At 41.5% G+C, this 72,089-nt stretch overlaps 3 protein-coding genes across 3 annotated transcripts in view; all 3 read left to right on the forward strand.

Annotated features, from left to right (window-relative positions):
* Positions 1-18,656: 18,656 nt before the first annotated feature.
* On the forward strand, positions 18,657-22,870 carry LOC306850898 (uncharacterized protein). Its single transcript, XM_079386846.1, has 4 exons — positions 18,657-18,936; positions 19,076-19,174; positions 19,687-19,894; positions 22,369-22,870. The coding sequence occupies exons 1-3, from the start codon at positions 18,671-18,673 to the stop codon at positions 19,757-19,759; spliced, it is 438 nt and encodes a 145-aa protein (XP_079242972.1). The 5' UTR covers positions 18,657-18,670; the 3' UTR covers positions 19,760-19,894; positions 22,369-22,870.
* A 1,159-nt stretch (positions 22,871-24,029) lies between these two features.
* Positions 24,030-46,433, forward strand: LOC306846267 (protein NLRC3-like). The gene is made up of 9 exons (XM_079379514.1): positions 24,030-24,352; positions 25,130-25,606; positions 28,754-30,204; positions 30,549-31,023; positions 31,345-31,518; positions 36,895-37,068; positions 42,495-42,656; positions 44,287-44,333; positions 44,469-46,433. Exons 2-9 carry the CDS (start codon positions 25,185-25,187, stop codon positions 45,005-45,007), a joined length of 3,444 nt encoding a protein of 1,147 aa, XP_079235640.1. The 5' UTR covers positions 24,030-24,352; positions 25,130-25,184; the 3' UTR covers positions 45,008-46,433.
* Positions 46,434-66,329: 19,896 nt separating this feature from the next.
* LOC306858252 (transmembrane protein 235-like) overlaps positions 66,330-72,089 on the forward strand; it is a gene marked incomplete at its 3' end in the record, with an annotated part of 12,287 nt that continues 6,527 nt past the window's right edge. The window contains exons 1-3 of the mRNA XM_079398688.1: positions 66,330-66,554; positions 67,347-67,424; positions 67,902-68,039. Of these exons, the coding sequence (XP_079254814.1) occupies positions 66,377-66,554; positions 67,347-67,424; positions 67,902-68,039 (394 nt within the window). The 5' untranslated portion in view covers positions 66,330-66,376. The remainder of the gene's footprint in view (positions 66,555-67,346; positions 67,425-67,901; positions 68,040-72,089) is intronic.

Raw genomic sequence — 72,089 nt, forward strand, 5'->3', positions numbered from 1 at the left:
TTTCATTTTGGAGGGAAGGAGTTGTGGAATACATCTCATGCATCTGGTCATAATTATTCCCATCCTAATGTTATTTTATTTTAAGACATTAACACAAGCATGCACAACAAGATATTGTTGAATGAATGCAAGCTCTGCTCAGTTTAAGCCAAGAAAGAAGTTTGATCAAAAGTATAAAATAAAGCAAATTGCATTCTGCAAAATATTTTATTATTTAATATATGCAGGGGGAGGGTAGATATGGATTTTCTTGAATGGACAGTCTTCACAGAAGCGCATTCGACCTCCTACAAGGGAGAGAGAGAGAGATGTCCATTATTATCCATACAGTCAAAACATTAAAGTGTTTTGCTGCTAAATGCAAATACATTCTTAGCCACAATGTAAAAGAAGCGAAGTGAAATTCAGAAACGCGTTCTGTGTGAACGGATCTGGCCATATCATCACATCCAGTCCACTTTGGTCCAATTGTTATCAGACTAAATTGTTAGTCTCATAAAGTGAAACTGAAAGCAGATGCATTAAAAGACACGTCATATTCAGATAATTAAAAATCAGAAAATATCTTAATATTTAAAGTTTGTTAAAACATTTCATAGCTGTAATATTACTAAGGAGTTATTGCATCCAAACAGACTTTTAAGGCAGAGTAGGTAATTTGGTTCAAAAATTTTTTTTTGTTATGCTGGTTGAAAGTCTCTTCACATCCCCAAAGCAATCACTAAGTAAAGTGGTCTAAATTTATTTATACATGTATGTATTTACATCATCTGTGGAAGGCGTAGCACCATAAAATGTTCATCCAAAAAATGGCTTTTGCCAAAAAAGCATAATGCGGTGCAGAGAAGGAAACCAGAGGCCTTTTTTTCTGAATGGATGTCAATGGAGGAGAGGCTTTACTACGCTGAATAAACAGCTTTTTAGAGGAAACGGCTTATTTAATGAACTGGCAGCCTATCTGCTAATCTTCAACATGTTTTACACAAAACAATACTTTTGGATTGAACTATTTTTCACAAAAAAATGCTGTTTTATAAGAGAAGTCACAGATTTTTTGTAACAGGTGGGATTCGGCTTATGCCACTTCTCATTCATTCCCATGCTATCCGTTAACGGCGAGTCCCATATAACTCTGACTGAAATTCATGACGTCAAGGCAGTAATGTGACATGCATATAATAATGAGATTGGTTTTTAAGGCACACGTGATCCAAGTAAGCCATTTCTCCAATAGAGTGGTGGAACTATGATGTCACTTTGTAGGCAAAAACCCGGAAGCAAGTTAGCATTTTAGCACTTCTGGTTCCATCGTCAATGAGTCAATGGGGTTTTTAAATGGGATTTTGGTCCATGGTTCACACAAGCTCAAGATACCTTCACGTTTTATTCTGCGACATAAAACACACCAGTTAAACCACACTCGTGATTTTTTTAAGCTTCCGTTTCTTAAAAAAGACGGTTGCTAATAAGTTGCTACATGGGACTACAGGCACTTCGGAAACATTAAACTCCATCTCGCCGCACAGTTGATCAATTTATAGTATTTCCCAATTGTACAGTATAATTTGTGTACAATTACATTTACATTTAGTCATTTGGCAGACGCTTTTATCCAAAGCGACTTACAATTGGGGAATACAAAAAGCGATTCATTTAAGCGATACAATTAACTGTAGAATAACCAATTAATAGTTTCCTGCATTTTATATTGTTGTTCCGCCATGTTGTTTTGTTTTCCCCCGAAATACAACCAAGTCTTTGGATGGAAGATGTTCATTTTAGCATTTTCCCACCACCGTATCCCAGATCCCAGCGGAGACTCTGGTTTCGTACCATAAGGTAAACTCATATTACGATTATTTCCATGTAAACACCACATTTCGCTTAGTAACTCTGAAAGTCAAACTGCATAGATGCATGACGCATAGCGCCTAAAGCCACGTTAAAATTAAATGTTTACGGCCACATGAAACTGTTAGAAAGCAGAAAGATTGAGGATTTTCTAGAAGCAAGGGTAATATAACATTTTGTGTGACCACCCTAACAAACAAATCGAAATAACCTGTAACCAGTGTGTAACTTTTAATGGACCTTATTTCGAAATGTACAGAAATACGTGCTTTCATATGTGCGCTAGTTATGATTATTTCATTTATTCACTGCTTGCTATTTATTATTAATAGGGCTGGGTTTGAACAAATTTCACGATTCGATTCAATCCTCATTCACAAGCTTGTGATTCGATTTGATTCAATATTAATTATTTTGGATATATATCAAGTACAGTACATCAAAAAAAAAAAATCTCAGCTAATACTGTAAAATATACATGAGAGTCAGCTGGAACTACATAACATTACTACAATATTGAAGGTTAAAATTAACTGACTTGTACAAGCACTTAAATTATACTCAATGAAGTTTTTATAATAATAAACTTTTAATAATAATAAACAATTACATCATTATATTTCTACTCCAATTCGGGGTTTTTTAATATAAACATTTAAATGGTGACAGTCATTCAATAAACAATATGGCGAACAATAAAAATCTGTTAAATGTTGCATATATTTAGCAAAATGCTCCTCTCTAGAGTTAATTTTTCTATCTGATATTCTGAGGTAAATGTGACGTTACGTGACATTGTTTACAAGCTGTTATATTGACGTCTTTGCACAGTTTTTAGTGGTCAAACGATTAATCGCGATTAATCGCATAATATATGTGTATATTTACTATGTTTATATAAATACACACACATACAGCTTTTATTTTGAAAATATTTACATGCATATATTTATATTCATATAATTTATATTATAAATTAGGGGTGTGCGATATGACGATTTTTGATCGTGGACGATAAAAATGTCTCCACGATCTGCTTTTGAAGAAATATTTATAACAGCGCACATTGTCAAATACAGTTCTGGCGCCGCCGTCTCTATATACTGTACAACACGACATACAGCAGTAGAGTTACTCAGACAGGACACTGCACTTATTCGCGTTCGCAAAAGTACATTATTTGCATACAAGCCTTGCTGGTTAAATGTTTAATTCGCGCGCTGGTCTGACGTGCGCTTGTTCTGAGCGCATACACCTGAAGCACGCGCACTAAAACGCCTGTCTAACAGCGCCTGATTACTCAACTAAGTTATATTTTGCGCTAATACTTTCAAAACACACAAGGTTTACATACAGACTGAGTTGGTTATCTCTAAAATGAAAGTAAATAGTTAAGAGAGAAAGGGATGCGTGCCTGTTTATTAGATGCGTGCAGCTCTTAAAGGGACAGGACACTAAACGTGCTGTCGACTGTCATTAAAGGGATAGTTCACCCTAAAATTAAATTTCTGTCATTATTTACTCAGTGGAAAACCAAACAGTTGCTGGTCCACATTGACTTTGATAGCAGGAAAGAAAAATCCTATGGAAGTCACTGAGGACCAGCAACTGTTTGGTTTTCCACCTTCTTCAAAATAGCATTTATGTTCAGCAGAAGAAAGAAACTCATTCCGGTTTAAAACAACTTTTGAGTAAATGATGATATAAAAATACAACATTATGACAGAATTGACAGACAGATGACAGAATATTAATTTGTGGGGGAACTATTCATTTAACGTTAACAAAACAACAAAACGCAAAAGAGAAAAATCACTCACTATTCTTGACTGAAAAACTTGAATACAGTTGCTTTAGGAATCAGTCTATCTAGTGTTTTATTTTTATATTTGTTCATTCAATTTCATTGAATGCTCTGCTAAATACACCTATTGTACCTGGAAATAAAGCACTGTTTGTTTTATTTGTATATTATGTGTATTTGTAATGTGTATCTTTGTTCTTATTTTTTAATAAGAAAAATAAAATAATGACAGATTTTTTATCTTCACCCACTTTGGCCTAAATATCTGCCATGCATCTTTGTCTTTCTAGTTTGGCTGTAATGCTCAGACAACTTGTAAAACCAAAATAGTAAAACTAACAAAGAATCGTGATAAAAATCGTGAATCGTGATATTTCTATAAAAAATCGTGATATGATATTTTTCCCATATCGCCCACCCCTATTATAAATATATATATATATATATATAAATTTTCTGAAATATATACACATGCATGTGTGTGTATTTATATATATATATATAACTTATTTGGGATGCGATTAATCGTTTGACAGCACTAGTAAAAACAAAAATGCACTTCATGATCAAACATTTAGGTGAGATAAATATATATTTTTGAAAAATGTCTAAAACAAATGCTCCCCTCCACCCCTCAAATTAAAAAAAGAGACACTTATAAGAGGGAAATTCCCCCATTTTCAAAAATGAAATTCAGGCCCTGAATAAATGTCTAAAAATCATGAATGAAGTATTGCTAGAAATAATTCTACATGATAAAAAGGTTTTAAAAATCTTTTTTTTATGATCGTATTGTCAGATACTGCTTTCTGTGATCGGCGATCGGCCTCAAAAATCCTGATTGGAGCACCCCTACAGCTAAATATTATTAGAATTCAAAATAATAGTTTTATATATTAAAATGTAATTTATTCCCTTGACAGCAGAGCTGAATTTTCAGCATTTACTTCAAAAACTAAATCTGTAACATCTGTAACAATGTAAAAGTCTTTACTGTCATTTTTGATAAATTTTGTGTGTTCTTGCTGGATTATTAGTGTTAAAAAATCTTACATACACCAAACTTTTGAACGGTTGTGTAGGTGTTTACATATTCATGAACATAAACGGATAAAAGAAGGGAGCTCACTTTTTGATTTTAGTCTTCTCAGTGGTCCATGCCACCTTGTGCCTCCTGGTGCTTTTTTACTGGCAAAATAATACCTTTAACAAAAACAACCAAATTATTTTAATGAATGATCACATCCATATCATTATGCGACGTGAAAGCCAAACACGAACAAAATGACAATGAATCAGTGTGACATGTAAAGAGTGAAGGATACTGTTCTTCCAGCAGTGGCCTGTCTGTTCTCATTGCTGATGGAGCACACACAATAACAACAAATCACATCCATTTTCACTGGGATATATTTGTAGCATTAGCCAAACATACATGGTTCAAAATTATTAATTTTTCTTTTATGCCAAAAATCATTAGGATATTAACTAAAGATCATGTTCCATGAAGATATTTTGTAAATTTCGTACCGCAAATATATCAAAATTTAATTTTTTAGTAATATACATTGCTAAGAACTTCATTTGGACAACTTAACGATTTTCTCAATATTTTGATTTTTTTGCACCCTCAGATTCCAGATTTTCAAATAGTTGTATCTCAGCCACATATTGTCCTATCATAACAAACCCATCAATGGAAAGCTTACTTATTCAGCTTTCAAATGATGTATAAATCTCAATTTCGAAAGATTGACACTTAAGACTGGTTTTGTGGTCCAGGGTCACATTTAGTGTTAAAACGTTATCATTTTAGGGTGAGCTAACCCTTAAAATCCATATTATATATATAGTATACCAGTATACTGCTGTTTGTCTTCCAAGCAGACTGTAAGTACTGATCCTGGAGAATTTCAGCACTGCTCAGGTCCCTGTTAAAAGAGCAGACAAATAATAAAGACGTTAATTTCATAAGAATGTGTTCAGAAATTAATTTACAAAAGACAGTTATGGAGTACATGATTACAGAAGATTTAAAAGCACATATTTTTATAATTAAAATGACATGGTAGCTTAGATATGCAGCCTTATAAGGAAGCATCCTTTCATTTGGAAAGCACCCATTGTCTGGTCACCCTTATGGAACCCCTCCTTGTACCTGTAAATGCTCCTCAAGTGATTTTACCTTCATTGAAGTCTTACCTGTTCCATTCCAAATCTCAAACAATCCCCTACACTCACCTTCTAGTCTCCAGTGATCTCCTATACTGTCCTTCAAATCTCCAGTGATCTCCGATACTCACCTTCAAATCTCCAGTGATCTCCTATACTCTCCTTCAAATCTCCAGTGATCTCCTATACTCTCCTTCAAATCTCCAGTGATCTCCTATACTCTCCTTCAAATCTCCAGTGATCTCCTATACTCTCCTTCAAATCTCCAGTGATCTCACTCCTTCAAATCTCCAGTGATCTCCTATACTCTCCTTCAAATCTCCAGTGATCTCCTATACTCTCCTTCAAATCTCCAGTGAGCTCCGATACTCACCTTCAAATCTCCAGTGATCTCCTATACTCTCCTCCAAGTCTCCAGTGATCTCACTCCTTCAAATCTCCAGTGATCTCCGACACTCACCCTCAAATCTCCAGTGATCTTCTATACTCTCCTTCAAATCTCCAGAGATCTATACTCACCTTCAAATCTCCAATGATCTCCGATACTCACCCTAAAATCTCCAATGATCTCCGATACTCACCCTAAAATCTCCAGTGATCTCCGATACTCACCTTCAAATCTCCAGTGATCTCACACCTTCAAATCTCCAGTGATCTCACACCTTCAAATCTCCAGTGATCTCCTATACTCACCCTCAAATCTCCAGTGATCTTCTATACTCTCCTTCAAATCTCCAGTGATATTCTATACTCTCCTTCAAATCTCCAGAGATCTATACTCTCCTTCAAATTTCCAGTGCTCTCCGATACTCACCTTCAAATCTCCAGTGATCTCCGATACTCACCTTCAAATCTCCAGTGCTCTCTGATACTCACCTTCAAATCTCCAGTGATCTCCGATACTCACCCTAAAATCTCTAGTGATCTCCTATACTCACCTTCGAGTCTCCAGTGATCTTCTATACTCTCCTTCAAATCTCCAGTGATCTCCTATTCTCACCTTTGAGTCTCCAGTGATCTCCTGTACTCTCCTTCAAGTCTCACGCGATCTCCTATAGACCAATTTCATGTAGATGTCACAGTTACATCACTAGCAGCTGCGCGCGCATTGTGGTGGCAGAAACACACGGTAACAAGCGGAGTTAAACAGGAAAAATCCAAGGAATAAGAGATAAAATGTATTGTGTGCCTTTGGATGTCAGAGTCAGGATGCAAATCATTTTTATAGAATACTGTCGTCAAAAACGCCATTTGAAGCTAAACGCAGGCATTTAAACGGACAGACTAATGAATGAAACCTGCTATGATTACTTTTAAAGCATAAATTTGATTTAAACAATTGGTCTACATAATATTCACATATGCAGTTCATTGGGAACATATTATATTTGCCCTACAGTTACAGAATGAAATACTATAAACCTATAAGCCCGGGGAGTAGTTGGGGGTTCAGTGCCTTGCTCAAGGGCACCTCAGTCGTGGTATTGAGGGTGGAGAAAGCGCTGTACATTCACTCCCCCCTACCTACAATTCCTGCTGGACCTGAGACTCGAACTCGCAACCTTTGGATTACGAGTCCGACCCTCTAACCATTGGGCCATGACTCCCCCATTTTGTCTTTGACTTTATAACTCCATTTAACTCAACAATAGCGAGTTTGATTCTGAGGCGGAAAAACGCCAGAAGTGTGGGATATAAACTCAAAAGAGAGAATGACAAGATTTTTCTCGGAAAATCTTAATCTTGGAATTGCGAGAAGTCAAAATTTTGAAATACTGAAATTAACGCTGCTGCCACTGCCAGACAAAAAACCGACAGCTATGGTTAAACGAGATAAACCGAGCGGACTGGACAGAAACGATCGTCAAAAATTTTCGCGTTTGCAGCGCACACTTCTTCTCAGGTTCAATAAAGTATTGTCTTTTGTTGTTATGGGCATGTCTAAAGATTTCTTATGCATCTCTCCTCTATGTCGTGTATGAACTTGAATGTAAAACAACAAACTGATGATTTATATGCTTAATCATGTAATTGTATATACATTGTTATGAGTAATTGTGGCTGGAATAATAATGCAGCTGTCAAAATAGTTGCATGCTGAAATTGAAATATACATCTTCATGACTAGATAGACACGGTGAGTTTGTCTTTACTATACACGTTAACGTTAGATGTGAGTCACTCAACCGGAGGGAATCCTGTCAGATCGTCCATCCTTTGAGTAAAAGTGTGTGCGGGTCGGCCAGTCTGGTTTTGTCCGTTAAAGTTAACCTTTTCAAATAACAATCGTGGTCCCGGACAGTGAGTGACCTTACATATGCAGATAACTTCTCCAGTTATTGTAAAAAAATAAATAAAAAAACAAGCTAAAAAACTTCATAGCTAGCGTTAGTGAAGTGGTCAGGGGGATCTTTCTGCCACCACCTAAGCTCCGCCCACAGAAAAACGTCACAATGTTTATTAACAGAAAAAGGGTCTATACTCTCCTTCAAGACTCCAGTGATCTCTCTCCTTCAAATCTCCAGTGATCTCCGATTCTCTCCTTCGAGTCTCCAGTGATCTCATTCAAGTCTCCAGAGATCTCCTATACTCTCCTTCAAATCTCCAATGATCTCCGATTCTCTCCTTCGAGTCTCCAGTGATCTCCTTCAAGTCTCCAGAGATCTCCTATACTCATCTTCAAATCTCCAGTGGTCTCCTATACTCCACTTCAAATCTCCAGTGATCTCAGATTCTCTCCTTCAAATCTCCAGTGATCTCCGATTATCTCCTTCAAATCTCCAGTGATCTCCTATACTCTCCTCCATGTCTCCTTCAAATCTCCTATACTCTCCTCCATGTCACCGTCAAATCTCCAGTGATCTCCTATACTCTACTTCAAATCTCCAGTGATCTCCTATACTCTCCTTCAAATCTCCACTGATCTCCTATACTCTACTTCAAATCTCCAGTGATCTCCGATTCTCTCCTTCAAGTCTCCAGCGATCTCCTATACTCTACTTCAAATCTCCAGTGATCTCCTATACTCTCCTCCATGTCTCCTTCAAATCTCCTATACTCTCCTCCATGTCACCGTCAAATCTCCAGTGATCTCCTATACTCTACTTCAAATCTCCAGTGATCTCCTATACTCTCCTTCAAATCTCCAGTGATCTCCTATACTCTACTTCAAATCTCCAGTGATCTCCTATACTCTCCTCCATGTCTCCTTCAAATCTCCTATACTCTCCTCCATGTCACCGTCAAATCTCCAGTGATCTCCTATACTCTACTTCAAATCTCCAGTGATCTCCTATACTCTCCTTCAAATCTCCAGTGATCTCCTATACTCTACTTCAAATCTCCAGTGATCTCCGATTCTCTCCTTCGAGTCTCCAGCGATCTCCTATACTCACCGCTGAGTCTCCAGTGATCTCTGTCTCTCCTGCTCAGTACCGCACTGGAGTGTTTATTTGAACTTCTTGTAATGCTTTTAGCAAAAGATTGTTATCGCTGCTGAACATTTCGCATATGAGGAGCTAAACAGCCACACACATAAAACAAACACAAAGGTTTGTGCATATTAATATTAATTATTTTTAATAATAGGCTATTTTTATTTTGAAAAAGTCTATTATTTTTTTTTTTTTTTATTATACATAATTATATAACATTTTATTATGCAATTTATTATTATTATTTACATGATGTCAGGGTCAGCAGGAAGGTACCCTTAATTAAAGTGACAGTGCATTGCTCACGGTAAAAATTAACATGAATTAACACGGAAATGTAGTAATTTCACAATGAATAGATATAAAGTAAAGTAAAGTCTATTGTGTTTCGCAGTCAACAAGGAAAAGTGCACTTTTAGATAAACAAGGTAACATTATAGATGCACTTATGGAGGTAGAATAACAAAGTTCTTTAAGACCAGCAGGATTGCTTGAAATAAAGATTTAAATGCAAAGGAAAGGCATGAGAGCCAACTGTTTCTGTCAGTTTTAATTTAAAAATGCCTACTTTCAACTCTATTTTAAATGTGTTGCCACTTGCTTGAGCAACTTAATACACAAATCTAGAAATCAAATGCATTGAATAATACATTGTTTATATTTACTGAGATTAAATGTGAAGATGTCTATGAAAGATTGTATTACTATACGGTGATAAAAAATGATCACAATGCTGAAAGATCATTTTCAGTAACACCGTTTGGATTTGAAATCAAAATATATACATTTTGTTTGTGATAAACAGCTGCGGATCAGAAACAGACTGCAAATGGTCCTGTGAAAGCTAAATGAGTCCGTGCTGCTTCTCTTCCGCATAAGTAACACATACGCATACGTGCATGCATACGCACTGCGAGCGGCATAAATGTGAAACAAGTGTCAGGCTGGTAGAGCAGCAATGGAGGGAAAACACAGCACAAAAACACACAACAAGACACCTCAAGACCACAAAACAACACAACTCAGCACAACACAAGGAGAAACAACATGATGTAATAAAAGGAAAAAAATAAGAAGAAAAAGAAATGAAAAACTAAACCATTAAAACAAATAAGTAAAGGAAATACGTAAGATTGGACTAACAATATCAAATCAAAGCAATACGAGAACACAAGACTAGAAACGAGACTGATGAACAACTAAAAAAAACATTAGTAACACAAGTAAATATAAGCAAGATCACTGAAGATCAAGAGCAAAAAAACAAAAGTGAGAAATCAAGAGCAAAAACTACAGCAAGGTCACACAAATCACAGCAAATATCAGGGCAAGACTGGAAAACAGAGCAGCAAGTCAGTAACTGTCTCTAAGGCCAACACAAGAGAAAGAAACAGCACAATAAAGGACACACGACAGCCAGGTGAGCATAATTAATGAAATGAGAACCAGACAAGGGTTAAACAAGAGAGTGTTACCAAGAGAAGAAAGGAAGTGGAACACATGGCAGACACAAAGAAAGACAAAGCAACGTGTTAAGACACAAGTCAAAGAAAGAAACATTAAACAAAGACAACACAGACAAAGTCTGCCTCCCGCGAGAAGCTGAACTGGACCCCAACCGTCACCCACCGAGCGAAGCGTCACTATTGATCTTCACTGTCAGTGAGAGATATAAAGCAGGTATTCGCTATGGTAAGAGTGACTCAGCTGAGCAAGGGTGAGTGAGAGCGTCCCTCCACCGGACGCCCCGATCCTTCCCATAGATATGGTGTGAAGGAACACCACTCAACATCACCATCCAAGACAGCGATCCTGTGGAAAACTGAACACAGAGGCCCATCGGTCACCCACTAAGGTGCTTCATCAAGCTCTGTGATGAGTGAAGCTGTAATGCAAAGACGACCAATTCTCTGAGATGTTGGCTTCTGATAGGACGTCCTGTCTGGCCCATGCAGTGAGTAGACGGTGTATATTTTTTCCGCACCCATGTAAAAGGATTAGTGAAGGTGTGCCCAATTAGGTAGATCGTGATCTACAAGTCGATCGCAAGATCGTACATATTTTAAATATGTATTAGTGTATACGTGATGTAAATAATATACTGATTGTGCAGTATCTAGAGATTCACTGATTGCAACAAAACGTTAAGAGATCGTGATGAACAATTAGAAGGAGTGACAGTTGTCACCTCCGATAACGTTTTGGGCAGCGTGGCACATAGCACAGTTGCGCTTTGTTTCTCCCGAGTTTGAGTCCCGGCTCGTGGACCTTTCCCGATCACACCCTGGTGTTTTCGATGTAAATGTAAAAATTTAAGAATACTATAATTTAAATTTTTTTATTTAATGATTGGATTAACTGACTATAAAGATACATGTTTTGGTCCCCACAAGCTTCTTTTGTCTTATTTTTTTTGGTAGAGCTAATTGAGTTTCTCATTTGAAAAGTAGAACCCCACAAAAAAAAAAAAGTGTAGGTACCCATGAATTAGAGCATTCACAATTTATCTTTAAAGAACTTAGTTTTTTACCTCCACAAGTGCATCGATTATGTTTGATCGACTGCATACATACTGCAAACGGAGTATGTGTGATACAGGCGTCAGGCTGGTAGAGCAGGACTGGAGGGAAAACAGCACAAACACACAACAAGACACCACTCAAGACCACAAAACAACACAACTCAGCACAACACAAGGAGAAACAACATGTAATAAAAGGGGAAAAAATAACACAAGAAAAAGAAGAAATGAAAAACTAAAAACAAATGAGTAAAGGAAATATGTAAGATTGGACTAACAATATCAAATCAAAGCAATAATGAGAATACAAGACTAGAAACGAGACTGATGAACAACTAAAAAAAACAGTACAATAAATATAAGCAAGATAACTGAAGATCAAGAGCAAAAAACAAAAGTGAGAAATTAAGAGCAAAAACTACAGCAAGGTCACGCAAATCACAGCAAATATCAGGGCAAGACTGGAAAACAGAACAGCAAGTCAGTAACTGTCTCTAAGGCACAAGACAAACCAGCCAACACAAGAGAAAGAAACAGCACAATATAAAGAGAGGAAAGCACACGAGGGCCAGGTGAGCATAATTAATGAAATGAGAACCAGACAAGGGTTAAACAAGAGAGTGTTACCAAGAGAAGAAAGGAAGTGGAACACGTGGCAGACACAAAGAAAGACAAAGCAACGTGTTAAGACACAAGTCAAAGAAAGAAACATTAAACAAAGACAACACAGACAAAGTCTGCCTCCCGCGAGAAGCTGAACTGGACCCCAACCGTCACCCACCGAGCGAAGCGTCACTATTGATCTTCACTGTCAGTGAGAGATATAAAGCAGGTATTCGCTATGGTAAGAGTGACTCAGCTGAGCAAGGGTGAGTGAGAGCGTCCCTCCACCGGACGCCCCGATCCTTCCCATAGATATGGTGTGAAGGAACACCACTCAACATCACCATCCAAGACAGCGATCCTGTGGAAAACTGAACACAGAGGAGTTAAACTGTAATTCAAAGACTACAGATGCTGGCTTCTGATAGGACAACCTGCTTTAGTATTATTATACATCTTATTATTAAAGCCATTAATGTGTAAATTTAAAAAAGCATGAAATCGATATTACAAAAATTAGAATGATTTTTTTTTTCTTTTTTCATTTTTGGATGACCTATCCCTTTAATTTTATACTAATATAGGTTTTTTTCACATTTATTTATTGAAATGATACTCTAAAAAAAATGAACTAAAACTGCCAGTAAGAGGGAAGTAAATTGTTTTAATGAATAAATTATTGAAGCATTTATTTATTCATTTGATTCATTCAAACGCTGATTCATTCAGGACTGAAATAAATGTTTATGAATGGGTAATTGAATCATTGGTTCAAAACGCGGATTCATTCAGAAACTGTGTTTTTGTGTGCTTGGAGAGGCACAACACTTGTGATGTGGTTTTAATAGGTAATATCTGCATCGGCTAACTGAGCAAAAACAGACAGTATTGGGTTTAAAATATAACATGATATTACCTTATTTACTTTAACTGCTGTATGAAATCACTTTTGCCCTTGTGCTATTGTGGACAAAACAGCACTGGTGAAATGGCATATATAAATATGAGACAAATTCATACAACAGCATTTTTTTGGCCTAATATCTTAAATGTTGGGGGCACATATCTGCATTTATGGACTACATAGTTGTCCTGCATCACGTTTTTAAACTATAAGAGAGGTCTAGGGGAGGAGAGTTATTTTAATCCCTTATTTTTCTGTAACTAATTAAGGTTGTTGCAGTTCTTGCTGTGATTGGATTTAATATTCAAAAAAGGCCTCTCTCGCGCGCGCGATGCTGATTGGTTGATGAGAATCGCATCTTTTAAATTGTCATGGCCGGCCCTATTTATTTTTTTTTAATTATTGCTAAATTCCTTGAGGTTCACTTTGATGTTGTGATGATGTCACAAAACAAACCCTCATTATTATTTTCAACCCCATTCTGACCCTCTGTCCGAGATTGTCCATATTTAATGGATAACGTTAACTAAAGGCCACTGTTATGATTGTCTCCGTCATTCGATAGATATCATGCACTATAAAAGTACCACCACCCCTTTGTGTGTTTTGTAAACATTATTCATACAAAACATAGTCATTTACAGCCAAAGCATCATGAAATAGTTTACTTACGGTCTGCGATGCAGCTGCTGTCAGATTCAATACAGTTTCATCTTTCAGGGAAAGTTTCTTCTAGCTCTCCATTACACTGTACCTCGTGTTCAAAACAATCTACAGTCAAACACCTCAAACAATTAAAAATAATCCACTCCTTCCAGACACTGCTATCCGAAGTCTGTACCCAAATGAAGCAGAGGAAAGCGAATAAACAAAAGTGGGCGTGGCCTATGGTGGGACAATGCGATGAAATCATTGGTCGATGCCCTCTCATGTCCAAATATGGTCAAGTAGTGGCTAATAATCTCGGGTTAGTACATTAGTATCCCCATGTCGTCCCAAACCCATAAAGTTCGTCTGTGGAACACAATTTCATTTAGTTTTGGTTTTAAGTTAATAGTTCTAATTGGCCTGTTTACCAAACCCTGGGTTCATAAGGTAAACTATGATCCATGTAAACATTTACTGCTTTGTCAAGGTGAAAGAGAAACTTTATTAAACAATGAAATTAAATGTTTGCGGCCACACGAAACTGTTAGAAAGCAGATGAAGGATTTTCTAGAAGCAAGGGTAAAATAACATTTTGTGTGCCCACCCTAAAAAATAAGTGGTATTTTATTCACTAAAATAAATGTAATCTTATCACTCGCTTACTCTTCTGTTATTTAATAGATTAAATGCACTAGAATTTGATTGAATACTAGTGGAGCCGTTTTTAATCAAAATATTCATATTAATGAAGGATATATTGACTTTTAATAGACTTTATTTCGAAATGTACAGAAATGCATGCTTCATATGTGCATTACTTATGATTATTTCATTTAATCACTACTTCCTATTAATTATTAATGTCTCATTTCAGTTTTAGCATGGCTCTAGTTTTGTATTTATTCCAGTTTATATGAAAATGTTCATGTAGCGTGGATTAAAAATCATATACAGAAATCCTTTTCACTGAGTCTCTAAAAATAAGTCAGAAAAGTTGTCAGAAGCCTGTAGTTCGTTTATAGCCTAAGTTTAGCAAGTTCTGGCGCTTGTTTTTAGACTCCAAAATAAAATAAAAAAAAATATATATATTTTGTGAAGACGATATCGCCTGCAGGTGTGGAAGCTAATATTGTTATCTTAAGCATATAATGATATTCTAGGGAATTGCGTAAGCTGAACACCTCTGGTGTGACTTTAAATGCAGACCTTGAGCCAAAAACTGATCACCAAACACCAGTGACTTGTACATAAGGGCACTGTCATTTTAGACACATCCAAAACTGGCAACAGAGATGGAAATACAATTTTTAAATACATGAATTATGTTTCCATCTTTGTTGCCACAGTTTTGTTAGTGCCTTTTTCTGTTCTAAAGAAGGGGGTGTCCCAACATGTTTGTCCTTATAGTGTCTATACAAGTCATTGGTGTAAACATTAAGATTTGTACTCATAGAAATTACTAAAGTAGTCAAACATGTTCATTAGAAGGGGGTGACCCAATACTTTTGGCAATATATATATATATATATATATACAGTGGGTACGGAAAGTATTCAGACCCCCTTAAATTTTTCACTCTTTGTTATATTGCAGCCATTTGCTAAAATCATTTAAGTTCATTTTTTTTCCTCATTAATGTACACACAGCACCCCATATTGACAGAAAAACAGAATTGTTGACATTTTTGCAGATTTATTAAAAAAGAAAAACTGAAATATCACATGGTCCTAAGTATTCAGACCCTTTGCTGTGACACTCATATATTTAACTCCGGTGCTGTCCATTTCTTCGGATCATCCTTGAGATGTTTCTACACCTTCATTTGAGTCCAGCTGTGTTTGATTATACTGACTGGACTTGATTAGGAAAGCCACACACCTGTCTATATAAGACCTTACAGCTCATAGTGCATGTCAGAGCAAATGAGAATCATGAGGTCAAACGAACTGCCTGAAGAGCTCAGAGACAGAATTGTGGCAAGGCACAGATCTGGCCAAGGTTACAAAAAAATGTCTGCTGCACTTAAGGTTCCTAAGAGCACAGTGGCCGCCATAATCCTTAAATGGAAGACGTTTGGGACGACCAGAACCCTTCCTAGAGCTGGCCGTCCGGCCAAACTGAGCTATCGGGGGAGAAGAGCCTTGGTGAGAAAGGTAAAGAAGAACCCAAAGATCACTGTGGCTGAGCTCCAGAGATGCAGTCGGGAGATGGGAGAAAGTTGTAGAAAGTCAACCATCACTGCAGCCCTCCACCAGTCGGGGCTTTATGGCAGAGTGGCCCGACAGAAGCCTCTCCTCAGTGCAAGACACATGAAAGCCCGCATGGAGTTTGCTAAAAAAAACACCTGACGATTCTCTGGTTTGATGAGACCAAGAAAGAACTTTTTGGCCTTAATTCTAAGCGGTATGTGTGGAGAAAACCAGGCACTGCTCATCACCTGTCCAATACAGTCCCAACAGTGAAGCATGGTGGTGGCAGCATCATGCTGTGGGGGTGTTTTTCAGCTGCAGGGACAGGACGACTGGTATATGGATATATATATATACACAGGTCCTTTTCAAAAAATTTGCATATTGTGATAAAGTTCATTATTTTCTGTAATGTACTGATAAACATTAGACTTTCATATATTTTAGATTCATTACAACACAACTGAAGTAGTTCAAGCCTTTTATTGTTTTAATATTGATGATTTTGGCATACAGCTCATGAAAACCCAAAATTCCCATCTCAAAAAATTAGCATATTTCATCCGACCAATAAAAGAAAAGTGTTTTTAATACAAAAAAAGTCAACCTTCAAATAATTATGTTCAGTTATGCACTCAATACTTGGTCGGGAATCCTTTTGCAGAAATGACTGCTTCAATGCGGCGTGGCATGGAGGCAATCAGCCTGTGGCACTGCTGAGGTGTTATGGAGGACAGGATGCTTCGATAGCGGCCTTAAGCTCATCCAGAGTGTTGGGTCTTGCGTCTCTCAACTTTCTCTTCACAATATCCCACAGATTCTCTATGGGGTTCAGGTCAGGAGAGTTGGCAGGCCAATTGAGCACAGTAATACCATGGTCAGTAAACCATAAAGTGGTTTTGGCACTGTGAGCAGGTGCCAGGTCGTGCTGAAAAATGAAATCTTCATCTCCATAAAGCTTTTCAGCAGATGGAAGCATGAAGTGCTCCAAAATCTCCTGATAGCTAGCTGCATTGACCCTGCCCTTGATAAAACACAGTGGACCAACACCAGCATCACTGACTGTGGGTACTTGACACTGGACTTCAGGCATTTTGGCATTTCCCTCTCCCCAGTCTTCCTCCAGACTCTGGCACCTTGATTTCCGAATGACATGCAAAATTTGCTTTCATCCGAAAAAAGTACTTTGGACCACCGAGCAACAGTCCAGTGCTGCTTCTCTGTAGCCCAGGTCAGGCGCTTCTGCCGCTGTTTCTGGTTCAAAAGTGGCTTGACCTGGGGAATGCGGCACCTGTAGCCCATTTCCTGCACACGCCTGTACACGGTGGCTCTGGATGTTTCTACTCCAGACTCAGTCCACTGCTTCCGCAGGTCCCCCAAGGTCTGGAATCGGTCCTTCTCCACAATCTTCCTCAGGGTCCGGTCACCTCTTCTCGTTGTGCTGCGTTTTCTGCCACACTTTTTCCTTCCCACAGACTTCCCACTGAGGTGCCTTGATACAGCACTCTGGGAACAGCCTATTCGTTCAGAAATTTCTTTCTGTGTCTTACCCTCTTGCTTGAGGGTGTCAATGATGGCCTTCTGGACAGCAGTCAGGTCGGCAGTCTTACCCATGATTGCGGTTTTGAGTAATGAACCAGGCTGGGAGTTTTTAAAAGCCTCAGGAATCTTTTGCAGGTGTTTAGAGTTAATTAGTTGATTCAGATGATTAGGTTAATAGCTCGTTTAGAGAACCTTTTCATGATATGCTAATTTTTTGAGATAGGAATTTTGGGTTTTCATGAGCTGTATGCCAAAATCATCAATATTAAAACAATAAAAGGCTTGAACTACTTCAGTTGTGTTGTAATGAATCTAAAATATATGAAAGTCTAATGTTTATCAGTACATTACAGAAAATAATGAACTTTATCACAATATGCTAATTTTTTGAAAATGACCTGTATATATATATATATATATATATATATATATATATATATATATATATATATATATATATGACCCTGGACCACAAAACTAGTCTTAAGTCGCTGGGGTATATTTGTGGCAATAGGGGTCAAAATTATCGATTTTTCTTTCATGCCAAAAATCATTAGGACATTAAGTAAAGATCATGTTCCATGAAGATATTTTGTAAATTTCTTACCGTAAATATAACAAAACTTCATTTTTGATTAGTAATATGCATTGCTAAGAACTTAATTTGGACAACTTTAAGGTGATTTTCTAAAAATTTTTTTTTTTTTTTTTTGCACCTTAAGATTCCAGATTTTCAAATAGTTGTATCTCGGCCAAATATTGCTTATTTATTCTTACATATTCTTTCAGATTATGAATAAATCTCAATATCGAAAAACTGACTCTTAAGCGGGTTTTGTGGTCCAGGGTCACACACATATATATATATATATATATATATACATATATACATACTATGACGCCAACAGCCGGTTGGCCTACAAAGTGACGTCATAGTGGAACTACAGATCCTCGGTCACGCAGACGTCATACGTCATCAGCGCGTTCACGCTGTTCAGAGAATGGAAGACAAACAGAAACTCGCCAAAAAAATAAAAGAAGAAGAGCAGCAGTGTCCTAACGTCCCGTCTGAACCGACAAGAAGCGGCGCAGGCAAGCGCTCGAGAAGAAAGACAGTCTTTGAAAAAGCTGAAACGAAGAGACGTTTGGAGCAGGAAAGAGCTAAAACCCGAGTCACCATCGGTGCTGCTTTTCCCCGCTGGAGACAGCTGCGAGACTCAAAGTGTCTGAAAACAGATGCCATGGTTGCACTTTTTCTCCTGGACAGGTAATCACACGCTTCTGTTTGCTTTTCAACTGTTTTGTTTGTGTATCTTTACGATTTAGCTCATTGTTAACAGCACCTAGGGTCTAAAAGGGAGATATTTTTCAATTTCATTTATTTACGTTACTTATTGTTTTCAAAGTTACGAGAAAAGTACAGCATCCACAGCTTTGGAGCATGAATTGATGAAGCCCCCAACACTAGAGGTTTCCACCGTGTTTTCAGAGTCTTCCTACGAGCAGTGAGTACAGGCTCATGTTTCTTCATTTCATAAAAATATCCTCTGCATCTTTCCAGGTTATTGTTATTGTGTACGGCGTTCAACACACCTATAACTTATATAAAAATGCTTCATATCCAGTGAATGTTTAGTTTTGCAGCTTGACTGGGAAAATAAAGTAGCCTGTCACAGGATAAACACGTAAAATGTCCACAGTATTTTTAAAGGGTCTGATGTGTTTTAAAATGTGGGCGAAAGTACCTACATCCACATTAATAAGAGTAGAGCGGGGATCTTCAAACCTGCTTCTGGAGAAGAGCATCTTCAAGTAACTCTGAAGACCTTGATTAGGGTTTGAGCTGAACTTTGCAGGACAGTAGATCTCCAGGAGCAGGACTGGACACCACTGATTAAGAAGAACGATTTTTAGTTAAAGTGGAATAAAAAAATATGAAATAGAAATTAAAATAATCAAGTAATCATTTTTTTTTGTTTGTTTGTTTACTATGTATGTTCTCTTTTGCTACATACAGGCCTGAAATCAAGTTTCTCATTAAGGAGGAAGAGGAGGAGAAACCTGCCTGTAAAACTGAGAGTTTATGGTGAGAGTAGGATGCTTCTGTTGGCACTCAGAGAGCAGCATCTCCGCGATACAGCTGTGTGTTTATGAGGAGCAACAGATCCATGAATGATATTCCTCCTGATCTCAGTGATGGAGCTGCTGTGACCTCTGACCTCTCTGTGAGTATCATGTAGTTCAGGGCCCAGACTCTGTTGGTGTTAGATGAAATATTATATTGGTGCACCACCCCTAAAAACTGAAACACTGGAAAGGTTTTTTTTTTTTTTTTTTTTTAATAAATATAACGTCAATTTACTGCAAAAAAACACAAAACTTGTAAATCAATATTATACAACAAGATTACATAGCATGTAAGCATATACAGAAGTTAATCATTTAATTTAAGATAAAAAAAAAAAATATATATATATATATATAAGGATACACACAGACACACACACACACACACACACACACAGACAGACAGACAGACAGATACACTGTAAAACCTGATGAGTTCAGAATACTCAACTTTTATGAAAACTGATTACTTCAAACCATTTAAGTAGCTCAATTTAAGAAAACGATTATTATAAATTACAATTAAGTCATACTTCAAAGTTTACATTTGATTTGATTTAATATTTAACTGTACTGCTTAAAATTATGTACCATACATAATGTTTTTCATGTCTAAAATCATCCCATATTGTCTATTTCTGTTGCTCTTTAAAGTGATGTTATTTGTATTCTATTCTTGCATTTCTTTAATAAAAAGGAGAGACTCTGAAGTACTGCGCTTACACATACTTGTGCGCACCTCGTGAAATTTTTCTTTGTTTCATTATACCTGATTAATGATTGTAAACTTTGGTTTATTATGAAGTATCTGTGATGAACTGTATATCAATAAATCCCAACAATCCCATGCTGTGGGCTCTGTCATTGATACAGACTACAGCACAAGTTATTTTACACTAGTATTCAAAGCTTCAGGTTTTCAAAGAAAGTGTGTCTAAATGTCTACAGAATTTATCTTAATTGTTGAGGCACGTTCAGCCTGGAAATAAAAAAAGTTTGTAAATATCTACTACAAGCTTGAGATTTTACTAGTTAACCTGTATTAGCCTTAACCTAGTCCTGGAAAAAGTTACTAGCCACTGGCTTATTCACATGTATGTAGGAATACATTTACCAGATGAGTGCAGTTAAAATAAACAGGACTAACATAAAAATATAAACTTAACATCAATTTCTGTGTTGACTGAAAAATAAAATCAATAAATTGCCAGCACCGGGAGCTGCCACGCTTTACTGCAGTGTTAAAAAAAAAACAATTATTCCTTACAATGTTCAAAAAGCAAAGAAAACTTTTACAAATATTTCTAACTTTTTTGCTCACTGTATGACTTACAATGCAGATACAGGATTTCACAAAAACGAAACGTTTTATAAAATTATAAACTTCACATTTTAGTCTTTAAACCATTATAAAGAAAAGGGATGAGTCAAAAGAATCAGTAAATAATCTATAAAACAAAAATCTTAGTGTCCTAATTGTTTAGATTTTTAGAAGGCATATTCTTGTCAATCCACCGGTTCACATTTACAACTCATAAACGCTGATACTTAATCATGCGTTATAGGTAAGATGAAATTAAAATTCCATTGAAACCTTTGTGAAGACAGTCCCATTTAGAGATACATTCATATAAAATAAATGCAATTGTTGTAGTTCTGTGTGATTACATTTCAAAGGTTCATTAAATTGTTCAAGTTTTATAAATTCAATAGTGGTTATTTTGTATTAAATCAAAATACAGAGACCAAAAAAAAAAAGGAAAACGGAATTAAGGGAAAAAATTAAATGTTTTTCATGGGACCCTAAATTAATTTTTATGCTAAACGGCATAAAATGAAGGTAGATTAAACAATTTATTATTATTCAGCACTTTTAGTAATCTTTCATGACTATTATTATTCTAATGAGTTTACAACATTTACAGAGTAACTTCTATTGGTGGATGAGGATACTTCCTGTCATTCGTATGAAATAAAAGTAGCCTTTAGTCCAGAAAATGAAGTCATTTTATGTCATGTCAAATGCATAAACTTTCATATCTTAATATAAAGTTCACCCAGACATCAGTTACTCGTATTCATGTCGCTCAAAATAACAAATAAAGATATCTGTAGTATTTTCTCATCGTTTTTGTCCATCCATTGAAAGTCCACACAATGAAAATATCCCACCTCAAAAATGCATGAAGAGATTGTAAAGGTAATCTGTATGATTTAATGGAAGCTTTTATTCACATGCAAACTTTGATCATCCACATATATATATAGACCCCATAAAATACGGTAAACTGAAGCTCAGACGTGCTTGAGAACTAATTACCGCTCAAATAATATGGATTATTTTTACAAGGTGTTTATGAACTTTTTGAAGCTGGAAGACTTTGGTTGCCTGGATGAACAAAAATTAAGAGATATTAAAAATATATTTATGTTTTGAAAATGGACCAGACTTATTTAAAGCTACATTTAAAGCAACATGAAGTGAATAAATTGACACAATTTAATGTTTGGGGTGAATTAACCCTTTAAAAAGTTAACAAATGGTCTAATGAATTCTATTTTTTATGTAAAGGTTCATGATGAGGATCGATCTGACAACAGTGAGTGCTTCTCAAAGGTCCAGATCAGCAGAAGAAGTGTGAAGATGGTGAAAGGGGGAACTCTGGCCTGAACTCCTCTGTTGCCTCCTTCATTAATGAGTTTGTGGAGTTCAACTGGCAAAATAAATGACTAAATCTACTAAATATATTCGGCTCGAGAGAGTTTTTCAATCGGTCAGTTTTAATATGGTGCTTATGATTGTACATGTATTCCATCAAATTGTCCATGATTTTCTTTTTTTTTTTCTAATGCTAGACTACGTGTAAATGTAACTGCAGGTTGTGGGGAAGTTTCTCCTTACATAGTGAAAGTGGATAGTAATTCACTTGATTTACAACAATAGTCCAATTGTGTGTAACAAAAAGTGCAGGGGATGCTTTTATGTTCGTGAGTAGAATCACTATTCATTATTATTATAGTATGTTGTGCTCAGAATCTTTGAAGGAGAGTTTTCTAAATAAATAGTTATATGTAACTATTTTGTTCATGAGTCTTCCTGTCTGCTACACAATGTGAGAACACTTAAGGGAGAATGATATATGATACATAATATATACAAATAATCTCACAAGATGTAACAATAAATGTTAACAGCAAATACATAACATTTTGGATTAAACTGAACACACGTGTATGAGATGAAACTTCTTGCACAGTCATGCTGTCTTATAGTCTTATATGACATTTAACATAGCAATAGCCTAACAGACATATTTATTAAATCATATTCTAGAGAGGCAACATTAATCTGTTATTCTGTTTTTAATTTTGGAGGGAAGGGTTGAAGTATGCATTAATATCTTGCATCTATGGTCATAGATTAATTACTCTATTTTAGGACATATCACACAAGCATGCACAACAAGTGAATATCAATTAATGCAAGCAGCTGCTCAGTTTAAGAAGAAAAGAGTTTGATCAGAAGTGCAAAATAAACAAGACAATCAACTGCATTCATCAAAACATTTATGGTATAACATATTCTCACTAGGAGGCATCCTTCCGTTTAAGAAGCACCCAGTGACAGAATAAAAGCCTCAGTAAAACATGCCACAATGAAAGAGCAAAAGTTCAAAAACGCGTTCTGGGAACGGAGACTGTATTCAACGTCGTCACGTCCAGTTTGGGGCGGAACTGCTTCATAGGGATGGGCGATACCACTTATTTTATTTTCGATCCAATACCGATATTTTCAAGCCCAGTATCGTCGATATCGATACCGATACCTCGACTAAACTGATCTTTTAAATTATTAAAAAAATATAATCAGTAATTTTACTCAATATATTAGATGTTTTTTTTTTTTTTTTTTTTTTTACATTTCATAGGCTTTTTTTGTTTTTTGTTTTTGTTTACACTGTCAGAAATAAAATAAATTGTATTTCAGCCCTTTACTGGGGCAGTAACCTCAAAGGTGAAAGAAATAATTATAGCATTTGTTGCTCAGGAAGCATTTCTGATTATTGCTGCTTCATATTTGTGTGGAAACCGTGATGCATTTTTCAGAATTAATTTTATACATAGTAACAATGATATGTAATGTAATAATGTGGCAATGGTTTATACAGATCTACTTATGCTTTTGGGAAACGCAGCTCTATTTGAACAAACACTGTGACTGAGCCATGCGTCAGCAGCGAACGCTGTCTGTGATTGACTGCTTTTGTCTTTCAGCATTTGCCTCCGATCGAGCAGGAGAAATCGCACAATTAGACTAACACTTAAAAGCTTATGCACAGAATTTCTTAATAAAATTAGTGATTAAAAAAATGCACTTTAGAATCGATATTTTTATGTGAGGATCGATCCTTTCGATACAACATCAGTATCGAAATTATCGATACTTTAGGATCGATCCGCCCATCCCTGAAGAAGTGAAACTGAAAGCGGCTGTGTCAGGAGATCACACGCATCTTCAGAGAATTAAAAATCAGAAAATAGCGTCGTATCTTACGGTAAGTTCGTTAAAACGTCTCACAGCTGTGATATTATTACTGAGGATCATTTGCGACAGAAATGACTTGAAGTCGAACTCAAGTCACATCAAAGTTGATCAAAGATCATTATTAGGCCTATCTCTCTCTCTCATAGGCCACTAATACGGAAACTGTAACTTAAATGGCTGGAAATGGTCAAACCTTCCAGCCATCTTTTTTTCTTTTTTATAGATTTTGATCAACCCTTCTTCTGGAGAGCTACCTTCCTGCTTCAACACACCTTCATGTAACCAGTGTTGCCAACTGCTTTCAATTAAAAGTAGCTAAAACTGATAGCTAAATGTCACTCGACGACATCATAATGCCAAATTCACTGGTCTATATAAAAATGAATAGAGATCAGTGGACAAGATGAGAGCTTAGATAAGGTTTCTCCAAGAAGTTGCTATATTTGTCCCTAAACCTTTGAAAAAAGTCTCGAAAGGGGTGGGGAAGTCGCTAAATGTAGCTACAAAATAGCTAAATTGGCAAAACGGCATGTAACTGAAGACCTTGATTAGCTGATTCATGTGTGTTTGATTAGGATTGAAGCTGAACTTTGCAGGACAGTAGCTCTCCAGGAGCAGGACTGGAAACCCCTGATTTAGAGGAACTGAAGGAGAACCGTTCATGCTGAGTTCAAGTGGAATAAATAAAAATAATATAATAGACAGTTAAACTTAACAATTTCTTTATAAACTAACTCGCATAGTCAAATTTTGTTGTGTACTATGTGTTCTCTTTTGCCACATACAGGCCTGAAATCAAGTTTCTCAACAAGGAGGAAGAGGAGGAGAAACCTGCCTGAGAAATGAGTGTGTTTGAGGAAAGAGAGGATGAGATTACTGTTGAAGCTCAAAGAGCAGCATCTCCAGGATTCAGCTGTGTGTCTATGAAGAGTAACAACTCCATGATTCAGCCCCCTGGTCTCAGTGATGTTGACGCTCAGAGAGCAGCGTCTCCAGGATTCAGCTGTGTGTCTATGAAGAGTAACAACTCCATGATTCAGCCCCCTGGTCTCAGTGATGTTGACGCTCAGAGAGCAGTATCTCCAGGATTCAGTTGTGTGTCTATGAAGAGTAACAACTCCATGATTATTCCTCCTTATCTCAGTGACGTTCACACTCAGAGAGCAGCATCTCCAGGATTAAGCTGTGTGTCTATGAAGAGTAACAACTCCATTTTTGAGCCCCCTGATCTCAGTGATGGAGTTGCTGTGAACTCTGACTCTCTGTGAGTATCATGTAGTTCAGGGCCCAGACTCTGTTGGTGCCCTAGATGAAATATATTGGTGCACTGCCACTAAAAACTGAAACACAGGCAATGTTATGTTTTTAATCAATGAATATAACAATCAATAATAAAACAATGATCAATAATACAACAATACTGTAAAGCAGACAATATTAAGTAAATGATCCAAGATAATAAATTATAAATAATACATTCGCCCAACAACAACACCCTGCTCCAAACTGGACACAAATTGGGATACACACACACACACACACACACACACAGACACAGAGATGTTGGCACTCCTGCCTAACCTTCACAGAATTTTTTTTTTCTATTTTTACATTTCTAACAAAACATTGTTTTATATTTATTTGTGCTCATAATGTAGTTGAAGCCAGGTACTCCTTATCATGTAATTGGTGTATTTCAAAGACAGTTTGAAGATGTATAACTGCAGATGCAAAGCTTTACAGAACATTTTCTCAGAGAGCTGTTTTGAATCACCAAAACGAACTTCATTTTGACCGCATTTAGTTTGAAATGATTTCAAACCTGTCTTTATAAATAAATATTAGTATGAAAGTTTTAGTGAATCATGATTTGTTCATGAAGACGTTTGTACACAGGTTTCATGGTACGCATACTTAGTGAATGAGACCCAGTGTCTAGGAGACACTAAGGTACGGTGGCCGAAAGAGCTCAACGCGCTGCAAATAGAAAAACACCTGCAAATTAAGAAAACTACTTCATCAATTTGACAACACACGTGCTACAAATGCTCACAACACAACTAAATAAAGAAACGCACTGCAAATACTCACAGCACAACCAAACAAAGAAGCGTGTTGCAAATAAAATTCTTTATTTGGTTGTGTTGTGAGCATTTGAAGCGTGTTTTTTTATTTGTTTGCATTGTGAGCATTTGCACCACAATGAATATTCGAGCAGTAAAACTGATGAAGATGTTTTCTTGATTTGCTGGTGCTTTTTCTATTTGCATGTGTTTTCTGAAGTTGCAGTGCACTGAGCTCTCTTGGCCACCGTATAAGGTAAATTCATAAGCAGCTATCATACAACTATCGCTGTAGGTGAGTCTTAAATCTGGTGAGGGCACTTCTAATCTGGCAGCTGCTGATTCTCCTGATGACTGTTCCTTTGGTATGGTCACATGCCTATTATATTCCTAAACAACTCCTGCACATATGCTATTAGATAAAACATAGGCAATATCGTTTTACCTTCAAGGTTGAGCTGCAGCACATCACTGGAACAGAACAATACATTGACACAGACCATACATGATTTAATGTCAGAGTTTAACATATAACAATAAATTACGCTATAACCCCCAAAATATTCAACTTTAAGCATATGTAAGAGTTAGTGGATGCATGTATTGCGTTGGTCTTCACGTCATATACAGCTATCACGAGAACCACATAAAAAATAAGAACAAAGTTCAAACTGATAACTCCTTTTCTATAAAATATGGCATTGGATTATATAATGTTTCAGATGAGTTATTACAAAACACATACACATTTATTCTCTGGAAGCCAGGCTAAATGAGTAAACACTGTTACTGCATTCCTGACATGGGTCAGATTCTGTCACCTCACAGATTTGCGCAAAACTTTGGTGATATTTTAAAAATGTCAATAAAGTATTGCAAAATGTAGGCGTTTCCATTAACCAATTTTATGCGACTAAAACGTAACCTTTTGCCTCTCGCGATAAGTCATGGAAACGGATTTTGACGGATTTGGCTATATTTATTCAAAGGTGGCATATGCGTGTGTCTTTACAGAAGCAGCACGGAGAGCCAATTCAGAAACGTGCGTGGCGCGGCTGGAATAAACACAAGCATTGACTAGAGTGGCCGCAATCAGCTTCAGTGGCCGTGTCAGAGCCACACTGCACTGCAGACGTGTGCAGTGTCAATTGTCTAATCATTAATGACAAGGAAAGCCCCTTATACTCGCCATGTGACCTGCGCCATGTGACCTGTAAATGCAGGAGAAAAACGTTTCCATTGCAGTTTTGCGAAATATTCTTTTTTCGAATTGCCTGAAAAACCACTTCTGTGAGTGTCTTTTTTGCGATATATGGACGTTTTTGTGAAATTGACACGTTTCCATTAGGTGTATTTTCAATTTTAATTTGCGCAATTTGAAGGGTAATGGAAACGCAGCTACAGATAGCAAATAAAGACATAGTTTTAAGAAAACTATGATTACATATTCATTTTAGAATAGAAGAGCAGGAGATTGGAAATCCACCACTTCAGGTCAAAAACAGGCCACTCTTTTTAACTCAACTGCAATGAGTCAGGTTTTGTCAGTATCTTCAGTTTTTAGAACTTGTGGTGCATGAGCTCATAGAGAAATTAGGGATGATCAGCCGATCAGGCTTTTTGGTTCCCAACCTGGTTGCCATGACGACTGGCTGGGGTGCTGTGGATAATCAAAATGTCTAATTCTAGCACAGTAATTATTCATACTGTAATATTTGATCAGCAATCCTATAAATTAAGACGGCATCACAGTTGTCAACTTTTCAGTCAAAAACTTACATAATCACTCACTCTCTCTCTCAACAAACAGAGAGAGATTGAGGGTGTGGCTGTGTAATGCTTGTAATGCTTTGAATTCAATAATTGAAATGATGAATCTGAAAATTCTGGTTTCAAATAAACTTGATCCTAAATCAGCAGTTCACAAAGTTTTTTGCAGTGATGGGTGGCTATGGACAGTGTAGAATTTCTAATAGAGACCAATATGCTCATTGTCCATTTTTCTTCACGTTTAGTGCAATATATTTTACTAAATAGCCTCTGAATAAGCAATGGTAAATAAATAAAAACAACAAAAACCTTTACTAGTGCTCTAAAAGCCAAGACCACAATCATCTCACTTCTGGTGATGGGGATTTTAATGTTCAACAAAGAAATGCAAAAAATATTGAATCTGTGATTGTTTCTATAGTATATCATCTGTCATCTGTCACTGTTTAAATTAAAAATTATTTCACGTGAACACTGCTTTTTGTCCATGTCAATGTTTCTGTATTTGGATTATAAAATAATTTGACATTGTCTTTTCTTGTTTGTTGTATCTCTGTTCTTTTATAATGTCTTTTTAGTGGTAAAAAAGCTGTGTCCTCACCGACCGGCACATCCTCCTACTATCAGATCTACACCAGTCATCATGATACAGAAACAGACCTGCAGCTCAATTCAGGCCCACCAGTGCATGATGATCTGCAGAGAGTCAAAGACCAGCACAAAACCAGCATAAAGAACAAGTATGAGAGCTTATTTGAGGGAGTCAAACTACAAGAGAATCAAACCCTCCTGAACAGGATTTACACACAGCTGTACATCATAGAGGGAGCGAGTGAAGGAGTGAATGAAGAACATGAGGTGCTACAGATGGAGAAAAATTACAGGACACTCCAAGACACTCCAATCTACTGCAATGACATCTTTAATCCTTTATCTGAACCAGGATGTGAAGAGATGAGAAGAGAGAAGAAAGACAAAATAAAGACAGTTCTTACTAAAGGCATCGCTGGAATTGGAAAAACTGTCTCTGTGCAGAAGTTCATTCTGGACTGGGCCGAGGGAAAAGCCAATCAGGATGTAGATTTCATCTTTGTGCTTCCATATCGAGAGCTGAACTTGATTAAAGATCATCAGTACAGTCTTCACAGACTTCTGCTGGACTTTCATCCTGAGCTTCAAGATCTAGATTCAAAGATTTATGATAAATGTAAAGTTGTGTTCATCTTTGATGGTCTGGATGAAAGCAGAATTACACTGGTATTTTCAGACAGTCAGAAAGTTTCTGATGTGACTGAGATTTCATCTGTAGGTCTGTTGATGTCAAACCTCCTGAGACAAGATCTGCTTCCCTCTGCTCTCATCTGGATCACCACCAGACCAGCAGCAGCCAATCAGATCCCCTCCAACTACATCAACCGTGTGACAGAGATTCAGGGATTCAATGACCCTCAGAAGGAGGAATATTTCAGGAAGAGAATCAGTGACGAGCATCAAGCCAGCAGAATCATCTCACACATCAGAAGAGCAAGAAGCCTCCACATCATGTGCCACATACCCGTCTTCTGCTGGATCTCAGCCACTGTGCTTCAAAACATCCTGAAACAAGATCTCAGTGCAGAAATCCCTCAAACTCTGACTGAAATGTACATCTACTTCCTGCTCATTCAAACAAATATGAGGAACCAGAAGTATGAAGAGAGACATCCAGTGAAACTCCTGCAGTCCAACAGAGAAGTGATTGTCAAACTTGCTGAACTGGCTTTCAATCAGCTGATGAAGGGCAATGTGATGTTTTACGAGGAGGACCTGAGAGAGAGCGGCATAGACGTCACTGATGCCTCAGTGTATTCTGGGATTTGCACTGAGATCTTTAGGGAGGAATCTGTGATTTATCACAGGAAGGTTTACAGCTTTGTACATCTGAGCTTTCAGGAGTTTTTTGCAGCACTGTATGTGTTTTACTGCTATTTACACAAGAACAGCGAGGTTCTGAAAATGTTCCTGACAGGAAAGTCTAGAACTCAGTCTGGTACTGTTACTGTATCGGGGAAGTCGTGGCCTAATGGTTAGAGAGTTGGACTCGTGATCCAAAGGTTGCGGGTTCGAGTCTCCGGCCGGCAGGAATTGTAGGTGGGGGGAGTGAATGTCCAGCGCTCTCTCCACCCTCAATACCACGACTGAGGTGCCCTTGAGCAAGGCACTGAACCCCCAACTGCTCCCCGGGCGCTGCAGCATAAAATGGCTGCCCACTGCTCCGGGTGTATGTTCACGGTGTGTGTGTGTTCACTGCTGTGTGTGTGCACGCGTGATGGGTTAAATGCAGAGCACGAATTCCGAGTATGGGTCACCATACTTGGCTGAATGTCACTTCACTTCACACTACTCTGGATGTGATTCTGAAGAGATCAATGAATAAAGCCTTGAGCAGTAAAAATGGACATCTGGATCTTTTTCTTCGATTTCTTCATGGCATCTCACTGGAGTCCAATCAGAAACTCTTACAGGATGTACTGATACACACAGAGAACAACGCAGAGAGCATCAAGAACATAATCATAAACCTCAAACGAGGACAAAAAAACAATGTCAGTCCTGAAAGATGGATGAATCTGGCACACTGCTTGATTGAGATGAAGAATAATTCTGTTGTTGAGGAAATGCAGGTATTTTTAACATCTGGAAAGAAAGAAAAAAATCTTACTCTTGCACAATGCTCAACTTTTGCAAACATGATCCTGATGTCGGAGGAGGTGCTGAATGAGTTAGACATAAAAAAATACAAAATCAAGTCATCAAAAGAGGGTCGATGGAGGCTGTTACCTGCTGTGGGGAACTGCAGAAAAGCTCTGTGAGTGTAAAAATGCAATAATATTAATATAATTATACTAGACTATGAAGAAAAATCTTATTGATAAAAGTGAAATGACAATATTCAACTGATAAGGCTTTTTCCACAATTAAGTTATGTATAAATTAAAAGAAACAAGCGTGCTGAAATATCATGCACATAATGTTCATGAAATATTATTTTTAAGATGTATATTTATTTTAATTACTTGTTTTTTCATCTATCATTATCTTATGTTGAATTTCAATGAACCTCATATTTAAGTCTTGCAATCTGGTGGGTACACCAGCATACCTTATATCTGGGCCCTCTCTTTTTTAGATTGGCATGCTGTTATCTCACTGAACAGCACTGTGAAATTGTGACTTCAGCTCTACAATCATCAAACTCCCCCCTGAGAGAACTGGACCTGAGTAGCAATAATCTGCAGGTTTCAGGAGTGAAGCTGCTCACGATTGGACTGAAGAGTCCAAACTGTCAACTCAGCATACTGAGGTTTGACTTTCACATTGATTCATTAACAGTGGCAGCTCGTGGGTTTTAAAATAGAGGAGGCACACTAATTCGTCTAGGGGTTAATATTATTAACGTATTTGCTTAACCACTTTAAAATGGCTTTTTGGTTGCTTTTAGTCAGAAACCATAAAGAAAATGACTCACACAGCAAGATAATATAATTTCACTTACCTGGCCTATCACTTGAAGCAAACATCCATCCCTTCTTAAAAGTCTGCATTGTGCCATTTAATTAAGCCGACTGCTGTAGCCTATGTCCAGCTTAGGTTTATTCTCCCTTTATTCTTAATTTGTATATAGACTGTTTGAATGACAACTTGTTTAATCTGTTGTCGATCAAATATTCAATATCGCTACTCATAAGTTTCACAAGTTCACACTTACATATAATAATAACGGAGTAAATTTATGCGTATTTGGCGTGCTGTCCAGGGGGAGGGCTCCGAGCTCGGTAATCATTCCCGAGCCCGAGGTACTCCCCTCGACTTTGGGGACTATAGACCAGTAGCACTGACCTCACATGAAGACATGTGATGAAGACATTTGAGAGGCTGGTGCTTAGTCATCTCCGACCTCTAGTGAGTCCATCAATGGATCCACTTCAGTTTGCCTATCAGCCTGGCATTGGAGTGGAAGACGCTGTCATCTTCCTTCTAAATAGGGCTCTTTCACACCTGGAAAAGGTTGGGAGCACAGTGAGAGTCATGTTTTTGACTTCTCTAGTGCTTTTAACACCATCCAACCTGTGCTTCTGAGGGATAAGTTATAGTACATGGGAGTGAATCATCATCTAGCTTTCTGGATTCTGGATTACCTCACAACCCGACCACAGTATGTGAGGATTCGTGACTGTGAGTCTGAAATGATTGTCTGCAATACTGGAGCTCCGCAGGGAACGGTTCTGGCTCCACACTCTATACTGCAGACTTCATGTTCAGCTCAGCAACTTGTCACCTGCAGAAGTTCTCCGATGACTCTGCCATTGTTGGCTTGATTACAGAGGATGATGACAAGGAGTACAGAGGACTGATTCAGAATTTTGTGGATTGGTGCCAACGGAACTGCCTCCAGCTAAATGCGGGGAAGAGAAAAGAACTGTTGGTGGACTTCCGCAGGAACAAACACACTTCTTTATCACCAGTGAACATTCAGGGAAAGAATATTGAGAGAGTGGACTCATATAAATACCTGGGTGTTCATCTGAACAGCAAACTGGATTGGAAAGACAACACAGACGCTATCTATAAAAAAGGACAGAGTAGACTCTTTTTGTTGAGGAGACTAAGGTCTTTTGGAGTTCAGGGAGCACTATTAAAGACCTTTTTTGACTCAGTGGTGGCGTCAGCCATATTTTATGGAGTAGTCTGTTGGAGTAGTAGCATCTCTATTGCAGACAGGAAGAGATTGGACAAACTGATTAAGAAGGCCAGCTCAGTTCTGGGGATTTCTCTGGATACTGTACAGGAGGTGGGAGAAAGGAGGATGGTAGCTAAGTTATCATCATTGCTGGAGAATTAGTCTCACGTCCTGTATGAAACAGTTACATCTCTGAGCAGCTCCTTCAGCCATAGACTGTTACATCCAAAGTGTCTGAAGGAGCGATATCGAAGGTCTTTTCTTCCTGCTGCTATTAGATTGTACAATCAGAGCTGCTCCCGGTGAACCAGTCTCCATATTCCACACAGTTGTATACTGCGATATACTGTTATAATACCTGAATTTGTACAATAATTACAATAACTTACATTTGATATTACAATATTATTTTACAATACCAGTATCTTGTCTTAGATTTGGGTGTAATAGCAACTGTGCAATAACACCATTTGAGACTATAGCATTATCTTTATTATATCATTATTTCATTGCAACAGAACTGTGCAATAATAGTATTTTAAACTGTGTAATGTTAGTTATAATGACTTTTTAATCTGTGCAATATTACCCCTGTGCAATCTGTTGAAATTAGTGCAATTTGTTTGGAAGTGCAATTATTGTTTTTGTCTTTTCTTTTGTATTTATGTACTGTATTTTTTATTTTTATTTGCACAATTTCTTCTTTGCTGCTGTAACAAAGAAATTTCCCCACTGTGGGACGAATAAAGGGATATCTTATCTTATCTTATCTTATCTTATCTTATCACTTCACGAGTCCACACTTACATATAATAATAACGGAGAAAATGTATGCGTATTTGGCGTGCTGTCCAGGGGGAGGACTCCGAGCTCGGTAATCATTCCCGAGCCCGGGGTACTCTCCTCGACCGGGGAGAGGGTACGAGCTCGGAATTTAGCCCGGACCCAGAGTGCTCCCCCAAAACGCTATTATTGCAGGACAGCAGCCAAAGAGGGGCTTGATAATCCCCCCAAAAACTTGCATGGTTTAGGCTGAAGGGATGCTGGATACTGCTGTGGTAGTGGTACTTCTGTGGAGTCTGGAAGTAGAGATGAGAGGGAGGTAGAGATGCAGGCTCCTGCGGGAGCAGTCACTGCTGCGGCAGAGGATGAATAGAAGAAGGCTCCTGCGGGAGCAGTCACTGCTGCGGCAGTGGATGAATATAGAAAAGGCTCCTGCGGGAGCAGTCACTGCTGCGGCAGTGGAGGAATATAGAAAAGGCTCCTGCGGGAGCAGACACTGCAGTGGCAGTGGAGAAATATAGAATAGGCTCCTGCGGGAGTAGTCACTGCTGCGGCAGTGGAGGAATATAGAAAAGGCTCCTGCAGGAGCAGATACTGCAGCGGCAGTGGAGGAATATAGAAAAGGCTCCTGCGGGAGCAGTCACTGCTGCGGCAGTGGAGAAATATAGAAAAGGCTCCTGCGGGAGCAGTCACTGCAGCGGCAGTGGGGAGATACAGATAGGGCTCCTGCGGGAGCAGTCACTGCAGCGGCAGTGGGGAAATACAGACAGGGCTCCTGCGGGAGCAGTCACTGCTGCGGCAGTGGAGGAATATAGAAAAGGCTCCTGCGGGAGCAGTCACTGCTGCGGCAGTGGAGAAATAAAGAAAAGGCTCCTGCGGGAGCAGACACTGCAGCGACAGTGGAGAAATACAGATTGGGCTCCTGCGGGAGCAGACACTGCAGCGGCAGTGGAGAAATACAGATAGGGCTCCTGCGGGAGCAGACACTGCAGCGGCAGTTGGGAAATACAGATAGGGCTCCTGCGGGAGCAGTCACTGCTGCGTCAGTGGAGAAATACAGATAGGGCTCCTGCGGGAGCAGACACTGCAGCGGCAGTGGAGAAATACAGATAGGGCTCCTGCGGGAGCGGTCACTGCTGCGGCAATGGGGGAGTACAGACAAGGCTGAATGTAGTGCTGTTGGAATGAATGGAGTGGGGAAGGGCCGTTGAAGGTGGATATAGGTGATGTTAAGAGGGGTTGGCTATGGAGGGTCTGGATTTGGGTTCCCAGGGATGTATGTCTTTAGAGGGTTTGGCCGATTAGTGTTTGGTGAGCTTCCTTGATGTGGGAGTGGTCTGATCGAATGTAGCTTTTGAAAGCTTCTGACGACCAGTGACCAAGCGACCACTGTGGTTGCTGCGCCTATTCGGAACGAATGGCTGGAAAAGTTTTCGGCTGGGGTACTAGATAGGAGCAGGACTGACTTAAGGTTCTTTTGGAAACAGAAGCGAGTGACGGGGTGGTTGGAGTCGTCTGTAAACAGGGGGTCGGATGGGAGTTTGGCCTGTGATTTACTGAGGTGGAGGAAAGCTAGGAGGGCTTGGTATGGTAATATGGGCGATAGGAGGTAGAAGATGAAGTGGCCTTTCTTTGACTGGTCTGTTTTACTTTGCTTAATGAAGTAAGAGATAGTTTCATCGTCCAGCACTGCTAGATCAGAAATGGTGGGGTGAATGAATGGGTTAAAGCTAGCTGTAATAGCAAGCTCAGAGCATCTGAGAAAGCCGAAAAAAGCCAGGATGAACATGGCGTCGAGCGTGCGGGTGGTGTGGACGGAATGTCCCTGTATTTTCACCTTCTGCGGAGGGTGAAAATACATTCGGTCAAAATCATGAAGGTTATGGGTTGCCTGGAGTTTGGGCGGGTGGGGTGGGCTTTTTGGATACCTTTGATGAGTAGGGAGGTTTGAGAATTGGCTATTTGGGGGGAAGGGGAACCATATAAAAGTTTGTGGAAAAATTGAATTCCACTTAGATAACCTTTAATAGAGCTGATTTGGAGCTTTTTGTTGACATTAAGGTGGGAGATGAAAGAGGTGATGAAGAGCAGGGAAAAGTCGGGGAACAGCAGGTTATAAGCAGAGTGAAAAATTTTGAAGCATTTCCATGCTGTTAGGTAAGACTGTAGGGTCCTGGGGGAGACTGCTTGAAGAATCGAATTGAGGGACGCTTCGAGGAGAGGTTTCAGAGGATGATTTACGGGAATATCTATATTTTTGGGTGGCTCCTCGCCGCTAGCGGAGGTGTGCTCGCTCGGACGTGGCGGCTTGTGGAGGCGAAGGCCAGCTCTTCGCCAGGGTGGGTTACCACTTCGGTGGCTCGAGGAGGAGGGCGGCTGCTGGTGGCAGCGGCATCCGGGGTGCGGCCTAGGCTTGCTGAAGGCCTTCTGGTGCGGCTTTGTGGCCGGAGGCCCATCCCCAAAGGAGTGGTGAATTGTTTGTGTCGTGAAAAGCTGGCATATGACACAGCGCTGCCCACATGGCTATTGCTCCTATAGCAGCTCATTTTGATCAGTTTGTCTTTGGATCGTAATATTTCTCACAGATTTCTGCTCGTTCTAAATCAGATACAGATAAAGTTGCACAGTAAAGATTGCATTCATATGAATGCATTAGTGAGAGAGCAATTGCTTGTGTGATTTAATTTTACCTAGCAGCATCTCTCTACTAGTAGGGACGCTGTGGGATTTAGTTATTAAGAAATATATTCCAGAACGTTTCAGTTTCTAAGCTATTTTATTGAGAAATCACAGAACAGTGTTGACAGTACATTTTCGCGCTGAATGATTCTGTGCTCGCGTGATGTGCGCGTGATGTACGCGCTACTGTCTGAAGCCTATGTGTGTGCGTTACAGTGCAGCAGCGCATTAGATTAGAACGACGATTAACTTACCTGTACAATAAGCTGTTTAAAACGTCTTCCGTTCAATTTCATGCATCCAGTAATAATCTCACATGTCTTGCGGAGCGCATTCAGAGTATGCATTTATTTGTAATTTGTTTGGAAACGGAGCGTAATTTCTTATCCTGTTGCGCCCTCTATAGGACCAGCAACTAGTCGACGTCAAGCTTAACGCTTCATGGCTTAACACTGAAGTTGACTAGTCGATTAGTCGGTGCAACCCCTAATGTATACAGTGTGTATGTAATGGTTTGATTCTAATGATCCTCTTTAGATTGGCAAACTGTAATCTCACTGATCAGCACTGTGAAATCATGGCTTCAGCTCTACAATCATCAAACTCTTCTCTGAGAGACCTGGACCTGAGTCGCAATGACCTGCAGGATTTAGGAGTGAAGCTGCTCTGTGCTGGACTGAAAAGTCCAAACTGTCAACTCAACATACTGAGGTAATTAAGGGGGAGGTTTCAATTGTGTTACTTAGTTAGAATGTTAGTATAATGTTCTATACACTTTTATGTATTGACAAAAGATGCATAGACCAAGGAACCTGATACTGTAGGTAACAGAGGCTGTCACTCAGTCAATCAATTAATCAAATTTATTTATAGAGCACATATAAACACAACCAAGGTGGAAGTTCTGTACAATGAATAAAAGAATAACAATGAATTAAAAGGGAATAAGATAAAACAAAAAACGAGGACGAAGGGCCCTTGCGCTGTATACCAATCTGTAGCCAGGGCAAACTGCACAATGGGGTGAAAGGGATATGTCATCAGTGCTTTTGAAGCATTCAGGTGTAAAAGTGGAAACTGTGATTATATGTATTATAGATGACTGAATCTTTGTTAATTAAGCATAAGATTGTGTAGATGTTTAACTTTTGATCTTTTAATGATTTATCATGCAGCTCTTGTATGCCAAAAATATTACCTGTTTTTGCTGTCTGTGTAAATGTAAACGGATCAAAGACTGTAAAAGCGACACTTACTGCTTCCAGTTGGTGGTGCTGCATCCGTGATTCAAAATGGCTACATTAGTGTGATCAGCCTGATGTAAAATTTAAGGTAAATCACACAATGTGTGCAGAAGATACGAGAGACTTCCTGTTTACCAATCCAACATGGACTTCTTTTTGGGTAGAGCTAATGTCCGTGGAGTGAAAGTTTCCAGCTTGATGAGATCTATCAAGCTTGGTGACCATAGCTGAAATGGGAGTGCTACAGAGTTCCCTAAAATTTGCCAATTTCTAGGTGGCACTGTAGAGCCATCTCTATATGCCCATGCAGATGACTATGAGTGTGCAAAAAATCATGAAAATGCAAGCATGCCAAGTACCTCAAAAGGACACAAATAAAAATAAAAAGGATAATAATTGCCACACTTCTGTTGGGCAGAACCAGATAAAACCAATTGAACTTTGTCCGAAATGAACTCGTCAAAAACCATACCGAATTGTGTACGCATTGGAGAAACTTAACCTTTTTTAAGTTACATTTATGGGCATTTTATGCCTTTATTAAAGAGACAGGACAGTAGAGATTAGACAGGAAAGCAGTGCGTGGAGAGAGGGCATAGGACCTCGATACGGGAATCAAACTCGGGTCGTCGTGAGCCCAGTATAACAGCGCACAAACCACGAGGCTATCAGTGCAGACAGAGAAACTTTAACTTTAATTATATATAATAAATAACGATTATCCTAAGATTAAACATACATTAGCCTATACTGTATATATATATAAGTGGGGGGGGGGGGGGGGGGGGGGGGGAATTGATCTTAGGGAGAGGGTAAGTTGAGCCACATGAAGTTAAACTGTGCCACTGATTATAAAGTAAAACTAAACATTTTCACCTTGTGGCAGAAAAATATACAAGGATTTTTAATGTGTTATGGCCGAGTGGAGGAGGGGAAATCAATTATCCAGAAGTGAGGAAATGTGTATTTAAGGTGGAACTGCAGGAGAGAGCAGCAGTAATGAGCAGAGAGATGCAGATCAACTGAATAGAGTCAAACGGCGTCGCTGCATTACGGAGACCTCGCTGTGTTTGGGCAGGGTGGATCGCTACGAGCGTGAGTTGCCAGGCGATTGAGAGTGCGTGCTGAACCTTCGGACACCAGCTGCAGAGCGAAGCAAGTCTCTTATGCTGATAAATGCGAGCGTGAATTGCTGTTGTTCATTTCCTAAACCTCATGTTAAGAAACGCCCCCCCCTTGCCATTAGCGGTCAATCAACTCGTATCTCAAACACACACACTCATTTTTCTGCCTCACAAAAACATTCCACAAACATTAACGCACACACTTTCACAAAATATTAAGTAATCGTTGCTGTGTAGTATTTGTGTTATCTACAAATGAAATCAAGTGTTTAATAATGTTTAATGTAATCTAAGAATTCTATATTTAATATTTTTCTTCCTTGTTTCTTTTGTCTCTTGTTATACCTTCCACACATTGTATCTCAAGGGAGGGTTGAATCTGCTGAGGTATACATGCATCAGAGTCACTGCAGAGGCAACTTCTTCCATTTCGTTCAGGTTTTATTTTTCTTGTGATTGTTGGATTACACAATCAGAGACTCTATTGGAACTTAGCCACACAGCTAGTTTTGTTGTTTTTTTTCTCTCTGGTGGATTGTTGAAAATATCAATGTGAATCAAAGACTGTATTCAAACTGGAACCAAAAGTGCTGTTTTCTGTTTGATTCCTCATTTCTTGTTGAAAATATCACTGTGAACTGTTTTCCTGTTTTTTATTATTATTTGTTAAATACAACTTTGAAACTATGAACCCGAACTTGCTTTGTGTGGGAATTTCATTTACATTATTTGTGTAACCGGTGGCTTAAAGAGCTACTCAGGGTAAAAAAGTTATATGTGACAAGCCTGAGCTTGTCTGGCGCCCGAACAAATCCGAACCGACTGTTAAATTTGTTTATAATAGTTAATAGTCTCTCCTTAAATCTGGTAGAATTCCTTTCAGCGCCCGCCACCGCTACAACCTCATGCTATATCAAAGGAAGAGAAATTAAACAAAAATGACTTCTTAAAATCTATGTTTGAGTCTTGCAATGTAGGATAATAGGACATATAAGTTTGGAATTAATAGAATGGATGGATAATAACTTCTTAAATTGTTTATTTAAAGATACAGTTCGCAACTCTGAAGGCGTTTTTTAAACTATTTAAAAATTTCAGAATAAAAAGTTCAAATTGAAGAATTTTAACTGTAAATGTAAAATATATAGAACAAAATAAAGTTCAAAACAAAGAATAAAATCAATTTTGGTGTAAAATTAATGAAATATAATGTAGAATTATAGTAAAATAATACGTTATAATAATCATAAGAGGGGTAAGCCACTGGCTCAAATTACCCCACTTCTACCATGTAAACAAACTTGTATCATCCAGCAGTTTTAGAGCTAAAATTATGCTAACAGTATATCCTCATGTTATGCCTTTCTAAAGCACAAACACATGCATGATATTTTTTCAGATTTTTCTGTAAATGTTCAGACACGAGTCATTGAACATACAAAAATCATTTTGAACAGCAAAAAACTGCCTAAATGTAGTCACCAAGTTTTTTGAGAGAGTTGTAAAGAGCCACATTTGCTCCTCCATCCCTGATACTCTGGACCCTCTTCAGTTTGCCTATCGCCCAAACAGATCCACGGACGATGCCATTTCTCACGTTCTCCACTCTTCCCTCACACACTTGGATAGCAACAATGGAAATTATGTAAGGCTGCTATTCATTGACTATAGCTCAGCTTTCAACACTATAGTCCCCATCAAGCTGGCATCTAAACTCACAGACCTCGGCCTAAACTCCTCACTCTGTGACTGGATTCAAGACTTCCTCACCGGCAGACCTCAAGTGGTGAAAGTTGGCCAGTTCACCTCTAACTCCATCACTCTGAACATAGTAGCCCCACAGGGCTGTGTCCTGAGTCCCCTGCTCTACTCTCTCTACACGCATGACTGCGTGTCCTCTCACAGCTCCACATCTATTGTCAAATTCGCTGATGATACTGTGGTTCTGGGCCTCATCTCCAACAACGATGAGACCACATACTTGGATGAGGTAGAGAGACTCACATCATGGTGCCAGGACAACTGTCTCTCTCTGAATGTGAGCAAAACTAAAGAGCTGATCATGGACTTTAGGAAGAGACAGCAGCAGCCCTACACTCCTCTTATGATCAGTGGGACCCCTGTGGAGAGGGTGAGCAGCTTCATGTACCTCGGTGTAAACATCTCCGAGAACCTGACTTGGACTACACACATCCAAACACAGGTTAAGAAAGCCAGGCAAAGACTGTACCATCTGCGACAGCTGAGGAAATTCAGGGTCTCACCAGCAATCCTGAAAACTTTCTATTCAGGGACCATAGAAAGTGTATTGACTCAGTGCATCTCAGTGTGGTATGGAAACAGCTCCAATCAGGACTGCAAAGCACTACAGAGAGTTGTGCGCTTAGCTGAGCGCATCTCAGGGTCTGCTCTCCCCTCTCTGCAGGACATCTACCTCAAACGCTGCAAAAATAGAGCTGTCAAAATCATCAAGGACTCAAATCACCCTGGTAACCAGCTATTCACTTTGCTTCCATCTGGTAAGCGCTTCCGTAGCCTGATGGCTAAAACTGAGAGACTTAGGAGGAGCTTCTTCCCCCAGGCCATCAGGCTCCTAAACTCTAACTCTGTGTCATAACAGCACTTGACTCCGTGTAAATATCACCATATCAATAAGCTATTCATAATTTTTTCTACCTCATATTGCTGCTATTTACATACCCTGTACAACCTTTTTGCACATTCTTTTGCACATTCCTCTTATTACTATTTAAGTCAACAACATACTGACCTGCACATTTATATTTATATTTTTTATCTTTAATTTAATTTTATTATTATTTTTTTTTTTTCTACTTCTTTTTCTTAATATTTGTATTCTATACAATAGCACTGTCCTTGGAGTGGACCTGACCTACATTTCACTGCTGGTTATACTCTGTATAATTGTGTATGTGACGAATAAAAATCTTGAATCTTGAATCTTGAAAAGTGTTCCATGGGCTTCTCTCTATCTCAGGGCAAGTAAAACGGATAACTCTTCATATATTTGTGGTCATATCACCAATTTTGTTTAAGGTTCACTCTAAAAAAATAATCGTAAAAAAACGGTCAAATGACTGGCAGCTACGGCTGCCAAACAAAAACCGTAAAATTAAGGTAAAATATCTTAATTCAAACAAGGAAAAACCTGTAAAATAACAGGGTTTTTTTCTAAAACGTTTAATGAAAAAATCTGTAAAATGATAGTTTTTGCACTTTATTGGAATTAAGATATTTTTCATTGATTTTACGGTTTTTGTTTGGCAGCCGTAGCTGCCAGTCATTTGACCGTTTTTTTACGATTATTTTTTTTACAGTGTTGTCTAGAAACAAGGGGTGGCTCAACTTCCCCGCAGGCTCAAATCACCCCACATTCCCCTATACAGCCTATATACAGATTATATAGATTATTAAGACTGGACAGAGTGTGATTTTTGTGTACATGTGCTTTCAGTTGTTCCTATATTGTTTCAAAAGTTCCTGATTTGTTTGTGAAAATGTTCATACGCAGGTTTCATGCACAAATTTATGCATATGCGTGCTTAGTGAATGAAACCCAATGATCCTAAGCACACAGCTAAGACAATGCAAGAATGGCTTATGAATGTGTACTCTGTGTACTCTTATGTGTCATGCAGCACAGTGGATTCATTAAAATCAAAGACCACCAGAAGAAGAGCTTTGTTGGTTATTAAATTGTATATCTTTAAAAATGGAGCATACTAACATGAACCGACTGTTGTTGTAGGTTATCTGGTTGTTTGGTGACAGAAGAAGGTTGTGCTGCTCTGGCTTCAGCTCTGAGTTCAAACCCCTCACACCTGAGAGAGCTGGATCTGAGCTACAATCACCCAGGAGAATCAGGAGTGAAGCTGCTCTCTGAAACACTCACACATCTGGACAAACTCAAGTACGTTTAACAATAATAATTATATTATAATGTATGCAGCAAAGATTCATGTTTATTGTACAAAACACGTTTTTGGGTCTCTTCCAGACACTGCTGAGTCTATGAGAGCATTATATCGCTAGTTCATTGGGCTTTAAATCACTGTACTTTTGTCCCAGATGGAAACCCAGCTTCAGTTTTATGATTTTATGAGCTCTCAATGTACAAGAATTTACTAAAACTTTGTGAACGTGAAAACTTTTTGAATTTGAAGATCAAGGTAAATTTAACTTAATTTATCTTCTGGAAAACATGTAAGTATCTTCTGTAGCTTCTTAAGGGCAGTACTGAATGAAAAAATATGATATTTAGGCAAAATAAGAAAAATATACACACCTTCATTCTGTTCAAGAGTTTTCACACCCTGGCTCTTAATGCACGAGTTTTCCTTCTGGAGCATCAGTGAGTGTTTGAAACTTCTGTAATAGTTGAATATGAGTCCCTCAGTCGTCCTCAGTGTGGAAAGATGAATCTCAAAATCATACAGTCATTGTTGGAAAGGGTTCAAATACACAAAAATGCTGGAAAATTTTTCTGAAGAACATCAGGCAGTTTAACTGTTCAGGACAAACAAGCGACTCATGAATAACTATCACTAAACAAAAAAACAGCTGTGGATCGTTCAGGTAACAACACAGTATGAAGAATCAAGTGTATGTAAACTTTTGAACGGGGTCATTCTTATAAATTCAACTATTATTTTCTTCTATATGTAAACATCTTTTATGTGAAATATCTTATTCAGGTCAGTACTAAATAAACAATAACATGAATTTTGTATGAACCCTGTTATTTTGGTAAAATAGTTAACATTTTGCAGATTCTGAAAGGTGTATGTAAAGTTTTGACTTCAACTGTATATATATATATATATATATATATATATATATATATATATATATATATATAGTTTTGACTTCAACTGTATATATATATATATATATATATATATACCTGTATATGTATGTATATATAGGGAAGTGACATTTACTTTATGCTTCCATCAACTAACCATGTACAGTCGTGTACTGGTGTTTTTGTTTGTTTGCAATACAGATGGTACTCAAACAGAATGTTTTTGTTTGTTTGTTTTGTTTTTACAATTTTCAGTTTCACAAAAAAGCATATAAAACTGTATAAATATTGCAAAGTACCATAAATTCTCCTCAAAATTCTCAGTAATGAGCAAAAAATATTATTGAACAGAAATATATTACATTAATTTAAAAAAAACAAAACAACAAAAAAAGTACATTTCATGCACCAATCGTGACCCAAAAATGAAGAGGCTCAGAACTTAATAAAACAAAAATAATTTAAAAAACTTATAAAAACTGTATAAATATTGCAAAGTACCATAAATTCCCCTCAAAATTCTCAAAAATAATTACAAAAATATTATTGAACAGAAATATATTACATTGATTTTTCACTCTGAAACACAGCAGCAAATACAAAACAGCATTCTTAAACACAACAAACTTCATTAAACACAATATGAAACAGTGTGTGTGTAAGTGTACTATTTTAGCTGTTCTTGTGAGGACACTTATAGTGAAATATCACGTGTGTGTGTGTGTGTGTTTTCTAGTGTGGATCATGGAGGAGAGTTCATGATCACAACAGGACCTCAAAGATGTAAGTACACACACACACACACACACACACACACACACACGCATACACAGACACGCACACACACACACACACACACACACAGACAGAGTTTAGTTGTTAGTAGATTAGTGTGTAATGTGTGTGTGTTGTGTTCAGATGGCTGTGATCTCACACTGGATCCAAACACAGCAAACTATTACCTTGTTCTGTCTGAGGAGAACAGGAAGGTGACGAGAGTGAATCAGCGACAGTCATATCCTGATCATCCCGACAGATTTGATGTGTCTCAGGTTCTGTGTTCAGAGAGACTGACTGGACGCTGTTACTGGGACACTGAGTGGAGCGGAGATGTTCGTATATCAGTGTCTTATAAAGGAATCAAGAGGAAAGGAGGGAGTGACTGTGTGTTTGGATGGAATGTTCACTCCTGGAGTCTGTTCTGCTCTGGTCACACATTCACTGCTCGTCACAATAATAACTCCACTGATATCTCAGCTGCTGCCGGTGTCTCCTGTAAGAGAGTAGGAGTGTTTCTGGATGAGTCGACCGGCTCTCTGTCCTTCTACAGCGTCTCTGACACACACACACTCACACACTTACACACATTCACACACACATTCACTCAACCTCTACACGCTGGGTTTAGACTTTATAATACAAACTCTTCAGTGACTCTGTGTCACATTAAACATTAAATACACACACTTTCCATCCTCTCCCCTCCTTGCTGAACGCGATCAATTCTGAAAGCGAAAGTACCGATAAAACAGCGCACATAAGAAAGCGATTGCATGCTTTATCGAGCGTCAGCAACTGCACGCGATCAGATTGCACCCCCTAACACCCCCCACCCACCCACCCACCCACACACACACACAACGTGATTTGTGCCCCCCCTAGAAATTTAAATGCCCTCCCGATGGAGGTGCCCTGGCGCCGGCCCTGCACACACACACGCGCACACACACACAGAGCATTGCTTAAGGCCTTCACACCTTACCCAGACATGAAAACCTACATCAATCAGTGCTTTGGAGTCCTGACAAAGAAGCCTGAAGACACACAGCTTCCACCTTGTTTCATCAGAGTAGATGTGGCACACTGCATTAAGCTCATCAGCCGGTGGGAATGCTTAAGACAAAAAGGAAACAGAGTTAGAGAGTTCTATCTACGAGCTATGGCACAACTTTTACAATCTGATTCACTGGAAGAAGCAAGGGAGCTGATTCATTCAATTTCAGTTGTTGCCTTCAGCGAATCAGAAGGAAATGATGTCAAAGGTTTACCTGTTGTCTCAGAAATTGGCAAAGCTCAACTGAAGAGACGATTTGCAGAGGGAGTCCTGCCATGTGTCAATGAAGATGACCATTCAACAGAGGTAACTGGAGTTGAGGAGGCACTGCACACAGATCTAAAAACATAGGTCACAGAAATCTGTGAAAACAGTCATAAGATTGCGGCACATCATGGTGACAGAGACAATCTGCATTTCCTTCCAGAACTTGTCCCAAATATCATAAGAATGGCATGCTACCTCCCTCTTTGGACAGCTGTGATGGTTCCACATTTCAAAAGTGTACACAACATAGCAAGCTCTGCAAATGTTGAGGCTGAGTTTAAAAATATAAAACATGGTCTCTTCAAACATGAAAGCCTCCCCATCCGAATGGACCGGTTTGTCATACGTCACCTTGAGTTTCTTGAGGGCAACATGAGGCTTTCATCTGCACCAGTGAAGAAAACAGAGCACACTGAGACATTTAAGACACAGGAGACTGAGCCAAAACCTGGCCGTAGTGAGCAGGATGCAGAGGTTAAGCAACAATCCGTAGAAGAAGACCCTGTTGAAAACTGGAAAGGCCTTGATGTCCCTCCAAAAAAGCGACTGTCCTACCTGACCCCTTGCTCTGAGTGGTTACACGCAGACATAAACCTGAAAAGAAAAAAGACAAAAATTAATGTCTCGAAGAATGGCAACTACAAGGCTAAAACACCCATTGCAGTCGACAAAATGCTTGTAAGTGTAAAGAATACCTGTGCCTTTGACTCCTTTTGCCAGTGCCTTTGCTCTGCTTTCTGTGACAGTGGATCATTGTTGGCCATTATCTTGACAAAGAGCACAAAAAAAAAAGAAATATTTGATTTGGTGAAGACCATTGTCACAAAAGGAGCTGGAAGAGATGCTTACGCAAAGAGGGCAAAAATGTTGCTGGAAATATTTCAATGTGTTCTCCTAAAATCAGGTGTGAGGCAGGTTAGTGCAGATTGCAATGTTGCTAACATAATCACATCAACAATGAAACAAGTACCAAGTGCAACAATTACGACTGAATGCTCTTCTCCACACTGCAGTTGAAATACAAAATCTTCAAGAACCATCTCACTCCTACCAGTCAACGCAGATATTTTACAGACCGGTGGACTGAAGAGTCTCCAAGCAGCACTGGAAGATGCACTACACCTCAACAGGTCCAAGTGTCTGAAGCCACTGAAATCACCCCAAGAGTGTCCAGATAGCTGGAAAACAAAAGATATTTCATCAATGAAATTCCTCTGCAATGGCTCAGTCACACACAGCTGCATCACTGGACCACTTCTGTGCATTGAAACAAGTGCAGATACAAACCATCCACTGTCCAAAATCCCTGTGACCATGGAGATGGACAACCATTTGTTCACTCCGAGAGGGGTCGTCGCATTCACTCCAGGACCTACAAGGGAATCTCTTGGACATTACGTGGCTTACTGCAGAAGAACCTCTCTTGGCTGGGAGAACGTCTCAGGTTACGTATGTAACCATGGTTCCCTGAAGGGAACGAGACGCTGCGTCGAAAACGCATATGGGAACGCCTTCAGCGTGACCAGGCTCTGAATATGATGTGTAATCAGTCAAACAAGGGCGAGGCGTCACGGGCGGGGTGACGTCACGACCAGGAAGCATATAAGCACGTGCGGCGGAGCCGGCTTCAGCTTCAAGTCATGAAGCAAGCGCTGGCAGGGATGCCGGAAGTGTGGCAACGCGACGCAGCGTCTCGTTCCCTTCAGGGAACCATGGTTACATACGTAACCTGAGACGTTCCCTTCCAGGAACTTCGAGCTGCGTCGAAAACGCATATGGGAACGAGATACCAACGCCGCCAGACTGACAAGTCCCTGCCTGGTGTCAGGACGAAAGGACAGAGGAGCCGGGAGTGGCTCGGATGTCGAGGTCATAGAACCTAACGAAAGTCAGGGGCGTGGACCACCCAGCTGCGTTGCAGATGTCCTGCATGGAACACCTGCCCAGAAGGCCTTGGAGGCCGCCACACCTCGGGTTGAGTGCGCTCTGACTCCCACCGGCGGGGGGAGCTCAGAGGCCTCGTATGCCAAAGCCATGACACCCACAATCCACCTACTAAGCGGAGGGCTTCGTAGCAGGAAGACCCCTCCTAGGCGGACCATAGCACACAGGCAGCTGGTCCGACTTTCTCCACAGGGAGGACCTGTGGATGTATGCGTCTAGTGCTCGCACTGGACACATACGGTTGTGCTTCTCCTGGTCTGGCTCCCCGAAGGGAGGAGGACAGAAGGCCTGCAGTACAACCGGCTGTGGAACGACCGATGGGACCTTAGGAACATACCCCACGTGGGGGTAGAGGAATACTTTCGCCGAACCGGGCGCAAAGTGAATAGAGGCTGTAGTCAGGGCCTGAAGGTCACTCACCCTCCTCAGAGAGGTGATAGCCAATAAGAAAACGGTCTTGATAGTGAGGAGTCTCTCAGTTATCTCCTGAATGGGCTCGAAAGGTGCATTGCACAGAGCCTCCAGAACCACAGCCAGATCCCACGTAGGGACGAGATCGTACCGGAGGCCTCAGCCTCAGCGCACCGCAGAGGAAACGTGTAACCAGGGGGTGTCTACCCACTGACTGGCCACCGGTAAGGGCGTGGTATGACGAAATAGCTGCCACGTACACCTTAACAGTGTAATGGGTTACCCCTGCGGAGAAACGGGCCTGCAGGAACTCCAGTACTGCACCAACGGGGCAGTTGACTGGGTCGAGCTGGCGGTCCCCGCACCAAGAAGTGAAGAGCCTCTACTTCAAGGCGTACAGTTTCCTCGTAGAGGGAGCTCTGGATTGGAGGATGGTCTCGACAACCTCGGTTGACAGACCGGAAGCTATGAGCTGTGCCCCCTCAGGGCGTCACACCAACAGCTTCCATCACTCCGGGCGAGGGTGCACCTCGGTGCCCCCGGCCTGTGAGAGGAGGTCCCTCCTGACGGGCACTTCCCACGGAGTGCCGTCGAGGAGAGATATCAGGTCCGAGAACCATACTCGGCCCGGCCAGAACGGTGCTACTAACGGTAGACTGACCTCGTCCCAGCGCACTCTCGCCAGAACTCCAGGGAGCAGAGCGATCGGGGGGAAGGCGTACAGACGGAGCCTCGGCCACGTCTGTACCATAGCGTCCAGTCCCGGAGGAGCTGGAGGAACCAGAGGGGACATTGCGCTGACTCTCGAGTGGCGAAGAGGTCCACCTGTGTCTGGCCAAAAACCTTCCATATCTGCTTCACCCCTCAGGGTGAAGGATCCATACCCCGGGCCTCGGCCCCTGTCTCGACAGGACGCCTGCTCCCACATAAAGATGCCCAGGAATGTGCACAGCTCTCAGTGATAGGAGCTTGCCCTGGGACCACACAAGGATCTGGTGTGCCAGCTTATACAAGGGGCGCGACCGCAGACCTCCTTGGTGGTTGATGTAAGAGACCACTGCCGTGCTGTCGGTGCGCACCAGCACGTGGTGATCTCTCAGGTCTGGGAGGAAGTGCTTGAGTGCACGGAACACCGCTAACATCTCTAGCCGATTGATATGCCACGTCAGGTGGCAACCTCTCCACAGACCGCGGGCAGGGTGGCCACTCATGACCGCACCCCAACCGGTGAGGGAAGCGTCCGTCGCCACTGTAGGGGTCTCATGTACAGCAGGCCAGAAGGTATCACGCTGGACGCAGCTGCCATGAGCCCCAGCAGTCTCTGAAACTGCTTGACAGTGAGTGACTGGCCTTCTCGCACTCTCCTGACTGTAGTAAGGATCGACTCGATCCGAGCAGGGAACAATCGTGCCTGCATCGTGGTCGAATCCCACACCACGCCTAGATCAGTGATTCTCAGAACCGGAGAAAGCACACTTTTCTTGGCGTTCAGTCTCAACCCCAGTTCTTTCATGTGGGCGAGAACGACATCTCGATGCCGAACCGCCAACCGCTCTGATTGAGCGAGGATCAACCAATCGTCGATATAATTGAGTATGCGGATGCCCTGAAGCCGCAACGGGGCCAGTGCCGCATCCACACACTTGGTGAAAGTGCGGGGTGAAAGTGCTAGGCCGAAGGGAAGAACTCGATATTGGTACGCTTTCCCCCCAAAGGCGAACCTCAGGAACTTCCTGTGAGAAGGAAGGATGGAAACATGGAAATATGCGTCTTTGAGATCTATCATGACAAACCAGTCCTCGGACCTGATTTGAGTCACGACCTGCTTGATAGTAAGCATCCTGAACTTCAGCTTTCTGACGGAGCGGTTCAGTAGACGCAGATCCAGTATGGGCCTCAGCCCTCCATCCTTCTTCGGAACAATGAAGTACCGGCTGTAGAAACCGGACTGGGTCTCGTGAGGAGGAACCAACTCGATGGCTTCCTTCCTCAGCAGAGTACCAACTTCCTGTTCCAAAACCAGAGCCTGCCCGGGGCGGACCGCAGTCATAACAACCCCGCAGAACGGCGGGGGTGGCCCGCCGAACTGAATACGATAGCCTCTCGCTACGGTCTGCAGGACCCAAGGAGACACATTCGGCAGCCGCTGCCAGGCTGTCAAATGCTCTACTAAGGGAATCAGTCTCTCGAGACTGACCTCTGGTGCAGCCAGACCGCTGTCTCGAAGCGGCGCACCGGAAGGAGGCACGTGGCCTGGCTGCTGGGGCGAGTTTCTCGGCTCCGCGCTGCCGGGCGGACAAACCTGAGAAATATACTCGCTGGGACCGGCTGTGCCCTGGAACAGCGGCAGGGTCAGCAGACAAGTCCCTGGAGGGCACCGAGGGGAGACGGTCACCGTGTGCCGCGGTGTAAGCCGCTCCACCCCAGTAGGGGTCGTCCTCCGTAGTCCTGGGGCTCACCCGTCAGGACCTCTGAACGAACCAGACCCTGCAAGGCAGGACCCAAAGAGACACATTCGGCAGCTCGCTGCCCAATGATCTTAAGGGAATCAGTCTCTCGAGACTGACCTCTGGGTTCAGAGAAGCGGCCAGACCGCTGTCTCGATGCGGTTTTTTTTTTTTTTCACCGGGATGAGACGCGTAATCTGGCGGCTGAGGCGAGTTTCTCGGCTCCGCGCTGCCGGGCGGACAAACCTGAGAAATATACTCGCTGGGACCAGCTGTGCCCTGGAACAGCGGCAGGGTCAGCAGACAAGTCCCTGGAGGGCACCGAGGTGAAGTGGTCACCGAGTGCCGCAGTGCAAGCCACTCCACCCCAGTAGGGGTCGCCCTCCGCGGTCCTGGGGCTCGCCCGTCAGGACCTTTTGCGTGAGGAGCTGGTATGCAGAGGAGGCTGCGCCCGCCCAGCAGCCACCTGAGTTTATAGAGAGCGCATACCCTCTGCCCACCAAAGATGTTGTAAGCAGAGCAGGAGCCTTCAAAGGCGATGCCGTAGAGGGAGACAGATAGCTCGCAAGCGTCTGTTCAACCCGCGGCATCGCCGCATACCCGCGCTCTTTCAGTTCCCGCGGGAACGAATGGCCGGGACGAAAAGATTTCACCCGCGATCTCGACACCTCGGTGAGGAGATCGGGGAAAACGGAAGGCTCCTGTGTAGAAGTAGCTCTCTGGGGCGAGAGAGGCGGCGAAACCTCGTCAACGCTCGTCACATCAACCTCCTCGGAGGACGCAGCGTCAAGCCCTCGTCTCGGGGGAAGAGAAGAGACCGCTTCCGAACCGAGAGACGGGGCGCCAGATCAGGCGCGGGAGGATATAGGGACATGCCCGTCTGACTCTCGCCAGCCAGATCAGCCTTTTTCTCTCTTTTTTTTTCTCTGCAAGCCCCGCGAGCGCAGCCGCCGCTCTGCCTTTTTTTCTCTCTGATTTAAAGGCAAGCGGGGCCGGCTTTATTCATTTTATGCTTGTGCAAACACTGCAGCTTACAAAGCTCATAGTTATATCATATTGGGGTGACAGAGGCGGCGAAACCTCGTGAACGCTCGTCACATCAACCTCCTCAGAGGAAGAGAGACGAAGCATTGAGCCCTCGTCTCGGGGGAAGAGACAGCTTCCACACCGAGAGACGGGGCGCCAGATCTGGCTGATACGGGAGGAGATAGGGACATGCCCGTCTCACACTCGCCAGCCAGATCAGCCTGCGAGCCCCACGAGTGCAGCCGCCGCTCTGCCTCGGCAGCAGCGGGACCGGCACCGCGTGGGGAGCTCGCAAAGGCTCCCTTCTCGAAGAGAGCCCTCCGGGTGCGGAGACCGATTTTGCGTGCTCCGCACCCAGGCAGACCACGCGCAAATCGTGTGTGTCCTCGCTCGTGATATAGCGAGGGCAAGGATGCACACACAACTCAAAACGTGGTCTGAAAGCTTCACCCCTGAGCTTGCCCTTGGCTTTGGCATGATACTGAATGCTTTCCACTTAAAACTAGGACAAACAACAGTAAATAAGACTGACACACACAGAGCGCTTCGCTGAATGACAAAAAAGCTGAAGCCGGCTCCGCCGCACGTGCTTATATGCTTCCTGGTCGTGACGTCACCCCGCCCGTGACGCCTCGCCCTTGTTTGACTGATTACACATCATATTCAGAGCCTGGTCACGCTGAAGGCGTTCCCATATGCGTTTTCGACGCAGCTCGAAGTTCCTGGAAGGGAAATATGATGACCTCTGTGACCGTGTCACAGCAGTCTCTGCAAAAACCAAAACACAACCCCATGTCATACTGTTCACAAAGGAGGACTACAATATTTGTATACTGAATATCTTGGACTGGTCTCTGAAGAAATTAGTTCATATTACAAGAATAGTACATAGCATAACATTCATTTATTTTCACCTTATGCCCGTTTTACCAGTTCCATGATTTATTGAACACAAATGATTTTTCTTCAGTAATTGTTATTTGTACATATTTATTTTCATTTTGACATTTGTTTTTTACATGGTCAACTGTTCTTTAATTGACATATCAGTTTAAACACTTCCATTGTTCTTCAAAATGTATTTTAATTTGTAATTAATTTGTACATTCACCACAGTAATTGTTCTGTCATTTATGTTATACAGTTTTCATCTTTGCACTTAAAAGGAAACCAATTTTGGGAGACATTATCTGTTGTTTTTTCCATGTTTAAATGATAATGCAATGTGCTACATTCTGTTTGATACCTCCAATACTGTTAATGTGTTGGAATTAACAAATACATAACTAGCAACATTATTTGACCTTAATTATTGAGATTGTTACCCTGCTGAGGAAAAACTAAAATTCAAAAGGAGTCATTTTAAAGAATGATTTTGTCCCCATAATTAAAGTAAATGTATACCAAAACATAGCTTGATTTTTGGAGCTCTTTTCTACTGTATGGACATTCTTCAAAATATCTTGTTTTGTGTTGCTGGGAACAAAGAAATTCACAGACATTTTAGGATCACATGAGGGCAAGTACTGTATATAATGACAGAATTCTCGTTGCTGGGTAAAGCTCTTCCTTTAACTGGTTTGTCTGTACAATGTTATGTTGGCAAGGTTAATCATGCTGACAACAAACCAGAACACTATCAAGTCGACAAGTAATTAAACAATTCTTCCAGGTATTGCTTTAAAAATATTTTGAACAAAAAGAAACACACCTCACCTGTCCTTGCTTGCTTCACTGGTTATGCATCTTCTTCAGAGAAAAATATGTTGTAGCTGTCTTTGTATCTTGCAGAATGTTTATGCTTCTATTATTTTATCATTTTAGTAAAGCAATAGGCAAATATTTAAAACAAACCTACCTGACAAAACTTTAATAAGGCTTCATAGGCTATCAATCAAGGAAACAGATATTAATACAGTAAATTAAACTAGACTAGTCCGTTAGATAAAGTTAGACCAAGAAAAAAAAAAAGAAAGAAATAAAGATAGAAAGAAAAAGGTGAATAATGATAACAAATGAGATGAAATATTTGTTTCAACGATAAACCTCATCACAAACAAACGAAGGGCGTTATAGTAAGTAGGACTAGTTTAAACATTGTGACGCACAATGTGAATAAATGTGATAAACGTCAACAAATGCTGACCACCTTCGTTTGATTGAGCTTGATTAAGTCACTGATGAGCTTTGTCCAATGACAGAAACCAGCACCGCGCGAGCAACTAAAGAGCATGACAGGTATGAAGATGAGATGGATGGAGAACGGCTTGCGTGACGTCACTTCTCCTCCAGAGATTTGATAATTTCTCAAGAAGTGAATAAGTTATTGTGTTTCTTTCCACGGCACAAACGAATGACACCTTTTTGGAGCGATTTAGACGATATGGGGTGGGTGGAGAGTTACATAACAGTCCCTAAGAAGTTTTTTTTTTTTTTTTCATTATATTTAAGAAAGGCTCGGAGATACCAGGTTTGCTTCAGCAGCACAAACGAACAGCACCGTTTTGGATAGATTTGGACTGCATGGGGTGGAGAGTGATGTCACTGGCCCGTTTTGTATTTGTTATTTCTGAGGATGGGAAATAGATACAATGTAAATTTGAACGGCACAAATCGAGTACAAACGAACGGCACCGGTTTGGATGGATTTGGACGGCATGAGGTGGAGAGTGACGTCACTGCCCATAATTGTTTTTGTTATTTCTAAGAAGGGGAAATATATTTGACGCTCATTTCAACAGCACAAATCAGCACAAACGTAGCACAAATGAATGACACCAGTTTTGTGCGATTTAGACGAACTGGGGTGGAGAGTGACGTCACAGGTACCGAAAATATTTTGTTATATCTAAGGAAGGAAAATAGATACAGTGTTTGTTTTAACGGCACAAACCAGCACAAACGAACTGCGCTGGTTTGGAGCGATTTGGGCGGCATGGGGTGGAGAGTGACGTCACACGGTCAAAAAAAGAATGTTTAATATCTCGAACACCGAACCAGCACAAACGCTCGTTTTTGCGGCACAAATCAGCACAAACGTAGCACAAACGAATGGCATAGTTTTGGTGATTATTTATTTTTATGGGGTGCCAACTTCACAGAGAGTATCATCAGCATAACAGTGAAGCCATCTCTCACGTCCTCCACTCTTCCCTCACAGCAACAATGGGAATTATGTAAGGCTGCTATTCATTGACTATAGCTCAGCTTTCAATACTATAGTCCCCATCAAGCTAGCATCTAAACTCACAGACCTCGGCCTAAACTCACTCTGTGACTGGATTCAAGACTTCCTCACCGGCAGACCTCAAGTGGTGAAAGTTGGCCAGTTCACCTCAAACTCCATCACTCTGAACATAGGAGCCCCACAGGGCTGTGTCCTGAGTCCCCTGCTCTACTCGCTCTACACGCATGACTGCGTGTCCTCTCACAGCTCCACATCTATTGTCAAATTCGCTGATGATACTGTGGTTCTGGGCCTCATTTCCAACAATGATGAGACCACATACTTGGATGAGGTAGAGAGACTCACATCATGGTGCCAGGACAACTGTCTCTCTCTGAATGTGAGCAAAACTAAAGAGCTGATCATGGACTTTAGGAAGAGACAGCAGCAGCCCTACACTCCTCTTATGATCAGTGGGACCCCTGTGGAGAGGGTGAGTAACTTCAAGTACCTCGGTGTAAACATCTCCGAGAACCTGACTTGGACTACACACATCCAAACACAGGTTAAGAAAGCCAGGCAAAGACTGTACCATCTGCGACAGCTGAGGAAATTCAGGGTCTCACCAGCAATCCTGAAAACTTTCTATTCAGGGACCATAGAAAGTGTATTGACTCAGTGCATCTCAGTGTGGTATGGAAACAGCTCCAATCAGGACTGCAAAGCACTACAGAGAGTTGTGCGCTTAGCTGAGCACATCTCAGGGTCTGCTCTCCCCTCTTTGCAGGACATCTACCTCAAACGCTGCAAAAATAGAGCTGTCAAAATCATCAAGGACTCAAATCACCCTGGTAACCGTCTATTCACTTTGCTTCCATCTGGTAAGCGCTTCCGTAGCCTGATGGATAAAACTGAGAGACTTAGGAGGAGCTTCTTCCCCCAGGCCATCAGGCTCCTAAACTCTAACTCTGTGTCATAACATCACATGACTCCATGTAAATATCACCATATCAATAAGCTATTCATAATTTTTTCTACCTCATATTGCTGCTATTTAAATACCCTGTACAACCTTTTTGCACATTCTTTTGCACATTCCTCTTATTACTATTTAAGTCAACAACATACTGACCTGCACATTTATATTTATATTTTTTATCTTTAATTTAATTTTATTATTTATTTATTTTTTTCTACTTATTTTTCTTAATATTTGTATTCTATACAATAGCACTGTCCTTGGAGTGGACCTGACCTACATTTCACTGCTGGTTATACTCTGTATAATTGTGTATGTGACGAATAAAAATCTTGAATCTTGAATCACACACACAGAGACACACTTCTTCTTCTTATCCTTTTTCTTCTTCTTCTCCTCCTCCTCATCCTCCTTCTTTTTCTTCTTTTTCTCCTCCTACTTCTTCTCCTTCTCCTCCTCCTTCTTCTTCTTCTTACATGTTTGTAACCAACTTTCAGAAGCACTGCTGGAGAAAAGAGTGTTTATGTAATTGAACTTTAGACTATTTGAATTTGTTTTGACTCCTGAAGCACAAACATTATTAACCCTTTCAGCCTCTTCATTTCGAGTCACATTTGGTATCTTCACACTTAAAAAGTGATATATATATATATATTCAAGATTCATGAGTTTTATTTGTCACATACACAATTATGTATATTATATTATAATATATATATTATATATATATAATCAGGAACCCCCTTCCTGATTTTTTATTTTTTGCATGTTTGTCACACTTTAATGTTTCAGATCATCAAACAAATTTAAATATTAATCAAAGATAACACAAGTAAACACAACATGCAGTTTTAAATGAAGGGTTTTTTTTATGAAGGGAAAACAAAATCCAAACCCACATGGCCCTGTGTGAAAAAGTGTTTGAAACATAACTGTGGTTTATCACACCTGAGTTCAGTTTCTCTAGTCACAACCAGGCCTGATTACTGCCACACCTGTTCGCAATCATAAAATCACTTAAATAGGACCTGCCTGACAAAGTGAAGTAGACCAAAAGATCCTCAAAAGCTACACATCATGCTGAGATCCAAAGAAATTCAGAAATTTCATGAGAAAGAAAGTAATGGAGATCTATCAGTCTGGAAAAGGTTATAAAGCCATTTCTAAAGCTTTGGGACTCCAACGAACCACAGTGAGAACCATTATCCACAAATGGCGAAAACATGGAACAGTGGTGAACCTTCCCAGGAGTGGCCGGCCGGCCGACCAAAATTACCCCAAGAGCGCAGCAACAACTCATCCAAGAGGTCACAAAAGACCCCACAACAATATCTAAAGAACTGCAGGCCTCACTTGCCTCAGTTAAGGTCAGGTTCAGTGTCCACGACATGGGCAAACATGGCCTGCATGGCAGAGTTCCAAGATGAAAACCGCTGCTGAGCAAAAAGAACATAAAGGCTCAGTCCAGAAAACATCTTGATAATCTTGAAGACTTTTGGGAAAATACTCTGGACTGACGAGACAAAAGTTGAACTTTTTGGAAGATGTGTGTCCCATTACATCTGGTGTAAAAGTAACACAGCATTTCAGAAAAAGAACATCATACCAACAGTAAAATATGGTGGTGGTAGTGTGATGGTCTGGGGCTGTTTTGCTGCTTCAGGACCTGGAAGACTTGCTGTGATAAATGGAACCATGAATTCAGCTGTCTACCAAAAAATCCTGAAGGACAATGTCCTGTTCGTGACCTCAAGCTGAAGCGAACTTGGGTTCTGCAGCAGGACAATGATCCAAAACACACCAGCAAATCCACCTCTGAATGGCTGAAGAAAAACAAAATGAAGACTTTGGAGTGGCCTAGTCAAAGTCCTGACCTGAATCCTATTGAGATGCTGTGGCATGACCTTAAAAAGGCGTTTCATGCTCGAAAACCCTCCAATGTGGCTGAATTACAACAATTCTGCCAAGATGAGTGGGCCAAAATTCCTCCACAGCGCTGTAACAGACTCACTGCAAGTTATCGCAAATGCTTGATTGCAGTTGTTGCTGCTAAGGGTGGCCCAACCAGTTATAAGGGGGCAAGCACTTTTCCACACAGGGCCATGTGGGTTTGGATTTTGTTTTCCCTTCATAATAAAAAAACTTCATTCAAAAACTGCATGTTGTGTTTACTTGTGTTATCTTTGATTAATATTTAAATTTGTTTGATGATCTGAAACATTAAAGTGTGACAAACATGCAAAAAAAAAAAAAATCAGGAAGGGGGCCAACACTTTTTCACACCACTGTATTAGTACTTAAAATGTACATATTTGAACCTAATAGGCACAAAAGTGTACCTTTTGAAAAGGTACCGCCCCAGTGACAGCTTTTGTACCTTCATTTCTGAGAGTGTATATACACAGAAAGTTTCTGTAATCACAACCACAGCCAGTGATATAAAGTCGGATGGATTTTTTTGGCTGTCAATGTTTCTTTTTTTAGTTTACATGTTTATAAATCTTTGCTGTTATCATTATCATTTTGGTGTGAATGAGCCTTTATTACCTTTATATTTTAACATTCAATTCAATTCAGTAATTCAGTTTCCCTATCAGTCGGTCACTCCGAGTCACGTCGGTGACCGACGAATTGGGATCTCGCTTAGAGAGACCAATCCCCTACGAGAGTATCTAAACGAGCCAATGCACATTGGCATGCGATTATTGCATCCAGCTGCCGCTAATCACAGCGTGAGTATAAGTAGGCAGCGGGTGCAGCGCATATTCAGCTTTTCGCTTCGGAGCCGAGCGGTTACATTGTTCTGCTCCTGACCTCTGCTGACGAGTGAATTCAACGAGTTAAGCACGCTCTTTGGGAGACTCTCGTGCTGGCGGTACGGCACTTCAGCGGCGGTGGTTCTTCCTGTGTCGAGTGGATTGCACACATCAGGCTGCACTACCCCCTGATTGTGTTGCAAGTGGCCATCTCCCCTGTGCGCTTCAGCACACTGAAAGAGTGATTTCTCTAAAAGAGCATTCACGGGTGTGTCTTTTTAAAGACGACGTTGCATCTGGCAAACTCGACGTTGCGTCTTTGTAAAGACGAGTTGGGTCTTGCTTCAGACAACGTGTCACCCGTGCGTTTCTGGATGCGGTCGTTACCTGGTGCCGGGTGATGGTCATGATCACTGCCTCACATGCCTGGGCAGTAAGCATGCTGAGGTGGCGTTCGTGGATGAGGCATCTTCTCATGGGAAGATGATCATCTTGGAGTTGCGGGCCAGGCTCCGATACCTCGACAAAGGGACGGAGCTCTGTTGCCCCTGCCTTGATTTGGCTCTCGTTCTGGCTGCAGACAGACAGGGACCATTTCAGGCGGTGGCATGGTGGCAAACCCTCCAGGGAACCAACCCTTGAGGGACCATCGCCCCTCTTGCGCTCCAAAACCAGTTGAGCTGTCAGTGGAGCGTGCTGGGCCCTCTACAAGGGGAGCACCAGCAGTTACCCTGGCGCTCCTCCCGATGACCAGACGTTGACTGCTGCATCGGAGGGTGAGCTGGAGATTTCTGGGCAAGAAGATTCGGCTGCTGCTGCTCCGGCTCTTTGTCTGTCACGGAGGCCGGCAGAAGGGGAAGGCCGTCTCCACTCGGCGGGGCGAACCGTGCCTCCCCTTCCGGGCCTGTAGGTACTCGTCTGGTCTGTCCGGCGGTGCTTATATGGCCTGTGGGGAAGCTGCCTCCACCTTTCGCTACGGCGTTACTGCAGGGTCCTCAGGCTAAAAGTACTGAGGACATGCACGGGGGTGGTTACGATCCGGAAGCTCTGAGAGCTTGTACCTCGGGCCTCGCGCTACGAGCGACGAAGGTGACGCGGTCTCTGGGTCGTGCGATGTCCACACTTGTGGTCCAGGACGTTCACCCCTGGCTGTGTCTGGTCGACATGGGGACACCGACAAAGTATCGGTTCCTCAAGGGCCCTGTGTCCCAGACTGGCCTCTGCGGCGACGCAGTCGAGAACATGGCCCAGCAGTTCTCGGCTGCTCACGAGCAGGCTGAGGTGATCCAACACCTCCTGCCCCGGCGGGCAGCTGCTGCCTCCACCCGTCCGCCGGCTGCAGCGCCCCAGCCTGCTTGTCGCAGAGGGCGGCCCCTGCGTCCGTCCCTGCTCCCGCACCGCATCAGCAGCAGCTTCCAGAGGCGGTGCCGTTGAGCTGGGCGTAGGCAGGCTGCCCCGCCCGTCCTGGCCCCCGTCAAACCTGGCGGTGAGCGGAAGAGCAAGAGGCGCAGGACGGGCGACCCAGTGAGAGAGAGGACTGCTTTGGGAGGTGGCGGATGCGCCTCCCCCGGAGGAGGGCCGGGTGGAGATTCTTCTATTTCAAAAATCTCGACAAGAAGCGGTTGTCTCTGCCTCTGGGTCCTAAGAGGGTATGGAGAGTCACGGACGGACCAACTCCGGACCGCGCTCATCCTCCTCTTCGCCAGCTGGCAGCAGTGGGCGGTTCGAGAGTGTCATCAAAGGCCCTACTCACGCACCCTCTGCCAACCTCGGAACCAGGTAAGCGTGCACCGCACACCCAGACCCCTTGGTCCGCCACGGGCCGTGTTCCTGTGTTCCACCTCGCTGCCCCACCGCGGGTATGTCGGTGGTCCCGCTGGTCCGCTTGTACGGTGTCTGGGTGCCTGCGTCTACCCAGCCCGTCTTGCTGGCTCCAGGGGACCATCTGACTCGGCTATGCGGTTCAGTTTCCTCCCAGTTCAGGGGCATCCACCTCACAGCAGTGAAGGCAGCTGATGCTCATGTCTCATGTGGAGAGATCGCTGTCCTACTGGCGGAGGACGCGATGGAGCCGGTCCCTCCAGCCGATATGAAGACAGGGCTTGCAACCCTTACTTCATTGTGCCCAAGAAAGCGGTGGGTTACGACCAATCTTGGATCTGCGTGTCTGGAACTGGGCCCTTCACAGGCTTTCGTTCAAGACGCTCACGCAGAAACGCATCTTTGGGTGCATCCGTCCCCGAGATTGGTTTGCAGCGGTCGACCTGAAGGACGTGTACTTCCATGTGTCGATTCCTTCCGCGCCACAGCCCATTCCTGCGGTTTGCGTCGAAGGACGGGCATATCAGTACAAGGTCCTGCCCTTCGGGCTGTCCCTGTTACCCCGTGTCTTCACGAAAGTTGCGGAGGCAGCCCTTGTTCCCATGAGAGAACAGAGCGTTCGCGTTTCAACTACCTCAACGACTGGCCCATACTGGCTCAGTCTCAGGACCAGTTGTGCGAACACAGGGATTTGGTGTCACACCTCAGCCAGTTGGGCCTTCAGGTCAACTGGGAAAAGAGCAAACTCTCCCCGACGCAGAGGTTCTCTTTTCTCGGTATGGAGTTGGATTCGGTCAGCCAGACAGCACGCCTCACGCAGGAACGTGCTCTGTCGGTGTTGAACTGCCTGAGTAGGTTCAAGAGCAGGTCAGCGGTCCCACTGAAACAATTTCAGAGGCTACTGGGGCATATGGCAGCTCCAGCGGCAGTCACGCCGCTGGGGCTGCTTCATATGAGACCGCTTCAACACTGGCTCCATGGCCGAGTCCTGAGGTGGGCGTGGCAGCGCGGCACTCACCGGGTCCAAGTTACACCGGCCTGCCGCCGAACCCTCACCCCGTGGTCAGACCTCTCGTTTCTGCGGGCAGGAGTGCCCCTGGAACAGGTCTCCAGGCTTGCTGTGATTTCCACAGATGCCTCCACCACCGGCTGGGGCGCCACGTTCAATGGGCTTGCAGTGTCGGGGGTTTGGACGGGCCTCCTACTGCACTGGCACATCAATTGCCTAGAGTTGCTAGCAGTACGTCTGGCCTTGATCCGTCTCAGAAGGCGCTTACGAGGCAAGCACGTACTCGTCCGCACGGACAACACTGCGACCGTTGTGTACATCAACCGACAAGGTGGTCTGCGCTCCCGTCGCATGTCGCAACTCGCCCGCCACCTCCTCCTCTGGAGTCAGAAGCATCTGAGGTCGCTTCGTGCCATTCATATTCCGGGCTTGCTCAACCGGGCAGCCGACGAGCTGTCACGAGCTGCGCTCCCTGGAGAATGGAGACTCCATCCCCAGACGGTCCAGCTCAGCTGGCCGCGGGGCCTTCGCAAGTATGCGTCTCCCCCAGTGAGCCTTCTCGCAAAAACAGATACTGTGCAAGATCAGGGGGGACGAGCAGCAGGTCCTGCTCGTGGCGCCGTACCGGCCCACTCGGACTTGGTTCTCAGAACTGATGCTCCTCGTGACAGCCCCTCCCTGACAGATTCCTCTGAGGAAGGATCTACTGACTCAGAGACGGGGCACCCTTGGCACCCGCGTCCAGACCTAAGAAGCTGGAAACTTCATGTCTGGTCCCTGGACGGGACGCGGAGGTTCTAGGTGACCTACCCCAAGGGGTAGTTGACACCATCACTTCGGCTGGAGCGCCGTCCACGAGACAGGCCTACGCCTTGAAATGGAACCTGTTCGTCGAGTGGTGTTCTTCTCACCGAGAAGACCCCCGACAGTGCCCGATAAGAGTCGTGCTTTCCTTTTTGCAGCAGGGGTTGGAGCGAAGGCTGTCTCCCTCCACCCTTAAAGTCTATATGGCTGCGATTGCTGCTAACCATGACCCCGTGGAAGGGAAGTCGGTGGGTAAGCATGACTTGGTCATCAGGTTCCTTAGGGGGGCAAGAAGGTTAAATCCTCCACGGCCCCCCTCTACACCCTCTCGGGACCTGTCTCTAGTGCTCAAAGCACTACAGCAGGCCCCATTTGAGCCTTTGCAGTCAGTTGAGCTGCAGTTTATTTCAATGAAGACTCTGCTCCTGCTTGCATTGGCCTCCATCAAGAGGGTAGGGGACCTGCACGCATTTTCGGTCGACGATTCGTGCCTAGAGTTTGGGCCGGCTGACTCCCAGGTAATCCTGAGGCCCCGGCCTGGCTACGTGCCCAAGGTTCCCACGACTCCCTTCAGGGACCAGGTGGTGAGCCTGCAAGCGCTGCCCTCGGGGGAGGCAGACCCAGCCCTTGCTTTGCTTTGTCCCGTCCGAGCGCTGAGATGCTACGTTGACAGGACACAAAGCTTTAGGACCTCAGACCAGCTCTTTGTCTGTCACGGAGGCCGGCAGAAGGGGAAGGCCGTCTCCAAGCAGAGGATGGCCCACTGGATAGTGGACGCCATCACCCTGGCTTATCAGGTACAGGGTGTGCCCTGCCCGTTCAGGTTGAGAGCTCACTCTACTAGAGCTGTTGCATCCTCCTGGGCGTTGGCTCGTGGCGCCTCGCTGGCAGATATTTGTAGAGCTGCGGGCTGGGCGACCCCTAACACGTTCGCTAGGTTCTATAGCCTTCGTGTGGAACCGGTTTCCTCCTGTGTTCTCACCTCAAACGGGTAGAAGCACTGAGAGGTTCCGTTTTCGGGTCGGCTTGCTAAAACTGCTCCAGAGAGTCCGTACTGTAGACCCTGTCGAGTTCCTCCGTCCCCTCGGCAGTCAGATGTGGCGGAGCATCTGACGCCAGGCCCTCACTTGCTGAATCCATGAGAACCGGTAGAGGGCTGGGTTCCATATGAAAGGCCTTTTTGGACCCCATATGTGTATAGTCCACGGTATAGCCTGAGAGCCTGTGTTTCCCCGGCAGGTCTTCTGCCAATCTCCATGAGGTACAAATTCCTCTAATTTCCATATGCGCCTAAAGGTTGATCATATGCGTAATTGCTCCGGACCTCCTTCGGGAAGGGCGAGCTTCCGCAGCGTCCGGTTCCAACTGGAACGGGTACGCTTTTTCCCAGTGTTATCCAGTCTTACTGAGTGGGTAGTGCCATGACAACAGTAGCTGGTCTTCTGTGCTAGCCCTGACCTGCGCCAAAAAATAGGGGCACAGGAGGCTTCCACAGGACACTGGAAGGGGCAGTATCCGTGGCCCTTTGGTAGGGATCCCAATTCGTCGGTCACCGACGTGACTCGGAGTGACCGACTGATAGGGAACGTCTCGGTTACGTATGTAACCCTCGTTCCCTGAAGAAGGGAACGGAGACGTCACGTCCCGTCGCCACGGCTGCTGTACCACCGCTGAGCGGCCGGGTCACCGGCTCGGCTCCTCAGCGAAAACCTGAATATGCGCTGCACCCGCTGCCTATTTATACTCACGCTGTGATTAGCGGCAGCTGGATGCAATAATCGCATGCCAATGTGCATTGGCTCGTTTAGATACTCTCGTAGGGGATTGGTCTCTCTAAGCGAGATCCCAATTCGTCGGTCACCGACGTGACGTCTCCGTTCCCTTCTTCAGGGAACGAGGGTTACATACGTAACCGAGACGTTCACTTCATTGTCTGTGTCTGTGCAGATATATGTGACAGTGCATGTCAGTGTAGAGTCGGGGGAAACTGTGTAATTATTTTTTTCTGTGAAACAAAAGGTAAATGTGTCCAGAATAATTATCATCCTTTTAGCCCTCTATGGGATATCATCATTTATAAATGACGCTAAGAAAATTGCATTTAAAATACAATATTAATATTCAACCAACAAAATTTTATTTTAGTGATGTCAAATGACATCCCATTCAACCAGTAAAATTTACATTTATTAGCCATGTGCTTCACATTTTTTGGTAACTAAGTAGTAAAGGAGACATTAGCATATGTTAGGTCTAATGATGACGGCACAAGTCAACATCTGCTTATGTGTGGGATACACTGAGAAAGAAGAGTCTTGTTGACTTTCACTTGTGCTACGATAACTGATTTGAAATTCCAAGATGAAACACAATGTTAAAGTTGTTTTAGACATGGTTTTCAGGCAGTGAAATTGCATCTGATTTTGTGTCAAGTTTTATACATTGTCACCCGCGAGTTCCAAATCAAATAAAGCAGCACAAGAAAAAAATTGAATGTTCATAAAGATTTTTTATGTTTTTTGAAACAGTAAGACCTTTCACTCCTTTCAGATAGTGAAAAAGCATTTGATTGTGTGTGAAGTTTCAGACAATTCGGCAAAAAATAATTTACCCTAATGGGACAACGTCAGTTATAAATGACGGATCCCTAAAAAAAAAAGGTCAAAGGTCAAATGAAGAAATGATTTTACTCCTAAATATATATAATATAAGTCAATTATTTTTTAAGCTGTAAATTCACAAGTAGTCTTATAGAGGGTTAGTGACAATTACATAAATTATAAACCAAGTATGAAAACTGTCCAGAGTGTTCATGTTTTTATCAGCAGCCATATCACCCTGCAGCCCAAGACTGGTCACCCATTAAAGCTGAGCAGGGTTGAGTCTGGTCAGTACCTGGATGGGAGACCTCCTGGGAAAACTAGGTTGCTGTTGGAAGAGGTGTAAGTGAGGCCAGCAGGGGGTGCTCACCCTGCAGTCTGTGTGGGTCCTAACGCCCCAGTATAGTGACGGGACATTATACTCTCAAAAAAACACTGGTAACTATCTACCTGATGCAGTGATGGCACTACAAATAATACATTTGTAAAACAAATCTGAATATGGTTTGTGAAAACTGTTCATCTCTCCTTTTTTCCACAGTAAATGTTGATGGAGGAAAAAAAAAAGTTTGTATTTGTGAAATATCAGACGAGGAAGACAATTGATGCATTTCAATACAGTCTTAAAAATAAAGGTTCCAGAAGGAGGTTTTCATAGCGATGCCATAGAAGAACCAGTTTTGAGTCCCCAAAGAACCTTTCAGTGAATAGTTCCTAAAATAACCTTTTTTTTTCTTAGAGTGAAGAACATTTTAATTATCTAAAGAACCCTTTTCCACAATAAAGAACCTTGTGGAATGAAAAGGTTCCATGGGTGATAAAGGTTCTTTGTGGGACCATTGATGCCAATAAAGAACCTTTATTTTTAAGTGTGTAGAAAACTCAGATTCATGTTTTTTTTTTTTTTTTTGGTAACAAGCACTAAATACATTTCAATTTACCTCAAGAATTCAAGAATATACATATTTTTCTTTTTCTTTTTTTAGGTTAATACATCTAGCATCAGTCTAATATTAGGTTTAAGTTTTTTTTTTTTTTTTAAAGTCAACATTCATTCTTGATAGACGTCAAAGCAATTTACAATGTTACAATGTACTTGTTTTCTTTTTATTTATAATGAAAAAACATGACCCTCTAAAGCTTGTGATTTCTATTCTATTTCTATTCTACTACTTGTAGCCTCTAACTCTTTTCTTTTTATTTATAAAAAAATGACCCTCTAACACTGTTATCTATTCTTATCATCCCACACACACACACACACACACAAAGGGGAAAAAATTGCAATGTTTACTGCGTTAGACTAAAGTTTTTTTTTTTTCCTGTGCACTTTCAATTTTTCTGTTACTCATCTGTTAATTTTAGTAATAAATGTGCTCTCTTGACATAAAAGAGCTGCAAGCCGTGATAACAAAATATCTACTGTATTTACAAGCTACTATATAGAGAGTAATATATTTGCAAAAGGAAAGAAAGCACCTCATCGCTGATCAGATGCAGCACAGAGAGCGAGAGTGAGGTGAGAGAGTAGATTGAGCTTCTGCTCTCACTCCACATACAGCTGTGCAGGAGAGATGAGAGGAAAACCCTCCAGTTTTCCTTCTGTTGCTGAGAGCTGCTTCTTCCCTCAGCCTGGAAACGTCTGGAGAATTAAAGCTGGAATCATGTGCTTTAATGTGTCTGAACGCACTGGGCTTCAGAGGACCTGAATGAGGGCAGCCGGAGCTCAATTCAATGAATCATCAGAGGGATTTCAGCGCTGATGAAGATGAACTTTGGGACAGTTGTGGTCTCTGCGGGTCTGTGCGGTCTGCTCAGCTTCATCCTGCTCGCCGTGTCCATCGGCACTGAATACTGGTACATTATAGATGTAGATGAAGGGAAGAACTCCAGCCTGGAGTACAGCAGCTCTCACTCCGGACTCTGGAGGATTTATGAAGGTAAGATCACAACACAAACAACTTGAGCTTCCTTTATGTCTGATTTTACTGTGCACCTGTTGATCACATTTAGTATATTCTCCCAGTGATGTGTCCTCAGCTTCATTAAAAGCATTTAAACATCCAGAATAATTGCTCAATTAATCACTACACAACAGCGTTTTACATTAAAGTGTTCATGTGAATATTAAACATCAGGCTAAATACTGAGTACTGATGAAGTAGCCTGCATGAACTTATTGTGCATTCATTCTCCCGTTCTTTCTGTTTAACATTTCACGTGTCTCATTAGATAGATGTAGTATTTTTAATCTCATTCATGTAGCAGCAAATTAACAGGCAAACGGTTCGAATGAAGTGGCTGCAAATGAAGTAATTGCAGAAATATTCACAGAGACAGTCCTCATCACTGGCTGAGTCTCCATTATGTGCATAATGTCTCGTCTCATTCTGTAGCTGTTTCATGGCACTAGAGACAATTAAAGAGAGAAGCAGTTCATCACACAACTGTAAATGTTTAATGTTAGACACGGTTACTAAATCTGTCGCATAAAAGAACTGTTATACCATTTCATTCTAATTGCAGTAAAGATTATTTTCTTTCCCCTCAAACACAAATTCAGATTTTCCTTATAAGAAAAGAAACCCTTTAAATGCTGTGTGTTGTATGCGGTGAACTTTGTAGGCTGTAGTATGTCGAGATCACCAAGAAACCTGATTCACAGGCAACTGTGTGAAGTGTAATGGGTGTTTGCAGCTTTTGCTTGACTGGTGTTTTAATGTGATCCACAGGACAGAACGGCAGTTATCATGACATCTCATTCTACACGGACACCTCGGACCACACCGAGCAGGAGAAGCACCTTTTGAGTGAGTCTCTGAAAGCTATCTACACATTAGACACAATCAGAGAATGACACTGGAAATAGGCTTGTTATGTATAGTGTACTCTCGCTCTCTTTAAGTGCTGTATTCTCAGCACGACATCCATCCTGATCCATCATTGGTCACCTTTATTATAAGAGAGATTGCACAATTATCAAAGAAGCTGATGGCCTTTGATTAGTAGTCATAGGGGTGTGCTATATTGACCAAAAGATGATATCTCGATATTTTCCAGGATTTTGTCGATAGCGTAAATTAGAAGCTACTTTGCGGAGTGTGATTTTGTGCCAGTTTGCTGGTTTAGGTCTGTTGTGGACAGATGTCTCCCAAAGCTTTTCTTATCTTCATATTCTGTGCAGTGGTTAGTTCACAGCAGTGATAGAAACTTTTCCATCTTAAATTGATTTCCATTTTTACCTTTATAAGGGCATTTGTAATAAAGGCCTGTATGTGTCTCTGCAGACTTGCACAGGGTCATCGTGGTCCTGCTGCCTCTCAGTCTGGTGCTGCTGGTCTTTGGTGGGATCTTTGGTCTGGTGGCATCTTTGGCTCAGAGCTGCACTCTTCTGACCTGCATCGCTGCATACTTCCTCATCTGCAGTGAGTGCCATTAACAGCTACACGGCATTCAGTGGCCATGAAGTGAGCTCTCAGCAGTGATATGGCTGGAGTTTGTGTCGTTGTGTATAGGTCGGTGAGAGATGTGTTCAGTGGCTCAGTCAATGTCACACGTGGATATAAAACACAATGGGAAAGAAAGAAAACAGAAAATGTCAGGCTCTCCAGCTGAGTACAGCTGTAAGGTGAACTGGACACAAACAGTGAGGGGGTTTAATAGATATGGAGGTTTTTAGCTCAATAATACATATCCACAAAGCCAGCAGTAACGAACAACAAAAATATTGAACAGATTTATTTGAGGTGTTTACTGTGTTTAAAGAATTATTTTCTAATCTAGATCCAAATGATGTTCTAGGCACAAATAAATAGTGGTGTAATGTTAAACATATTCATACCACATTTGTTTTTTTGGTACAGGTCTTTTGGTTTGGCATGCATACCGTTTTAACCGCTGCAAGTGTGGAACAGCTGTTTTATGGACAAAACAGTTTATATTCATATACTTTGATGTTGTGAATGGATCTGAAAATAACGGACACAGAAAAGTGCACAATTCTTGAACATGAGAAATATTAAGTGCTTCAATCTTAATCACGCTTTCACAGCGTGTGTTGTTTATTTGCATTTAGACATGTTTTCCTCAACAGAGCTTCTATCTTATAGTTGCGTCCTTATCTGTGAATGTTAGAAATTCGAGCAAATAGATGCATAAAGGCTCATATTGACAACAACTGAGTTTCCTACAGACCAGTTTCCTTTCTTCCTTCCAATGCAAAAACACTTGAACGAATATTGTTAAGCTTGAACGAATAGTGTCTCTGCCTTTCTCACACAGAAAAACCTCCTGGACATCAACTAGTCTGGCTTTAGAAGTGAGCATTCAACCGAGATTGCCTTGCTCTCAGTTGTTGAAGCCCTAAGATTGGCAAGAGCGGCTTCCAAATCTTCAATACTTATCTTGCTTGATCTGTCTGCTGCATTCGACACGATTAACCACCAGATCTTCCTGTCAACCCTACTGCCAAAAGGCATCTCAGGAACTTCAATGGTTTGAATCTTACTTCTCAGATAGGTAATTCAAGGTATCTTGGAGGGGTGAGGTGTCCAAGTCGCAACATAGCTACTGGGGTGCCTCAGGGCTCAGTTCTTGGACCACTTCTCTTCTCTGTCTACACGGCGTCACTAGTTTCTGTCCTTCAGAAACATGGCTTTTTATATCACTGCTATGCTCATGACACTCAACTCTACCTCTCATTCCATCCTGATGATCTGACGATAGCTGCTCACATCTCAGCTTGTCTAATAGACATTTCTTGCTGGATGAAGGACCATCACCTTCATCTCAACCTTGCCAAGACAGAACTGCTTGTTGTTTCAACAAGCCCATTACTTTGTCACAATTTCACCATCCAATAAGGCATAACAACCATAAGTCCTTCAAAAACAGCCAGAAACCTTGGAGTTGTGATTGATGATCAGCTGAATTTCTCAGACCACATTGCTAAAACTGCCCGGTCTTGCAGATTTGCTTTATAAATCAGGAAGATCAGGCCCTTTCTTCCAGAATATGCCTCACAACTCCCTTGTTCAAGCTCTTGTCCTGTCCAGACTGGACTATTGCAATGCTCTCTTAATCCAGAATGCAGCTGCAAGATTAATCTTTAATGAGCCAAAATCACTTTCACTGACTTTTTCATTAACTGTTCCCACCTGGTGGAATGACCTGAGTCCTTAGCCATCTTCAAGAAATGGCTAAATACACATCCCTTCCATCTTTATTTGACCCTCTAACTCTAACACTAGTCTAATTCTATTTTATCTATTTGTTTTTGTCACACCCATTTGGACTTTTGTTGTGTTTTCATCCCTCATGTGCTCTGTTTGACCCAGTTTCTGTCTCTCCTTGATTAGTTAGTTCTCCCGAGTCTTTATTAGTTGATCATCCTCAGCTGTGTGTCCCTCGTTAGCTACCCTACTTTATTTCTAGCAGGTTCAGTTCTACTTTGTCTGGTATTGTTGAATGTTACCTCGTGTGTGTTTTCTTACTCTCTTTGGATTACTCTTGCGGAATCATTAAAGGTTATTGATCCTTCTTCATCTTCGTCTTCGTGTGCCTTATTCCACACACCGAAGTGTGACTGTTTTCTTTTTGAGCCTCCAACACTTGCACTCTCTATTTGTTTTCTATCTGATTGTTTTCTATAAAAACACTACTGGATGGAACCACACACTATATACCTCTGCTGATTACTAAAGAGCTACTATGCATTTCAATGAACATCAAACTCAAATCTTTATGACATGATTTGTTTTTGGCATTCAGTCTAATACTTGTTTACAGTTCAGGAGGCACCACATGACGGGTATGAATGGTTTACTTGCATATATGTAATCAGCAGATTTTGCTCCTGTGTCTGTAAAGGTGTTAAACTAAAAACAGCAGCATCTGATTCTGTCTTGAATGACACATAATTAATTCACATCCTCATTACACTTTGTCATTATTTCTTCTCATCACAAAAAGTTATTGAAGTCAAAATATAAGTGGGAGTGACACAGGCTTTTTTGTCAGTAGAATATCTGTGTTCATTCTTTCCTCAATATTATTGTGATAGTATTATTGGTTATGTTTGTTATGGTAGGATGTGATGATGATGATGATGATGGTGATGGAGTGTAGTTTGGGGCTCTTTTGCAGCGCTGTAACAGGTGCTTGTGTTTCAGCCTGAGCACAACAGAAAACTGAAGTGCAGCTGAATTAAGGGAGAGATGGAGCAGAGTAAATCACTAGGATCTGTAGAGGTTGAAACCCTGAGGTCAGCAAAGCTTTTTATTTGTGTTCTGTTTACAGTCCTGTTGGAAGAGGCTCCTGAGATGAAAAAAATACTGCCTTGCCCAAGCACACTGAACGGTGTGTAATGTCTATAAATATGAATTTAACACAGCTTTCTAAATTGATGCTGGATTTGTGCCAATGAGTGTTTGCTTCATAAGGACTGAACACTGCACACAACTGATGGATCAAAGTAAAACAGTGGGAAGATTGAAGCCCACAGGAGATTACATGAATGATCACGTCTGTAAACACTTTTCATCTCAAAAACACAGACATGACAGAAGAAGATTCTGATATTGATTCTCTCTGCTCTCTGAATTAATTTAAGCCAGGAATGCTTCACCAGATATTGTGTATCTTTCCCTCAGTTCAGCTCTCCTGACACACTTAGTCAGTGTAAAACTGTAAATGTTGCTGGTTTTCTTCTTTTTTCTTTTTTTTTTAATAAAGTGCAGTTGATGACCTCCAGGCTGTCTGTGCTTCTCAGAGCCGATTCATCCATTTGGTTTTAAAGCTTCTCTTCTCACATCAGCTAGTGAAAAAGATGTGTATAGAACTACAATGAAGTACAATGAGTAATATAACTACATGTACTTACTGTATGGTTATGGTTAGGATTAGGCTTTGGCTTAGGTTACTTGCATGCAATCATGCATAATTTATTGTCCAATAATAGTAATCATTCAATCAATCAAACTTTATTACAGACTCAAAGTCCAGATTTAAAAAGACAATGAACAACATATACAACCCATATAATCCATCATAAACATACAGAGTTACAAAATACACCAGTACCAGTGTCTCCACAGCTTTGACTGATACCGTGTAGTGCTAACCCTTATATTTGATAAACCCACAATAATTTCATTTTTAGAAGCATTAAGCCGACAGATAAATCTATACATAAGATTTCGTAACAGTGCTTTAAAAGTGATTACTCTTACATGCCATCTAGGTCTCCTTAGTAAGATTCTCATTGCATCGTTATAAGCTACTTGCAGCTTCTGTAAACTAGATGTTCTGTAGTTACACCACAAATGAGCAGTATAAAATGTTGTACAATATGCTTTAAAAAGTGACACCTTCACCTCATCTGAGCAGAAACTAAACTTACGCAAAAGTATATTTGCCCGCATATACATCATGCGGCGTTGCCTTTCAATATCCTCATCATCTGTCATCCGTTCAGT

Source organism: Barbus barbus, assembly GCF_936440315.1.
Source record: "Barbus barbus genome assembly, chromosome: 3".
In the NCBI taxonomy this organism is placed as follows: domain Eukaryota; kingdom Metazoa; phylum Chordata; class Actinopteri; order Cypriniformes; family Cyprinidae; genus Barbus; species Barbus barbus.

Coding starts and splice junctions, on each gene's coding strand:
- LOC306846267 (XM_079379514.1), top strand. CDS start 25,185: ATGAGTGTGTTTGAGGAAAGAGAGGATGAGATTACTGTTGAAGCTCAA. Junction 31,024..31,344: donor GGGAACTGCAGAAAAGCTCT/GTGAGTGTAAAA, acceptor TCTCTTTTTTAG/ATTGGCATGCTGTTATCTCA. Junction 42,657..44,286: donor ACACATCTGGACAAACTCAA/GTACGTTTAACA, acceptor TGTGTTTTCTAG/TGTGGATCATGGAGGAGAGT.
- LOC306850898 (XM_079386846.1), top strand. CDS start 18,671: ATGGAAGACAAACAGAAACTCGCCAAAAAAATAAAAGAAGAAGAGCAG. Junction 18,937..19,075: donor GCACTTTTTCTCCTGGACAG/GTAATCACACGC, acceptor TTGTTTTCAAAG/TTACGAGAAAAGTACAGCAT. Junction 19,175..19,686: donor TCAGAGTCTTCCTACGAGCA/GTGAGTACAGGC, acceptor TGCTACATACAG/GCCTGAAATCAAGTTTCTCA.